The sequence below is a fragment of the Vicia villosa genome, linkage group LG4 (assembly GCF_029867415.1).
Source record: "Vicia villosa cultivar HV-30 ecotype Madison, WI linkage group LG4, Vvil1.0, whole genome shotgun sequence".
Lineage (NCBI taxonomy): Eukaryota > Viridiplantae > Streptophyta > Magnoliopsida > Fabales > Fabaceae > Vicia > Vicia villosa.
In genome coordinates, this window is record NC_081183.1 from 111,403,690 (window position 1) to 111,455,218 (window position 51,529).

The 51,529-nt window shown below is 31.5% G+C and overlaps 1 protein-coding gene, 1 long non-coding RNA gene and 1 pseudogene across 3 annotated transcripts; 1 reads left to right on the top strand and 2 right to left on the bottom strand.

Annotated features, from left to right (window-relative positions):
- The first annotated feature begins 8,257 nt into the window (after positions 1–8,257).
- LOC131599483 (uncharacterized) lies at positions 8,258–11,636 on the top strand. Its single transcript, XR_009282800.1, has 8 exons — positions 8,258–8,333; positions 8,482–8,604; positions 9,198–9,308; positions 9,585–9,650; positions 10,280–10,451; positions 10,538–10,613; positions 10,730–11,041; positions 11,117–11,636. It is a non-coding gene; the product is annotated as an uncharacterized LOC131599483 (long non-coding RNA).
- A 1,824-nt stretch (positions 11,637–13,460) lies between these two features.
- LOC131599485 (uncharacterized) lies at positions 13,461–15,998 on the bottom strand. 2 transcript variants are annotated; one of them, XM_058871818.1, is made up of 4 exons: positions 15,864–15,998; positions 14,364–14,925; positions 14,189–14,252; positions 13,461–14,040 (listed from the first exon to the last, which is right to left on the bottom strand). In XM_058871818.1, exons 2-4 carry the CDS (start codon positions 14,906–14,908, stop codon positions 13,588–13,590), a joined length of 1,062 nt encoding a protein of 353 aa, XP_058727801.1. In that variant the 5' UTR covers positions 14,909–14,925; positions 15,864–15,998; the 3' UTR covers positions 13,461–13,587. The 2 variants fall into 2 exon arrangements, with proteins under 2 accessions (XP_058727801.1, XP_058727802.1); XM_058871819.1 differs by lacking the exon at positions 15,864–15,998 and adding an exon at positions 15,529–15,713.
- Positions 15,999–17,371: 1,373 nt separating this feature from the next.
- Positions 17,372–39,440, bottom strand: LOC131597676 (protein FAR1-RELATED SEQUENCE 4-like; annotated as a pseudogene).
- Between the last annotated feature and the right edge of the window lie 12,089 nt (positions 39,441–51,529).

Sequence of the window (51,529 nt, forward strand, 5' to 3'; positions counted from 1 at the left end):
GACATGTGTCTCTACCTTGGAAAACTTTTAAGTTCCTAGACTTCCAAATATTATACACAGCATTGCATACAACCTGAGAGCTAAAAACATCCCCACAAGCAAGAACACTTTGCAGCCAGTCATTCACTTCAAGATCAGATGGAATCCTATAACTTAAGACAGAGGAGAATAGCACAGATTTTGCAAATTCAAATTCCATAAGTAAGTGTCTACCATTTTCCATACCAATCGAAAAGCTAAGTTCTGATCCTTTTCTTGTTTAAATATTATTTTACTGTTATTTTGCCTTAGGACTTAAATTAGGATTTGCTTCAAATGTCGATGAATCTCTCCTACACTCACCCTTATTATTTTCCGTTTAATTCTCAGATGTTCAGAGTCAATTGAGGGTTCGAGGAAGATCAAGGCATTCAATATAATTAAATTGATTATTCATCTCTCTTATTTTCTGCTTTAATTCCCCCCATCCCCACAGGTGTTTATTGTAATAGCGTAGGACTTTATATTTCTTCTGCCTTTAATTTCTCCAATTTTTAAACTGCGTGGTTAGTAATCCTAGGGAGTGATAAACCATGAGTTGAATCTAGAATGATCTAATTATAAGATAAATATCATCAAAGTTAACCACATGATTGTGCACCCACACACCTTTAGGGTAATCCCTCTGGTTGCCTTGTTGCCTTATTACTTGCTGCCTTGTTGCCTTAATTTTGTTGCCTAACAATAGTCAAGTCCCTCGCTTCCGAGGATACCTAAAGCAAATGCTGCCTTTAAAGTTATTGAAACTCCCTCGAGGTTGCCTTATAAATGATGATATGTCCCTATTGCTAAGGTATCCTCGCATGATGCCGTAAATGACTATTATATCCTTCCCTTAGACTACTTGCCCTCTTTATGGCATGGGACAGTCTTATGGCGAACGATTATTCTCGATGACCCTTAAACATCCAATTGAAAGACTTCCTGCCCTCTCATGGTATGGATAGACCCTTTCGCCCGAAAAGTTAAAAGAACGATTGTAATACGGTGAACTGACTTTATTTGAAATGTTGCAGATAGCATGAGTCACCACCGACTTTTATTTTATCCAATTGGAAAGGCAAAAAGAACAGGAAAGACCTTTGAAAGATTTTGAGTTCGGGGGGTAAGTTATACAAAGGGAAGGTGTAAGGCATCCTTTGCATCCATGGTTGTCCATGGGCTCTTAATTACTTAGCTCACTTTTGTTTTCAAAATGTTTGAATTGTTTGAAAAGTAGTGTGTGAATAGAAATTTGAGTAAGAACTTTAGCTTGTATATAAGCGTAGTCTTTTTGAAAAGTATTTGAAAATTAGTGGGAAAAAGAGTTTGAATTTGAATTTGAATTTGAAAAAGAGCAAGAAATTAAGAAGCAATTACCCTAAGTTTGAAAAAATGTTCTTTTAGCTTTTTAGAGTGAAAGGGTCTATCCATACCATAAAGAGGGTAGGAAGTCTTTCAATTGGATGTTTAAGGGTCATCGAGAATAATCGTTCGCCACAAGACTGTCCCTACCATAAAGAGGGCAGGTAGTCTAAGGGAAGGATATAATAGTCATTTTTTCTTTTTAGGCATCATGCGAGGATACCTTAGTAAATGGGACAATCATCACATTTTACCGAGGCAGCTTTGAGGGAGTTTCAATAACTTTGAAGGCGAAATTTGCTTCAGGTATCCTCGGAATCGAGGGACTTGACTATTCTTAGGCAACAAAACTAAGGCAACAAGGCAACAGTAATAAGGCAACAAGGCAACCAGAGGGATTACCCTAAAGGTGCGTGTGTGGCACAATCAGGTGGTTAATCCAGATATTTATCTTGTAATTAGTTATCCTAATTCAATTCATGGTTGCACTCCCTATATTACTAACCACAGCAATTAATATTATACAGAAATTTAAAAGCAGAGAAAATAAATGTTCCTACGCTATTACAATAAACACCTGCGGGGAAGAGGGGAATAAAAAGCAGAAAATAAGAGGGATGAATAATTAGTTTAATTATCTTTGAATGCCTTGATCTTCCTCGAACCCTCTATTGACTCTGAAAATCTGAGAATTAAACGGAAAATAATACAGGTGAGTGTAGGAGAGATTCATTGACGGTGGATGTGAACCCTAATTTAATTTGTAAGGCAAAAAATAACAGTAAAATGATTTAAATAAGAAAAGGATTAAAACTTAGCTTTTCGATTGGTATGGCGAATGGCTGAAGGATTTTGGTTACTCCTGAAAATTAGCCACGAAGAAGAAAAAGTTAGTGCATTAAAGATCTCAACAATTATAACGTGGCAGATCAAAAATTAAAATAATAATAATTTAGGCAAACAAATGAAAAATAAAAAAAGGCTAAACCCCAAATGGGGAGCAAGTTAACCACAGTTAATAGAATAAATAAGGCAAGGCAAATGACATAAGGCAGACAAAATTTTTGGAAAGAGGGTAACCCTGATTATTTTTAATAACTAAACAAACCTAAATTAAATTAATCATAATTATCAAAAAAACTAAAACTAATTTAACTTAACAATAGAAGTTAATTTTATTAAAAATAAGTTGTTTTTATATAAAAAATAGTTTTTAAAAAGAATTAATAAAAGTGTTGTTTTTAGAAAGGAATAAAGAAAATAAATAAATAAAATAAGAGGAGAGAAAAAAAGAAACTCAGCTCTGGATTCTGTGTGTCTGCTCCATGAGGTTGCATGATGAGAAAGTGGCCAACAAAGTTGTTTGGCCAAAACAAGGTTAATGGTCAAAGGAAGTACCAAAAGGTTTTTGGCCAAAAAAGCAATTGGGGTACCATCCACTTGGTCAATCTATAGAAAACATGTTCATACACCAACGTAATGTTACGGTTAAGAAAACAAATGGGAAAATAGAAAAGTGATTAAAATAAAATCAAAAAAATATAAAAACCTGATTATAAATCAATTAAAATAAGAACACGAAACTACAATTTTTTTTAGATTTTTTTAAAAATATGAAAATAGAAATTAAATCGAAAAAAAATAGAAAAAAGAAGAATTTGCGATTTTGAGGGTCGAAATCATTTAGAATTATATTCTAAAGGAGTATTGTTCTACGATTTTTTTCTGAACTTCTGGAAAAAATTCAGAGCAAATCGAAACAGTAGTTTCAGAATTCAACTGATAGGCTGGAAAATTTATTACTGTGCTGCAATCGGAATTGCAACCCTGAAGAAGGAGAAAATATTTTTTTGTGTTTGTGGGAAGAGAGAGAGAGAGAGAGTGAGAATAAGGGTTAGAATTGTTAGTTTTTTTTTTAAGAGTGTAGAACCTAGTGCTATTTATACATAAAAATTAGGTTAACAAAAATATTAAAAGAATCAATTAATTAATTAATAAATCATAATTCTAAATCAAATATAATTTGATTTTGATTTTTGAAATATTTAACTAATTATGTTGATTCTTTCCTAAACTATACAATTATACAATATTTAGAAATATGAACAAAATCTATGTAAATCTTTTTTTTCATGATTTTTTGGACTAAAAATACAAAAAATAAAGATTTTAATGAAAAAAATAATATTTTAAAAATGCCTAAAAAATAAATACGAAAATAATACTTAAATGATGAAAAAAAATACTATTTTTGATTTTTTTTAATATTTTATGATTTTTGGTGATTTTTTTACTAAAAAATGCATAAAAGTGAAAATTGACTATTTTAAAAAAATGCCTATTTAATTAGTACGAAAGTTAAAATTAAAATGATAAAAAATGCAATTTTTTTGATTTTTGAATAAATGGAAATAAAGTTAGAACTGAAATTAAAAAGAAAGTAAAAGGGAAAATGTTAGAAGTGGGATTTGAACTCGGGACCTCGCGCTAATGAAGCTTTCACGCTCAAAGTCTTACCAATTGTGTCAATTCATTTATTCAAAATAAAATGGCGTTCGTAAGTATATGAGGGCAAATTTTGGGGTATGACAACGATCTTTCAAACTTAGGGTAGGTAACTTTTAATTGCTTGCTCAATTCAAATTCAAAATCATTTTCCCACTCTTTTCAAAATCAAATTCAAAAAGACTATGCTTATTTACAAGCTAAAGTTCTTCTTCGAAATCTTTTCTTATTCAAAATCTTTTCAAACAAATTCAAAACAAACAAGTGAGCTAAGCAACTAAGAGCCCATGGATAACCATGGATACAAAGGGTGCTTTAAACCTTCCCTTTGTATAACCTACCCCCCGAACTCAAAATCTTTTTAAAAGGTATTTTTCTGTTCTTTTAGCCTTTCCTAATTGGATAAAATAAAATTCGGTGGCGACTCTTGCTTACCGCGACATTTTTAATAAAGTCAGTTCACCGTATTACAGCAGCGACTCAAGCATTACCACTCAGTAGAGAACAAAGAGTTTGACACTAGCTACAAGTTGGAAGAGCTTCCCGCTCCTCCCGATGACTAATGTTTCATTTCGTTTTAATGTCAAGCTTCCGACATTAAACGTAACGCTCCGTGGAGGCAACCACGATCCTTAAGTTTTAGTGATAATTTATTAATTTAAATCTTGCATGCATTTTGATATATATATATATATATATATATATATATATATATATAGGGAGTATATCCGGTGAGAACTGATATCTATTGTGAGAAACGAGAACTATCCGTATCAAACGTTAGATTAAATTAACGTTCAAGATTTAAAAATTCTAAATAAAGTTCTATCATAGAAAATTATTTACTATTATGCTTGGTATTTAAAAATTCCATAAAAAGAGATTCTTACCTAAAATATTCTTATTTCATGATTAAATTCTTATTAAAATATTTGTTATAATTATAATTAATATTTAGTTAGAACATTATAAAGACAAAATATAATTCAAATTTATCCAAATAATTTATTTAAACTTAATTCTAAACTTTAAATATTTTCAAAACTAAAATAAAAATTCATAAAATTAATATTAATTACATAATAATCCAAAGCATAAATTTTTTACTCATCTTTCTAGTGAAAAAAATTATGTTATTTAAATTTCCATAAAAATTTAATTCTTAAAAAATAATTTAATTAAAAAAAACCATTTTACCGCTGTATCTTGAATTTTATAATTATAATTAATATTAAGTTACAATATTATGAAGATAGAATATAAGTCAAATTTATCCAAAAGAGTTATTTAAAATTAAATTATATAAACTTTAAATATTTTTAAAACTAAAATAAAAATACAGAAAAATAATATTAATTAAAATAATAATCAAAAGCATAAATTATTTACTCATCTTTCTAGTGAAAAAATTATATTTAAAAAATATGTTATATAAATTTCGATAAAAATCTTAACTCATTAAAATTAATTTAATTTTAAAAATCTATTTTACAGTTGTATCTTGAATTTTATAGAATTATATTTTTCATAATTTATTTTGGTAAATAAGTGGTTCTAGACTTAATTTTAAATAATATTTGATGGTGAAGTATTATTGCAGTATCTTAGCGTGAGATATATATTGGCCTTTGTTAATTTTAAATAATTATTTATTTTTTCATAAAATAAAATTATTTTTCTATTATTAATTATTCAGATAATAAACTATGTAGTTGTTGTAAATTTGTACTAAATAATCTTTATTATTTATTGTGATAATTAAGTAAATATAATTTTATAAAATGTGAAATACAACGTTATAATAGTTAATTTTTTTTAAAGAAATTTAAATAACATAATTTTATTTTAAAATAATTTTAATACTAGGAAGAGGAGTAAATAATTGAAGTTTTTGATTATTTTAAAATTAGTATTATTTTTTCTAATTTTATTGTGGAATTTTTACTATAGTCATGAAATTTTTTATAGTTTAGATAATTTTAATTTTAAATAAAAATATTTCTTACATTTAAATATTTTTATAATCATATTCTAACTAAATATTAAACATGTATGTAAATAATATTTTAACAATATTTCTATAACAATTTAATTATAAAATAAAAGTATTTTTGGTAAGAATATTGTTTTATGGAGTTTTTAAATAATAAGCATAGTAGTAAATAATTCAGTAGGGTGATCTTTATATGGAATTTTTAAATCTTGAACGTTAATTAAATCTGACGTTTGATATGGATAGTTCTCGTTTCTCACAAAGATATTAGTTCTCACCGGATACGCTCCCATATATATAATATATATATATATATATATATATATATATATATATATATATATATATATATATATATATATATATATATATATATATATATATATATATATATATATATATATATATATATAAAATATAGTAGGAGTCTGTTTGGTAACTCTATTTTAGCTTTTAGCTTGTAGCTTTTTTACTAGCTTTTAGCTTTTTTTTCAAAAGCTATTTGAAGTAGCTTTTGAGCTTGTAGCTTTTAGCTTGTGAGTTTTTCTTCCATTAATACCCTTATTATTTTAACTAAAATATATTATTACCCTCATTAATTAAAATGTCATTAATGTCATTTTGTATCTATCAGCTAATGAAACAGCTAATTTACCAAACACTCACATTAGCTTATCCACTACCAGCTACCAGCTAAAAGCTACCTGCTACCAGCTAAAAGCTACCAGCTATCAGCTAGTTTTACCAAACAGAGCCTAAGCTTATTATAGAATCATACCATAGAAAAAAGCAACATGAGAATTTGGGCAAGTTTGCCACTTGGCACTCTCTCATGCATTCTTATATTTTTGCAAATGCTATAAAAGGAAACTTTCATTTAATAAAAAATTGTATTTATTTTATTAAATTAAATAAGAAATAGTAAACTAAATGATTTGTTTGTTGTGGAGTAAGGGTGGGAATAGGCTGGGCCGAGCTAGGCTTTGCCAAGCCTGAGCCTGACCTGCTATAATATTCAAAGCCTAAGCCTGGCCTGTAGCCTATCATAGGCTTATTTTTTTGGCCTGGGCCTGGGCTTTTTGAAAGCCCGATTGGCCTATTAGCCTACTTAAAAGCCTATTTCATTTGAACATTTGTAAATAAGTCATTCAACTCGTCTTTATATAGACTAACAAATTAAAAGATCAATGAGATTAAATGTTTGTTTGCATTAGTTTATTTGAGTTTACCTAGTAGCGTCAATTTTGTCATATTATTTGTTTGAGAGAACTTATCGAAACAACTTATGACATTGTTCATAAGATTCTTTTCATCTTATTTTCATAATTTCTTCAAGATAACTAAAATTTATTTTTAATTCAAAGTAAAAAATATAGTATAATAATAATAAAATTATTCATATGTATTTAAATAGGCCGGCCTCTTAGTCTTAAAAGGCTTTTTATGTGGCCTGTGGCCTAGCCTTTTTAGCTAAATAGGCTTATAAAAAAGCCTAGGCCTTTTCTATTTATCTAAAAAGCCTGGCCTGACCTAGGCCTATGTAGGCTGGGCCGTAGGCCCCTGTTAGTCGGCCTGGCCTATTCCCACCCCTATTGTGGAGCCATTGGAAAGATCAAACGTTGTATTCCTTTCCTATTCTCAAAGCTCTTTTTTTATTCTCAATGTCATTTCTTCAATTAGGGGTGTTCGCGGGCCGGTTTGGTTCGGTTTTGAGAAAATCCGATACCCAAACCGATTAAAATTATATGAATTGGTTTGGATTGGATTTGCCAATTTTTTCGATAAAACCCAAACCGAACCGAACCGATAAACAATGGGTTGGTTTGGATTGGATTGATCGGGTAGATAAAAAAATAAAAAAATATTTGAAAATATAATTTATTTATGGAAATTAATTTCCCATAATAATATTAAAAATATAGTATTAATAGTGTTCAAATGTAAATATTAGACTAACAATTTTTTTATTAGATTCAAAATATCTAACATAAAAGGTTTTGAATATATAATTAGTTATTTAAACTAGTATGATAATGAATGTGTTTCATAGCACTATGTTCAGTTACCACAATACACTAAAAAAATTTTAATTACAAATTAAAATAACTTAACTTGTTCATATACTAGATTTCACTTTTTTCTTGTTGAAGTTGAATGTTTGGTAGTAATTTTTATGATAGTTACTTATGGTTGGTTTGGGTTGGGTTTGCGGGTAGAAATTTAAAAATCCGATGCCCGAACCAATTGACATTGGATTTCATTGGTTTGGTTCGGTTCTTGCCCGAACTAAAAAAATGCCCAACCCAAACACTATGGTTTGGTTTGGATTCCGGTTTGGTTCGGATTTACCCGAACCAATGAACACCCCTATCTTCAATTCTCTTCTCCCAAAACACACAACATCAATGTCATATTCTTTTCTCTCTCATTTCTCTCAAAACTTCAGATTTAGGTTTTCATCTTCTTCAGACTTCTTCTTCGTACCCAAAACTTCACACACAACATCTTTGTTGTTATTATTATTTTTATCATTGGTTCCAAATTCGTATTTGTATTCGGATTATCATTAATTCGTATTATCTCTGTTGTTTTCTTTTCAGGATAATAAGATGCAGAAGATGCGCAATTGTACACATCCATTCTCATGGGTAGGCTTGTTGTGGACATGTAGGAAAAGAAGAAATCACTATCAGTCATTTGAACAGATTGGTTTTCTGATATCTGTGAGTCCCAAATATTTTACATATCACTTTAGATTAGCTATGATTAAGGTCAATGTTTTGGAATGAAATTTTGCACGTGCATATGAATAGAAAATATTTAATCTGTTCCCTCTATTCTTCTTCTCCAATCCATTTTCGTAGACAGATCTTGAATTTGCACCGAAAGATTGTATTTTTTTAAGTGAATGCTTTGTTCTTGATTTTTTAGGGCAAAATCAAGTTTTTAGGGAAAAATCATGTTTCAGTGGGGTTTCTTCTTTTTTATATTTTTTGGTTGTTTGTTGTTGTTTTGAAATGAAAATTTCTAAAGTTTTCCTGGATTAATCACTTGTTGAGTTTTTTTTTTTTTCAAATCGTATTTAGAGGTAGAGATAAGTTTGCATATTATATTATGTTTTGACATCTTCCATTTTCATGGCTGTTGCAGAGTTTTTAATGTATGTGTTTTGATATGGTGTAGTGTGAGTCTTACTTCAAATGGTTTCATGGTTTAAATTTTTCTGTTATGAACTTATGAATCTTTGTTAATTTGTTTTTACTTTTCTGTTTTTTTTTTCTTTTGACATTTTCATGTTCATGATCTGATTTTTCAGATTCATGTTATTTGTTCATGAAGACATTATTGATGATAACTCAAGTGATTCTTGGTGGCTAGAAGCCATAAAAGTATTTGAGGATGTGGAGAGTCAGTAAAATGCAACAAAGTTAAGCATCTTCTTTCAATTTAAGTGTTGACAGTGCACTGTAAAACTTATGCATCTTCTTTCAATTTAAGTGTTTATTTTCAATTTCTTTGATTATTGAAAATAATGAGAACTTATTTCATTCTTAGGAACAACTAAGATTAAGAATTGGATCAACACCTTGGTGCCTTAGTTCAATTTTTCTTTATTTATTGTGTTTCATTGGTTATCAAAATTTATGTTGATTAGATATTTGCAATGACCCCCATTTTGTGTTCATTGTTTTCTATTCTTCAGATCATGGAGCTTGAGAGAAAATTGAAAGAGTAGGGGGAGAACCCATAATCCATGTTTAAATAGCAGGTACTAATTTGTTTGTGTTATACCAAAAGAGCAATGATGGATTTATAAAATATCTGTTTAAATCATTATTTATTTTTATTCAATTTTAGATTTTTGGGCAGGTTTTGATCATATTATAAAAGTAGGCCAAAGCACAGTTCATGTTGTTAATTCCACATAAACTTCTTCTGTCAGTATTATTTTTTTGCTCGATTGGTATAATTATGCATATATGTGATGAGAAATTATTTATATTAATGAGCAGCCTGATTGAATGTGGAAGTATGTTTGTGATGCTAAATGACTTTCTTATGTAACTTGGAATTCCAATACAAACATAACTTGGTCATATCAAGAAGATCCGTTCTAAGCTTCTTTTAATTTACAAGGATCAAATGATTTGAAATATCACCGTAAATCATGATGAACAAATTTGACAATCTTTTATATAAAGTTGAACAGTGTGCATAGTTAACTTAAATAGTTGCAATATATAGGATTTTGTGGGATTTTGCTCTAAAGAACAAATTCTTTTTATCTTTTATTTCAAATACTATTAAAGGCAAATAGGTATTGCCAAATAATAGGCTAAATGATGAAAGTTAGATGTCACTTTTAATGTTTTTATAATAAAGTCAATTATGTGACAGGTGCATATTTTGGGACAACTTGCCTTAACACTATGATGGTACCCAAGGCAGTGCAGACAAAATGCTTGGTGCAGAGAAAATGTAAGTAGATTTTGGGACAACTTGCCTTAACACTATGAATCTATGATAGTACCTAAGGCAGTGCAGACAAAATTCTTGGAACAGACAAAATGTAAGTAGATTTTTATTATTCATATTATTCACTAAGCGCTCGATAGATTTTTATTCCTACTCACATTTTTAATCTTTGAGTTGCAGCCAACCGAAATCTTATTCTTGCCAATGCTTAATTCTAAGAAAGGGCTGTTTATTTTCAATTTGCACATCCATGATGGTAATTTTTTTCTTCCATCAATATTAAGTATGTCATGATTGGCTTTTTAAATGTCTGTTTCAGGAACTAGCATTATCCTTTTTCAAGCTAAGTACCTTTTTTTTTTGGATTTATAGGTTAGAGCATTATCCTTTTTCAAGGTCTATCATTATCCTGTTTCATGGCTGTTTTGGAGTTTTTTTGGTGTCTATTTCCTGTTCGTTTGGTATGTATTATTCTAGGATCATTGGTGCGGAGGAGCCTTTCATAGCTCAAATTCGCTATGTTCATCGAAGTGACAGGGTGAAGAATCATAGTTTGCTTATCTACTGTGTGTGTATGTTTATTTATCTATGTTGAATGAATGCTGTTTTGTTCTGTTATTTTAGAAGTTGTTGACTCCATTTGAGATACGCGGTTACCAAGGCGCTTATAACTTGGTAACAAAGGTAACTATCGTTTCAAATCTATATCTTCCTTTCTGGTTTTGCTTGGAATTAAGTTTGTTTTTTTCTTGTGTTCAGAGATTTATGAAGGTGCAGTTCGAGGGTTGGTCCCAATTGAAAGCCCTATTCCAGCGAAATTTCCACTTTCAGATCCATCTGATCTGCTTTCCCTGAAGCGCTTGCTCATAATTTAAAAGCGACTGAAGTGGATAAGTTGTCAATTTTAAGTCTAGCCATAGCTGAGACACGTGCAGCAGCTATGATGGGTGCAAAGAAGGGGACTATAATTCTCAAACTATTGATCAAATAACAGTCCTGTCAAAATGAATGTAAATGATGAGGCTAAGAAAGTTGAGCCACATACAACAGCAGTTCATTTTAGACACAAGCCATATATGCTAACAGAGTTGAATGTAAATAGCAGTAAGCTTTTTTTATGTCATGATAAATAAAGATTATTTAATAATTAATGACTAGTACTTAACCCCGTGCGATGCACGTGTTTAGGCGGGATTTTGGTCTAAAGTTGGCGCCTAAACATGTATTTTGTTTTAATATATTAAAGATATTAATTTATCAAATACAAAAGATGTATGATTGAAGAAAAAATTGACTACATAACTTTGTATAAATTTAATGAGTTATAAATCACCATAAACACTATAACGCCTAATTCAAAATGTCGTCATCAAATATTTTAATGTACAATAAAAGTAATATATTCTAATAAATTCAAAGTTTGATTGCATCTTTTAGTTATTTGAGAATACGATTACTAAAATATATCATCTCTTCAAAATCATTTGAAGTATTTTAAATATATTCGCAAAGTCTAGCATTAAATTGGAATGAATGCTTTTGTATTGTATTTTTTATGTATTTAGCAATAATCTCAAATATATTTATTTATTTATTATCAAATCATATCAAGGAATTTATTTATGTAAATGTTTTTTTTTTTTAAATATGGTAGTATGGAGATAGTGTTCAAAAGTCATTACAATGATTTAAATTTTTGTTGGTAAATTAAAGATTGATAAATACGTAATTATTAATATTTAAATGATTAAATTATCCTTTAAAATTTTAATTAAATTTTATTGTAACGATTATATTTAATTATATATTTTTGAGTTTACATTTATATAAATGTGAGTTTAAATATTTTTGTTTTTAACTTAATTAATCAATTCTATTTGTTTATTGTCACCAGAGAGACTAATACATTTTAATATAATTATTAATTTATTTTATTTAAATTAAATAATGTTCAAGAATCATACAGATAATTAAATTTCTATTTCATAAGTTAGTATTAGTATAATATCTATTATATATTAATTAACAAATGTTTTTATTTAAGAGTTATATATAATTTCAACATCAATTCAATATTCTTTATTTTATCACTCATTTTTGTTATAATTTAAACATAAACTCAATATTTATTATTATATCACACTCTTTTTTTTTCAGTATCACTAATATATTGAGAAGTCCTAACCATTATTCTGCAACATTGTAACATTGTTTGATCCATTTTATTTTTTACTATTCAAATTAATTGTTGTTTGTGTATACTAATATAGAATTTTGAATGTTTCACGGCTTTTGGTATATCCATTTTGTTTTGATATATGAATAATCATGTGTGGCTCTTCCCATTTCACTCATTTTTTATTTAATTTTCATAGTAATCAATATTAATAAATTATGAATAACGATTATATTAAATAACATTAATCAACCTAATAAAAATAAAAATGATATTAATCATAAAAATAATAATTTTTCAAAAATTAATATAAAATAATAATATTATTTTTAAAAGTTTTTTCCGCTAAATAAATTGACAGGTTAACCTTTTTGTTTTCCAACTCTAATTATTAGCCACAAGATTATTTACATTATACAAAGTCCTGATATCACGTTTTTATAACCAATGATTCTAAAATAAATGCACTACCATTTATTTATGTCATTAAAACCTGAAATCTTATAATCATTACACTGCCTTTTATTTATTTCTTTACCAACTATCCCACGTTTCCAAAAATAAAATCTCTACCTTCTAATAGTTTTACACCAATAAAATATTTATAATTAGTTCAATTAAATAGACAATTTTTAATAGATAATTAATGTAATTTATGGTAAAAAAATATGATTTTTTCAATAAGTAAATTATTAATAAAAACGGATCATTATGAATAGTTTTAACTATTTATTTGGAATTTTGAATTACCCCGTTTATAGCTATTTATTCAACTTTTTAATATTAATATTATGGTTGTCATTTATAATAACCATAATATATATTTCGATCATTTGAGCTAGACAACAAACTTTTTGCATAGACAATCTTCATTCATTTATTACAAACATTTCTTTACCAACAAATTTTATTCAAGTGAACAGGACGAGTACAAACTTCATTCATTTATTACAAACATTTCTTGTAGTACAAATTTCATTCATTTATTACAAACATTTTTTGTAGTACAAACTTCATTCATTTATTACAAACATTTCTTGTAGGTGGACACAGTTTAGAAACCATCATGAGCAATTTGGAAGGCAAGAGCCATGCCGTCTGGCATTTTGGTGGTATGGAACTTAAGCCCCTCCACAGATGGTGCCGTCTTACCCCCTCCTCCGAAAATGATGTCGATCAAGAAACCACTAACCGCAACAAACAACAGACCTACCACAGTTGCAGCCACGAACCCTGCCAATGATACAATGAACACACCTAGTTCCAATTCTGCGACTGCCTCTGTCACTGCCCCTTCAACTACCAATTGAACGGCAAAGGCGCCAATCTCTGATAACACCGATAACGAGTTGGACAGCACAGCCTCGATCTTGTGTTCTGCAGTAAATATGTCCCATACCATCAATCCGGCGGTCACCACCAACACTGCAATCCCAAGTCCTCCACTTGCCAATTCAGATTTTGGGATTGATGCTCTTCCAGATTCCTCGATGATACTATTATACACCTGTGATTAGTTGGATAAATTATATAAATCCTTGTGTTGCTTTACTGTGTAAATCATAACGTTAATATATAAATAGTGCAAAAGTCATATTTTAATATCGGAAAATATGTACTATATATTGTACACCTGTTACTTTGTGAATGCATACCTCGAGCTTTTGTGCATCTTCCAGGAACTCAAATTCACCTTCATAACCAAGCTGGTTCTTATGTCTGTAGGCAATCAACAGTAAAATTGTTGCTTGTTATCCTTGGTATAAATATTATTTTGAAGATAATTTTCCTAGAATTAGTGAATATAAGCCAAGGAGAACAGAGCCTTACTTCTCCACAAGGTCGGGAAATTTGATGCCTTCTTGCTTGATCATCGTGGAGTAAGCTTTAGAGAAAGCTCGAGCTGAGCCACTCTTACACTTGTCTGTGTACTCCCACATACATTGCTTGTACTTGGTCACTTCCTTTGCCAAAAGGCGTTTCTTAGATATGTTTTCAGGGTCGAGCTCCGCAAGTTCAGTAACCAAGGAGTCAAAGTGAGTCTTAATTTTGTCGATACAAGTCACTCGTAAGCTACAGTTCCTAATCATTTGCATACTCATATTGATCCCATATTTAATATAATCGACGGTTTCTTTGGCAATGTCGGCCTTCTTCTCGTCTCCCTCAAACTTCTTATTAAAATTTTCAGCATCCTGAAGCAGGCTTACGACTTTATCATGAGCTCCATTGCATTCTTTCAGGTATTTGACACGTTCAGGCTCTGACTTAATTTTTTCCATGAGTCGCTCTTCTTGATGCAATAGTAACGCAGCAAGCTTGCTCAGTTGCGCATTGTCCAACAACATCACAACATCATCGTCTCTTAAAGCCATTATTGAGCCGAGTTAGCCTGTCTCATTTCAAAATATGTACTTTTCAGTTATCATTAACATAATTTTTCATAATACTTACATTATTTCGTACCACCACCAAAAGGCTTTGCCTTTACCAACTAAAGTAGATGACATACACTTATTTTTAACGGGGAAATCTTACATATAAAGGATCCAGTTGCCCTTATCATACATACTAATACTATATATACAGTTATCAGTAGGGCTATAAACAAGCCGAATAATAATACTGAATATTGCAAGGCTCAGCTCGCTTCGGTAAAATCACGAGCCGAGCTTTTTCGAGCAGAATATCGACCGAACATAAAAAATTAAGGCTCAGCATCGGCACCGCTCGGTTGGATCTCGAGCCGAATATTCCGAATATCTGGAGCCGCATCAAGCTTTCAGGTAAAAATAAATGAGTAAGCTTTCAGTTTTGCGGGTGGTCGGATGGTTTGTATGGTTTTAGTTTAAAAAGCTGATTACAAAAACCTCAATGAATTTATGAATCTATAACATGAAAACTAAAATAAATTGAAGATAGAATTTAATACAGAACAAGAAATTGTAGTAAATTTATAAACCACAGAAGAAGAAACTGTAGTAAATTTATGAACCTTCGAAGAAAATTGAAGAGTGAAATGTGTGTTATGGATAGCAAGAAAGAATAACACTTCAGATCTGTTTTAAGAAGGCAGGGAAGAACAAAGATGAATAAGTTCTTCAAGACCGTCTAAATCATACAAAGATGGAGTTCGAAGATTGTGAAGAAAATGGATGGAATTTAAAGATTGTGAAGACAATATATTAAAGGACGAAGAATCAAAACAAAGAAATAAAAACTAAATTGAAAAAAATTATAATAAGTTAAGATAAGTTGAAGAGGATAGATTGTTGGTTGAGTTAAGTAATCCAAGCTTAAGATAACAAAATACATATACTAGTAACTTACAAGTTATGTCAAGGAAACTGTTATGTTTTAAGGACGGGTGGATTGAAATTTCAAATACGAGTAATAAGCTTTGAGGATAACTGCTGTTTATATAGAAAAAAAAAATAATGGAATTAACTGTAGTAAGTAGATAGCATTTATCACGTGCTTTAAAACTGTAGTCGGTATACAAGGATAGCATTTAACAAATTATCTATTTTATTTTAGGAAAATGATTAATAGTGCGAAATTTTTTTATACAAAAACCAACGAATGCTGTTCTCCTTTCTCACCGCTTATCCCATTGCACTTTTTTGAAATAAAGCCTTGCCGCCTCGATGCCGGAGTATGATTGAATGTGCTGGTTTGAATAATGATTGAATGTGATTATATGTGTTATTTGGGCTTCCAGTCCCATACATGTCACACACTTTTAATATCAAATATAGCTTCCAATTGGTGTGACCAGGGGTGTGCATGGATCAATAACCAAACTAAATTGAATCATATATATGGTTTGGTTTGGATCTTAAAACTATTTTATTAAAACCGGTTTATTTTTTTAAAATCAGTTTATATATGATTTGGTTCGGTTCTAAGCCGATTTTTCACAAAAACCAGTTTTAACAAAAAATCAATTTTAAACCGGTTCTCTCAAAACTAATTTTTATTTTCTTTTAAAAAACCAGTTTTGAAAACTGGATACCCATATAATTGAGTTTGTAAAATATGGACTTTTTGGGTTGTACCGGTTTTGAAAACTGGATACCCATATCCTGCTTTAATATGAAAAGTGGTAATGGTTCAGTTTTTAAAAAAGCAATTTGGATTATTCAAAATTGGTTTCCGGTTTTTATTAAATGGTTCTTATGAACCGAGTTTTTTGCACAGCCCTAGGTGTGACATAACTATTAAATTTTGGATTCTGTTGGTGTGACATTAGTTTTAAAACTGACTTATGAGTTGCAATTTTTTTATGCAGATATTGTAACAGGGATTAAGAAGATGTTGATACCAACTGTAATTCTGTTTCATAGACTCTTTTTTGGCTCTATGGTTCTCAATTACATAAAGGAATTATATTACATTGAAACAAGTAATTAAGAAGGCTGCACTTAAAAGAAATTAAATTGACGTAATAAGGCTATTGAACTTGCTGCTAGCAATGGTTCCAAACATGTCAAATGTCACTGAAATTACAATGGAGTTTAAGATTCTCATTTGAAGTTCAAACTGATGCAAAAATGTGATTACATTATAGTTGGAGAGTACAGATTATTTTCTACTTTATCATATAAATTTGTATTGTTTATTAAAAGATATGGAATGTAGATGGGTGCTCTTTGACTTGTAATTGTATTGATGTCAAAAATTATACCATGTTTTGAATGCAACAAAACTTAAACCTCTCAAACTAGAAAAACACAGTAGATGGAAAATGACATAACATACCAAAACCTCAACCAAGAGAAGAAAGAAAACATATCATAAAAAGTACAAAAACTTAAAAAGTAATTATTCACTTCCAACTACAAAGATGGTTCTTCATTCATTTGATGTTGTACCTACAAAAAATTACAAAGATTTTGAATGAAGGATTTTATATTAAAAATTTAATATATTGAAACAAAATAAACAATTAATACCTGTGAAAGTTCAAAATATGGTCCATTTTTTTTAGAATGATATGAAACCTAAAACATATTTATATTAAATGAGTTGTTTCTATATCATAAATGTTCAAGTAAGAGTAAAGAGTAATAAATTAAATTTTGATACCTGATTTATTTCATCAAGATGTTTTTGATTTAGACAAATAGGAGCTAAATTAGTCATAGTACTGTAACTATTCATCCATTTTGTATACTCAGTATTTCCTTGAATGCTTTCCTGTGTTTCAATTCCATCACCAAGTTGAGATGTGAAAAATACTTCAGGTTCTTTATCATGTATTCTGGATGTGGATATGCCCTACAATAAAAAAAACTCTTAAATTTGACATATCAACTATTACTATTATATCAGTAAACATTATAAATTTCATGCTCACCTCTTCTTGATCTTTATTTTTTTGGCTGCATTTTTTAGTTTTTTTTTTGTGCAAGCTTCTTCTTCACAATTTGAACAATTTTAGAAGTTTTTCTTTTTAAAGGAGGACGCCCTTTACTTCGAGTCACTTTTGGATCAAGAATAATAGTCTGGTTTTGAGTTGGAGTATCTTCTTCTACAGTTCTAAGAGATGATTCTTTACACGCTAACTCAATTTTCAATTCTTTAATCCAATTCATCACTTTCAATAAATCATCTTCACTATTTATCTTTGTTGAAGCAATTTCGTAAAAGGCATCACAAGCTTTATCAACACGCTGCAATTCAGATTTTTTAGACATATTATCTAAACCACATTTAATAAGTCTATGTCTGCGATTTACATCCTTCCTCCATCGTGCCATAATTGTTAGGGATTGAATCTGTTTTTCCTCTGAGCTTAAGCACACAAAGGATGTGCTTGCATACAATACCTTTAAATTCAAACAACCAACATGTGCATTTAAACAAGAAGTCTTTTTCATTGAAGAATACCATGAACCCAATGTCTTTCATCTTGTCGTGCACTTTCTTACTCGCTGTAACGCAAAATATGGAATCTAATCCCTCCAATTTATCAAAACATGCATGGCAATACATCATCGAAGCAATTTCGAATTGGAATTCTTTGAACTTTGCATTGGTAAATGCTTTTTGGAATTGGACCTCAAAGCCAAAGTGACTTACACAAGCAATAATTGTATTAAATGACCTGAAATCAGCCATACTCTCCTTTTCAATTTTATCTTTCAATGCATTATCGTATTGTTCAACAAATTGCTTCAATGTTGTCTTTGAGTTTACATATCTATCAAAAAATGAGTTCATACTTTCACTTCGTTGTGTAGTTGACATTCCAGCCCAAAATATGTCCCTAACATATATAGGAACCCACCGAAGCCTCTCATCAAATAACGCTCTCAGCCATTCATTATCGTGTAGTTCATAATACACAGTCATATGTTTCCACCTCATCATAAAATCACTTTTGCTTATAGAATCATATACAATATCATGCAAAAGTGTTTTAATTGACTCATAATTGGAATATCTACCAAACTTTTCTGTAATTTTTTTCATTAAATGCCATAAGCACCATTTGTGTCGAGCCTTCGGAAAGACAGTCTCAATTGCATTCTTCATTGCTCTATCTTGATCAGTAATTATGGCATTTGGAGCACAAAGGTGCATACACACTAACCATGTTGAGAACAACCAAGTAAAAGTTTTAGTATCCTCATTAGACAATAGAGCACAACTCAACAACATAGATTGACCATGATGATTTACTCCAACAAAAGGAGCAAAGGGCATGTCATATTTATTTGTTAAGTAAGTGGTATCAAAAGTTATGACTTCGCCAAAATACTCATATCACTACAAGAAATCTTCTCCCCAGCGACATATATTAGCGACGTGGAAAACACGTGGCTCAAAATTTCCTATAGCGACGTGAAAATCACTTTGCAAGGTGTTTTTAAATATTAAATAACTTTTTAGCCATAAAGTAATCTGAAGTCATGCATTGGGTTATGTGAAAAAAGGTTGTGACGTGGGATACACGTCGCTACATTAAATTTATAAATTAATTCATTAAAAGCCATAACGTTCACATGGGGGGAATATTCAAAATTTTAAAAATTTGGTTGTGACGTTAGAAACACGTCGCAACATATAGAAACCAAACACAATGCTCCACTGAAGTGACATAGTGACAGCTTTGCAGGCAGAGACATTAATTAATGTTACCGTTGCCATGTTGCGACGTGTTTCTCACGTGGCAAATTGCGATGTGATTCTCACGTCTCTACATTCTATATTTATGTACCCAATTCACTTTACTCCACCACCATACAAGAACACATTCATTTTCGTTTTCCTCTGCAAAACCAAACCCAGAACCACAACCTTCTCTCCCAAATCCAACCCTTCTCTCCCAAAATCCAATTGAAATACCAATTCAATCCCAAATATTTTTTTTATATCAAAGGTAATTAAGGTTACATCATTATTTTCTTATAATTTCATTCTATATTCTGTTTTTAATTTTTGATTTTTTTTTTATAGATTTAGTAGATTGAAGAAGGTGGAGTAGATTGAAGAAGGAGGAGTAGATTGAAGAAGAGGTAAGTTATTTTTTTCTAATGTAGTATATTTTTAATAGGTTTATTAGGTTATTTTTGTATAGATTTTAAAGAGATAAGTTTTTTAATAGATTTATTAGGTATATTTTTTAATAGATTTATTAGGTTATATTAAAATAAAATTAGATATGTTTGTTGTACTAATAAGTTCTAATGTGGAATCGTTGAAAATAAAATTTGTATCGTTTGCTGTATTGAGTATGAATTATGGGTTATGAATTTGAAGTAGGTGTTAGAAACATATCTAATAGAGTATAAAATATCTAATAGATTCGGTCAAAAAAAAACATATCTAATAGATTATATTAAAACTATTATTAAAATTATTATATATTAAAATATTATTAAAACGAATTTTTTGTTTAATATTTTACAATATATAAAATAGATTAGTATAAATATTAATATAATTTTAAAACGAATATATATATATATATATATATATATATATATATATATATATATATATATATATATATATATATTATAAAGTTTTCATTTTTAAGAATATAGTATAGATATATATTACAAAATTCTCACTTTAAAAAATAGATTATTATAACTTAAACAAATCTAATATATTCAAAACTAATATAATAATGATATATATTATAAAGTTTTTATTTTTAATTTTTATTATATATATCATTTATTATAATGAGTAATATTATACTATATTTAAAAAAAACAAAATATATATATATATATATATATATATATATATATATATATATATATATATATATATATATATATATATATATATATATAACATATATAAAAATTCAGTGTTAAATCTATTATATATGAACAAAATAAAAAATAAAAATAAAAACTGTTTTTATTAAATATATCATATATATATATTTAATAAAAACAGTTTTTATTTTTATTTTTTATTTTGTTCATATATAATAGATTTAACACTGAATTTGTATATATGTAATAAAAACATAATATGTATGTGTTTGTATATTTCAAAACATAATAGTAATATTTCTTATTTCTTAATTTTATTACTATATATGTAAAAAAAAACATAATAGTAGTATTTTTATTAAATAATATTTCCAATATGTGTAGTTTAAAATGTGTAGTTAAAAAAATAATATCTTTACGGTTAACATATGTTTAATATAACATGTGTAGTTAAAAAATATTAGTAGTATTGTTATTAAATAATATTTTTAAGAATAGTAAATATTAACTAGTATACGTTTAAGAATAATATTAAGTTGATTAATATTACTAACTCAAAATGACAATGATTGTATAAATATGCAGTATGGAATATTATCGGTATTATCGTAGTTGGATGTACGATAGAACATTTCCAAGAAGAATGAGACTTAAACCCAATTTTATAGTAGGAGTTGAAGGGTTTATCAGTTGGGCGTTTGCTCAGGAATTATGTCGAAGCGAAGGAGGAGTTAGGTGTCCCTATCTTAAATGTGAATGTAGACCAATAATTAGTGACCCACAGGAAATAACATCTCATTTGCTTATAAAGGGTTTCATTGCAAATTATTGGGTTTGGACGTTTAACAGTGAAGAACTGCCTAGCAATGTACCAGAGACTAGCAACGCGCGTGCTTCAAGTAGTCGGCCGCCTATGGAATATAAGGAAAATTTTAATCTGATTGGTGACATGGTTGAGGATTCTTTTGGTGTGAACGTGACCTATGATCAACCTGAAGATTTTGGTGGGGAAGAGTTGCCGAATAAGGAAGCGCAAAATTTTTATCAGTTGTTGAATGAGATGAATACACCGTTGTTTGATGGATCGTCTGATTCAAAGTTATCAATGTGTGTGAGATTATTTCCGCCAAGTCAAATTGGAATGTTCCTTATCAGTGTTTGGAATTCTTCTAAAAGTGATGTTGGACTCAACTGCAATGAAAGACAACTTGCCTACAACATTTTATGAAGCAAAAAAGTTGGTGTCGAAGTTGGGCTTAAGAGTAATAAAGATTGATTGTTGTATTACGACAATGAGTTTGGTACTCAAGATGGATTGTTGGAGGAATGTAAGTTTTGTATGAGTCCAAGATATAAAGTTCGCAGTAGAGCCGTTAACACTAATTAAGACCGTGTAGTAGTAAAGTCCATGTTTTATCTTCCGATAATACCAAGGTTAAAAATAATGTTTACTTCAATGCACAGTGCAAGTCAAATGACATGGCATCACACAAATAAAACAAGTCCAAGCACTATGCGGCATCCATCTGATGGCGAGGCATGGAAGCACTTTGATCGAATACATCCTGATTTTGCCGCAGAACCTAGAAATGTCAGGCTTGGATTATGCTCAGATGGTTTTACTTATGTTCAAGCGTCGGGAAGTATGCATTCTTGTTGGCCAGTTATTGTAACCCTTTACAACCTCCCTCCCGAGATGTGCATGACAAAACCATACATGTTTTTGACGTGCGTCATTCCAGGACCTTTGAGTCCAAAAGCAGGAATTGATGTGTATTTACAACCTTTAATTGATGAATTGAAGAGATTTTAGATTGGAGAATGGACTTATGATGTATCACGTAAACAAAACTTTACAATGTGAGCTTCCTTGATGTGGACCATCAACGACTTTTAACATATGGCATGTTGTCTGGTTGGGGTACGCATGGCAAAATGGGTTGTCTGCATTGCATGGGAAACAACAAAGGGTTCACGTTGGCTGAAGGTGGGAAAAGCTCGTGGTTTGACTGTCACCGCAGATTCCTACCACGAAATCACTCCTATAGAAGAAACATGACAAACTTTAAAAAAGATGTACGAGTGAAAGATTTGCCTCCGCCTCAATTTCCACCATGGGCTATATGGGAACAAGTTAGTGAGCTACCTAAATTTACAGTGTAACACCCCTTACTAACCCCGCGGCAATTTAAATAAATATTCAGAGTACATGAAATAAGGGTGCCACAATTCATAATAAACAACATCATTCAGTCATGTCATGCATTCACTGAGGTAATCATCATAAATTAAAACGTTTCATGTTAACACAGCGGAAAATTATTCAACGGACTAAGTTTAACATCTTTAAAACTTATCCTTCAAACGAAGTAGTTACTGAACCCGACGCAGGAGTGTCAATAACCATACTTCCATTTATTTCAGATATTTCCAAATTCAACCTCTTAGCACAATCCAAAGAAATAAAAGAATGAGTTGCTCCAGTATCAATAATCGCAACTAAAGGTGTGTCATGAATAAAACACGTACCTTTAATTAGTCTATCCTCCGGAGTAGTCTCTGATCCAGACAAAGCAAAAACCTTTCCTCCAGCTTGATTCTTCTTCAGTTTAGGACATTGTGGCCTGATGTGACCCTCTTCACCACAATTGTAACAAGTCACAATCTTCTTCTTACAATCAGCGGAAACATGACCCACTTCTTCACACTTGAAGCACTTCTTCTGGTTCAGCTTGCACTCATTCCTACGGTGCCCGACCTCACCACAGTTATAGCACCTGACAAAAGCACTAGAGTCTCCCCCACTAGGCTTCTTCCAACCACCAGTCTTTGGATTACCTCTACCATATGGCTTACCCTTATCCATAGGCTTCTTCCCTTTTCTATCAACTAACTCGCGAGAGTGAGATGATTTCAGCTTGAGATTATCTTCTTCGAAGATCCTACTACAGTCCACCAAGTCTACAAATCTCCAGATCCTCTGATATCTGATACCCTGCTTAATCTCATCACGGAGACTGTTCTCGAACTTGACACATTTCGAGAATTCACTAGCTTCATCATTGTTGTAGTGGACGTAGTACTTTGCCAATTCAACAAACTTCGAAGCATACTCTGGTACTGTCATGCTACCTTGAACTAGTTCTAGAAATTCAATTTCCTTTCGACCTCTTATGTCTTCAGGAAAGTACCTTCTCAAAAATTCTCTCTTGAACACAGCCCAAGAAATAGCCACACCATCAGCTTCCGGTTCAGTCCTGGTGGCCATCCACCAGTCGTCAGTTTCTTCAGACAACATGTGAGTACCATATCTCACCTTCAGATCTTCAGCACAATCGATGACTCTAAATATTCTCTCGATCTCCTTAAGCCACTTCTGAGCACCTTCAGGATCATGCGTGCCCTTGAACAATGGAGGATTGTTCCTCTGAAAACTGTTCAGTTGTCTGTCAGCACCAATCGCAGCTCCATTGGCATTTCCTCCCAGCACACCAGCAATCATGCCCAGAGCCTCAGCAATAGCATCATCGTTTCTTCCTCCTCTTCCAGCCATTGTTCTGCTTAAATCACAACCAATTTAATCAGAACAGAAGTATCGACAGTTAACTCTTACTAGTCGCATACACAGGAAAAACAAATTAACACTAAGACTCTGGTCATAACGACCGACTATGCTCTGATACCACTATTGTAACACCCCTTACTAACCCCGCGGCAATTTAAATAAATATTCAGAGTACATGAAATAAGGGTGCCACAATTCATAATAAACAACATCATTCAGTCATGTCATGCATTCACTGAGGTAATCATCATAAATTAAAACGTTTCATGTTAACACAGCGGAAAATTATTCAACGGACTAAATTTAACATCTTTAAAACTTATCCTTCAAAACATCAAAACATAACTAGAGTCATAATCATAAACTCTAAATCAATCGCGTCCCCAGTGTTACAACTACCAGAGCATGACACCTGACACTAACTAAATACTGACTCATGAGCTAATCCTCACCGAGTCGAACAGCCGCTATCCTCAATCTGAAAATGACAACATGTAAGGGTGAGTCTAATCATAATTAACAAATGTTATAAGGTTATAAAGTAATAACACTTCACAGTTGCATTATTCACCCAATTGTTTCATAAACAGACGTTCAAAACAAGTCAAACAACAATCAACACATCATCAACATTTACAACACTGGAATACCTCCATTCATGTTATAAATTATGCATATGTATGAACTGACACTATGCATGTGGTACCAACATCATCAAATGGGAATAACCCATGACCGATCCAACATCATCAAGATACGGCCCTGCCAGCACAGATTCCACACAGTGGGAATCATGCCCTTCACTGATCCAACACACCCTTATGGATACAGTATCATCAATGAACATGAATGAATGCAAAATATACAACATACTTATACCATCATCATCATCATGAACAATATCATCATCATCATCAAGTATGTTCATATATATTAACATCATTCAACCACAATTCCTTCATCATCATATAGAAAAGCATACACGTATTTGAACCAATCATCATCCTCAATAAGAAATAGCATACATGTATTTTCATCATTTTAAAACCAATCAATCATCATTATATAGATTATTCTATAAGGTTCGTTCAGCTCGAAACGGCACATCAAACGGACTAACAGTTAAAAAGTTATGCATCGTTACACTTTTTAAACAAAAGTCCCAAACATCAACAGCACGCGGCGCCAGCTTGGTTCGTGGCGCGAACTGAGCGTTCCAAAAATCCTTGGATCTCTGCCAAGCTATTCGCGGCGCAAACACCTGTACGCGACGCGAAACGAGAAAAGGTTACGCCTTCGCGGCGCCAACACGGGTACGCGGCGCGATCTGTGCGTATCACAACTTCCTGGCATTCTGTCCACCTGTTCGCGGAGCCAACCCTATGCACGCGGCGCCAACCGGCGATTTCAGAAACCCCAACCTGTAGAAAACGGCATTCTACACATTCCAAACTCATCCAATTTATACCAATACGAACCTAGAGAAGTGGAATGCACAAACAACACAAAATACACCTCATAATACATCAATCACACATCAATTGAGACCATAACAATACAAACATCATGGATTCAAACATAGGGATCAAACATCATACAATTTGACTCAATCCTTAAATCTATCATATGACTCAATCGACCCGAATTCTACATCTATTCAGTATTATCAACCCCTAACCCGATAATAGATGATAATCAGACAAGTCCCCCCTTACCTTAGACAAATTTCTTGGTTCTTGGTCTCTCCCTCTACCGTTCTCCTTCACGTTCCTCGTTCCCCACTTCTGTTCTTTCACGCTCTTTCTTTGTTTTCCCCCAAATCCAAATGTTTTATGAAAACAATAATAAAATTAGTAAAAGGATTATTAAATCACCCCCTTCTTTTACTATTTCTTCCTATGGCCCAAATGCCATAAACCATTATTTATTCATTATTTTCACAATATCCTTAATAATTCTAATTATTAATTCAATATTCCAATTAAATTAATATTAAAATTATACGGGCGTTACAACTCTCCCGCACTAAAAGAGTTTTCGTCCTCGAAAACATACCTCAAGCAAAGAGTTCCGGATACGAATCCTTCATCTAACTCTCTAGCTCCCAGGTAACGTTTCCATCAGCTGGTCCTCCCCAAGCTACTCTGACTAAAGCTATTTTTTTATCCCGCAATTGCTTCAGTCTTCTATCTTCAATCCTCACAGGCAACGTTTCAACTGTTAAGTTGTCTTTAACCTGCACATCATCCATTTGGATCACGTGGGACGGATCCGAAATGTATTTCCTCAATTGAGACACATGAAATACATCATGCAAGTTGGCAAGCATCGGCGGTAACGCAATACGATATGCCACTTCTCCCACTCTTTCCGAAATTTGAAATGGTCCAATAAATCGCGGAGTCAACTTCTTTGACTTCAAAGCTTGACCAATACCCGTCATAGGAGTAACCTTCATAAACACATGATCCCCCTCTTGAAACTCAAGTGTCTTCCTCCTTTTATCATAATAACTTTTCTGGCGACTCTGAGAAGCTTTCATCTTCTCTTGAATCATCTTAATCTTCTCCGTAGTCTGTTGTATAATTTCTGCTCCAATCACATCACTCTCACCAGCTTCGTACCAACACAGTGGAGTTCTACATCTCCTACCATACAATGCCTCAAACGGAGCCATACCTATACTCGAATGAAAACTGTTGTTGTAGGTAAATTCAATCAAAGGCAGATAACTATCCCAAGCACCTCCTTTTTCTAACACACAAGCACGTAACAAATCTTCTAACGACTGAATTGTCCTCTCAGTCTGTCCATCCGTCTGTGGATGATAAGCAGAACTCAACCTCAACTTAGTACCCAAAGCCTTCTGCAAACCTTCCCAGAACTTAGACGTAAATCTCGGATCTCTGTCTAACACGATACTCGAAGGAATACCATGCAGACTCACTATCTTCTCAATATATAATTGAGCCAACTTTTCCATTGGATAATCCATTCTTATCGGTATAAAATGTGCAGACTTCGTCAATTTGTCCACCACGACCCAGATAGCTTCACAATTCTTATCAGTCCTCGGCAGACCCGAAACAAAATCCATCGATATGCTATCCCATTTCCACTCAGGAATAAACATCGGTTGCATAAATCCAGATGGCTTCTGATGTTCAACCTTTGACTTCTGACAAGTCAAACAAGAATACACAAACTCAGCAATTTCTTTCTTCATTCCAGGCCACCAAAACAGCTTTCTCAAATCATGATACATCTTGGTAGCACCAGGATGAATACTTAATCCACTACGGTGTCCTTCTTCCAAAATACGTCTTCGAAGTTCCGAAATATCAGGAATACAGACTCGGTCACCAAACCTTAGTATACCATTCTCGTCAACTCTGAATTCACCGCCTTTACCTTGGTTAATCAAAGTTAACTTATCAATTAACTCAACATCAGCTTTCTGACCTTCTCTGATTTCTTCAAGAATACCGCTAGTTAGCTTTAGCATACCCAATTTAACGCTAGTAGGAGTACCTTCACACACCAAACTCAAATCTCTGAATTGTTCAATCAAATCCCATTCCTTCACCATTAGCATAGACATATGCAAAGTCTTCCTACTCAATGCATCAGCAACGACGTTTTCCTTACCCGGATGGTAATTCAAACCAAAATCATAATCTTTGAGGAATTCTAGCCACCTTCTCTGCCTCATATTCAACTCTTTCTGATCAAAGAGATACTTCAGGCTCTTATGATCACTGAATACTTCAAATCTCGAACCATACAGATAGTGTCGCCACAACTTCAAAACAAACACCACAACTGCCAACTCTAAATCATGAGTCGGATAATTCCTTTCATGCACTTTGAGTTATCTCGACGCATAAGCGACTACTTGTTGATTCTGCATCAATACACCACTTAAACCCATCAGTGATGCATCACAATAAACCACAAATGATTCTGTCGGATTCGGCAAAATCAAAATAGGAGCACTAGTCAACCTCTTCTTCAGTTCTTGGAATCCTTCTTCACATTTCACATCCCAAACAAAGGCCTGACCCTTCCTGGTTAATTTAGTTAATGGCAATGCTAACTTTGAAAACCCTTCAATGAATTTCCTGTAATAACCTGCAAGTCCAAGAAAACTACGGATTTCGGAAACTGACTTCGGAGCTTCCCACTGAGATACAGCCTCTATCTTCGTAGGATCAAAAGCAATACCATTCTTAGAAATCACATGTCCAAGAAAACTGACCTCTTCTAACCAAAATTCACACTTCGACAGTTTGGCAAAAAGTTGCTTTTCTTTTAACAACTCCAACACAGTTCTGAGATGTTCTGCATCTTCTTCCTCACGCTTAGAATATATTAGGATATGATCTATAAACACCACCACGAACTTATCGAGATAAGGATGGAAGATCCTGTTCATATATTCCATAAAAACACCAGGTGCATTAGTAACTCCAAACGGCTTAACCAAATACTCATAATGCACATACCTTGTCCTGAAAGCAGTCTTCTGAATATCATCGTCTTTCACACGAATCTGGTGATACCCAGACCTCAAATCAATCTTACTAAATACACATGCTCCAACCAGCTGATCCATTAAATCATCAATCCCCGGTAATGGATACCGATTCTTGATAGTAACCTTGTTCAATTGTCTGTAATCTACACACAGCCTCATTGAACCCTCTTTCTTCTTTACCAGCAACACAGGCGCACCCCACGAAGAAACACTAGGACGAATGAATTTCTTCTCAAGCAATTCTTCTAACTGTTTCTTTAGTTCAGTCAACTCAGACGGCGACATACGATACGGTGCCATCGACACTAGACTAGTTCCCGGAACCAAATCAATAGAAAACTCTACTTCTCTTTCTGCTGGCAATTCATTCACATCTTCTGGAAAAACTTCTGGAAACTCACATACCACTGGTAATTCGCTAATCGCCACTTTATCTTTCAAATCCATCAGTGCAAACAACATAAATACAGTTGCACCATCTCCTATAGCCTCATTCACCTGTCTAGCTGTCATTTCTAGATTCTCACGACTAACCTCTTCAGGAAAAATTACCGTCTTCGCAAAATAGTTGATTTGAACACGGTTGAATTCCAACCAGTTCATTCCCAGGATTACATCGAGTTGTTTCAACGGAAGGCACACTAAGTCCATCCCGAATTCTCTACCAAAAATGTCAACCGGATAATTCAAGCATGTAAACGAAATAGTTACTGAACCCGACGCAGGAGTGTCAATAACCATACTTCCATTTATTTCAGATATTTCCAAATTCAACCTCTTAGCACAATCCAAAGAAATAAAAGAATGAGTTGCTCCAGTATCAATAATCGCAACTAAAGGTGTGTCATGAATAAAACACGTACCTTTAATTAGTCTATCCTCCGGAGTAGTCTCTGATCCAGACAAAGCAAAAACCTTTCCTCCAGCTTGATTCTTCTTCAGTTTAGGACACTGTGGCCTGATGTGACCCTCTTCACCACAACTGTAACAAGTCACAATCTTCTTCTTACAATCAGCGGAAACATGACCCACTTCTTCACACTTGAAGCACTTCTTCTGGTTCAGCTTGCACTCATTCCTACGGTGCCCGACCTCACCACAGTTATAGCACCTGACAAAAGCACTAGAGTCTCCCCCACTAGGCTTCTTCCAACCACCAGTCTTTGGATTACCTCTACCATATGGCTTACCCTTATCCATAGGCTTCTTCCCTTTTCTATCAACTAACTCGCGAGAGTGAGATGATTTCAGCTTGAGATTATCTTCTTCGAAGATCCTACTACAGTCCACCAAGTCTACAAATCTCCGGATCCTCTGATATCTGATACCCTGCTTAATCTCATCACGGAGACTGTTCTCGAACTTGACACATTTCGAGAATTCACTAGCTTCATCATTGTTGTAGTGGACGTAGTACTTTGCCAATTCAACAAACTTCGAAGCATACTCTGGTACTGTCATGCTACCTTGAACTAGTTCTAGAAATTCAATTTCCTTTCGACCTCTTACGTCTTCAGGAAAGTACCTTCTCAAAAATTCTCTCTTGAACACAGCCCAAGAAATAGCCACACCATCAGCTTCCGGTTCAGTCCTGGTGGCCATCCACCAGTCGTCAGCTTCTTCAGACAACATGTGAGTACCATATCTCACCTTCAGATCTTCAGCACAATCGATGACTCTAAATATTCTCTCGATCTCCTTAAGCCACTTCTGAGCACCTTCAGGATCATGCGTGCCCTTGAACAATGGAGGATTGTTCCTCTGAAAACTGTTCAGTTGTCTGTCAGCACCAATCGCAGCTCCATTGGCATTTCCTCCCAGCACACCAGCAATCATGCCCAGAGCCTCAGCAATAGCATCATCGTTTCTTCCTCCTCTTCCAGCCATTGTTCTGCTTAAATCACAACCAATTTAATCAGAACAGAAGTATCGACAGTTAACTCTTACTAGTCGCATACACAGGAAAAACAAATTAACACTAAGACTCTGGTCATAACGACCGACTATGCTCTGATACCACTATTGTAACACCCCTTACTAACCCCGCGGCAATTTAAATAAATATTCAGAGTACATGAAATAAGGGTGCCACAATTCATAATAAACAACATCATTCAGTCATGTCATGCATTCACTGAGGTAATCATCATAAATTAAAACGTTTCATGTTAACACAGCGGAAAATTATTCAACGGACTAAGTTTAACATCTTTAAAACTTATCCTTCAAAACATCAAAACATAACTAGAGTCATAATCACAAACTCTAAATCAATCGCGTCCCCAGTGTTACAACTACCAGAGCATGACACCTGACGCTAACTAAATACTGACTCATGAGCTAATCCTCACCGAGTCGAACAGCCGCTATTCTCAATCTGAAAATGGCAACATGTAAGGGTGAGTCTCATCATAATTAACAAATGTTATAAGGTTATAAAGTAACAACACTTCACAGTTGCATTATTCACCCAATTGTTTCATAAACAGACGTTCAAAACAAGTCAAACAACAATCAACACATCATCAACATTTACAACACTGGAATACCTCCATTCATGTTATAAATTATGCATATGTATGAACTGACACTATGCATGTGGTACCAACATCATCAAATGGGAATAACCCATGACCGATCCAACATCATCAAGATACGGCCCTGCCAGCACAGATTCCACACAGTGGGAATCATGCCCTTCACTGATCCAACACACCCTTATGGATACAGTATCGTCAATGAACATGAATGAATGCAACATATACAACATACTTATACCATCATCATCATCATCAACAATATCATCATCATCATCATCATCAAGCATGTTCATATATATTAACATCATTCAACCACAATTCCTTCATCATCATATAGAAAAGCATACACGTATTTGAATCAATCATCATCCTCAATAAGAAATAGCATACATGTATTTTCATCATTTTAAAACCAATCAATCATCATTATATAGATTATTCTATAAGGTTCGTTCAGCTCGAAACGGCACATCAAACGGACTAACAGTTAAAAAGTTATGCATCGTTACACTTTTTAAACAAAAGTCCCAAACATCAACAGCACGCGGCGCCAGCTTGGTTCGCGGCGCGAACTGAGCGTTCCAAAAATCCTTGGCTCTCTGCCAAGCTATTCGCGGCGCAAACACCTGTACGCAACGCGAAACGAGAAAAGATTAGGCCTTCACGGCCCTAACACGGGTACGCGGCGCGACCTGTGCGTATCACAACTTCCTGACATTTTGTCCACCTGTTCGCGGCGCCAACCCTATGCACGCGGCGCGAACCGGCGATTTCAGAAACCCCAACCTGCAGAAAACGGCATTCTACACATTCCAAACTCATCCAATTCATACCAATACGAACCTAGAGAAGTGGAATGCACAAACAACACAAAATACACCTCATAATACATCAATCACACATCAATTGAGACCATAACAATAGAGACATCATGGATTCAAACATAGGGATCAAACATCATACAATTTGACTCAATCCCTAAATCTATCATATGACTCAATCGACCCGAATTCCACATCTATTCAGTATTATCAACCCCTAACCCGATAATAGATGATAATCAGACAAGTCCCCCCTTACCTTAGACAAATTTCTTGGTTCTTGGTCTCTCCCTCTACCGTTCTCCTTCACGTTCCTCGTTCCCTACTTCTGTTCTTTCACGATCTTTCTTTGTTTTCCCCAAATCCAAATGTTTTATGAAAACAATAATAAAATTAGTAAAAGGATTATTAAATTACCCCCCCTTCTTTTACTATTTCTTCCTATGGCCCAAATGCCATAAACCATTATTTATTCATTATTTTCACAAAATCCTTAATAATTCTAATTATTAATTCAACATTCCAACTAAATTAATATTAAAATTATACGGGCGTTACATAGAGATAATGGCAAAGCATGCCGAATTGAAGGATACAGAGTCACGCACAATTGGACAAAAAGAAGTACATTTTGGGACCTCCCGTATTTAACATAGTGATGGATGTGAAAGGCAAAACAAAAGATAATGAGAAGGCCAAACAAGACATGGAACAATGGTGTAACAGAAGAGAGCTGGAGTTGAAGCCTCTATCGAATGGAAAGTTATTAAAACCCAAGGCTTGTTTCACTCTGACTTCCCAAGAAGCTAAATCTGTTTGTCGATGGCTAAAATATTTGAGAATGCCCGATGGGTATTTATTGAATTTATCAAGGTGTGCTGACCCTAACACTGAGAAGTTGCATGGAATGAAAAGTCACGATTGTCACATTTTTATGGAACAATTTCTACCAATTGCATTTGGCTCGTTACCTAAACATGTTCTTGATCCACTAACTGAAATTAGTCAGTTTTTTAGAGATATTTGTGCGTCAGCTTTAAAAGTGGAAGGCATCATGAAGTTGGACCAAAACATTGCAATCATTCTTTGTAAGTTGGAACAAGTATTTCCGCCTGGTTTCCTTGACTCCATGGAACATTTACCTGTGTATCTTGCATATGAAGCTTTTCTTGGTGGACCAGTTCAATATAGGTGGATGTATCCGTTTGAAAGGTTCATGGGTGATTCAAAGCGATCAGTGAATAATAAAGCAAGAGTTGAAGGTTCTATATGTGCACATTACTTGCATCGAGAAACATCACATTTTTCCAGTCATTATTTCAATCACTTGATGTTAACTCCTAAAACCATACGGAATCTGGTAAATGTCAACCAGAGGAGTCAATTCACCTTATCAGTATTCGGTCTTCCAGGTCGACCTTCTGGAAAGAATAGTGTGCATTGGTTTACCCAGAAATAAATGCAATCCGCACATGTCCATGTCTTGATCAACTGTGTTGAAGTTAAACAATATCTTGAGTAAGTTTACCCAAAATTTTTACCTTTGTTGACAATGTCTGTATACCAAACTTATTAAACTTATGGTGTATATTTTGTAGGGAATTTAACGATGCCTATTTTCATAGTACCGGTGTACAGTCAACATCCGGCGTCATTCATGCTCAATTTCCCTTATGGTTCAAGCAAAGATTGTCTCGCGTGTTTCCACCAACTCCAGAAATACTCCATTTGAGAAACTTGGCAGAAGGCCCTATCCAAAGCGCAAATGATTGGCACACATACTTCGTGAACGGATATAAGTTTCACACTGAGGTATGGACCGAAGGGGAAAAAACCATAAATAGTGGTGTATTTGTAAAAGGAGTTACAGATGGCGGCGAAGACGACTTTTATGGAGTTATTAAACATATCTACGAGTTGGTATACAATTACTTGGATTCAGAAAATAAAGTTATCTTGTTTTATTGTGAATGGTATGATCCAAGTAGAGGCACAAAAATAGACAAGTCATACGGTACTGTTGAGATTCAAATGAACCGAAAATACAAAGAGTGTGACCCTTTCATAATGTCAATTATTGTTAGGCAAGTTTATTATGTACCTTATCCTTCATTTGTAACACGTAAAAGAGGATGGTGTGTTGTAATAAAAACAAAACCGCAAGGTCATACTGAAAATGGCGATCAAGTAGAAGATGTTGCCTATCAAGTTGATGATGTTGATCAAATTAATGAAGTGGTTGCAGCTGAAGACATTACAAGTTTTTCTGATACAACTGTTGAGGGACATCAAGTTGATGCATCTATATTGTTGGTTGAAAATAATTTTGATGAAGAGAATGATGAAGAGTTTGAATCCGATGACAATAATGAAGAGAATGACGAAGAAAATGATGAAGAGTTTGAATCCGATGACAATAATGAAGAGAATGACGAAGAGAGTGATGAAGAGAATGATATGGATAACAAAGATGAAGAATAACTAAACATTGAATGTAATATCTATTAAATATCTATTTATATGTTAATGAATATCTATTTATGTGTTAATGAATATCTATTTATGTGTTAATGAATATCTATTAAATTTGTTAATGAATATATATTGATCTTTATAAATTTATTATCTTTGTTGATGAATAATAAAATAGGTAAAATGCCACCTAAGAGTAAAGATAGTGGTAAGAAGAAGTCCCAACTTCCGAGGATAGTAGTATGTGACGCGTCTCAGTTGGCCGTGTGTCCCCCCCATTAGAGTCGTTTTGATCCTATGTTTTTAGCCAGTACTCAGGCTTTTACCCCATTACTCTCCTCCCACACATTCTCGTCTAGGGTACCTGCATCTTTCTAGTACTCAGGATCTAGTTTGCCTTTCCCATCGACTCAGATGCCGCCATCCTTCCAGCATAAATGGTGTACCCTCGTCCTTCCAGCATAAGTTACATCTTTATTCATAATATATTTTACTAATTATTTTTAATTATATTATTTAGGCTAAGGAGTTGGGGAGAAAACCATTGATGCCTGAGTTGCTTTCGAGGACCCGAACAAGGAGGTCGGGAGGTTTTGTCGACGAGCGCACGAGATTGTATCTTGTAAGTAATGAAATTTATGTTGTTTATTTTTTGTAATTTAATAAAAAAAATTGTGACGTTATTTTCACGTGGCAACCTATTAATTGTGGCGTGAATTTCATGTGGCAATTGATAAATTGCCACGTGAAAATCACGTGGCAAATCATAAGTTATGGCATGAAAATCACGTGACAACTTTTTCATATATTTTAATTTATAGTATGTACATGTTTATTTAGTATAATTAAATATGCATGTAAATATTAACTTAAATTTTTTTATTGAATATGTGTGCAGGATGAATATGATAGATTGCTTGCAATTTTTCTGGAAAATAATCCTCAATACATGCCAGCAGAGGGGGAGCCGCTTAACACTGATGTTGATCACTATATTTGGTGTGAGGTTATTAATGAAAAAGGGCCTAATGGTTGCTTTTTTGGGCTGGAAATTTGGCGTCCAACTATAGAGCTGGTGATTGCAATCTGTTTCAAAGAGTTATGGATGGAGAGGGAGGATCGCGTCAACCAAATCTGACACGGGAACAAACTGAAATAGTAAGGCAATTGGCGAGACGCAAAAATGAGGCCCTGAGGCAGCAACAAGCGCAGGAGATGGAGATTATGCAGAAGACGCAATCTGATATGGAGCAACAACATGCGCGGCAGATAGAGGGCATTCTGAAGAAGCAAGCTGAGATGGAGGAGCAGATGAGACGATTTATGCAAGGTGGTGGAAATTACAGTAATGTTCTTGATCAAGAGCCGGAGGATGACGGAGTGGATGATGATTTTAATCCTGATAATTATTTTCCGAATGATGATGATGCCTCTTAAAAACATTTTGTATTTTATTTGTTTTAAATTTATATTTATGTAACTTATTCTACATTTTAATTCATTAAAATATCAGTTTTAAATTTTTAGTTTTATTTAATTGAATTTATTATATAAAATTTATTATATGAATTTATTTTATAAAATTTTATTATATAAATTTTATTATATAAATTTTATTTTATAAATTCTATTATATAAATTTTATTATATATAAATTTTATTATATAAATTAATTAATTTATTATATAAAAATACAATTATACCTGCGTTATTTAATTTTTTTTAAAAATAACATTCAAAGTAGCGACGTGAGACCAATGTCTCTATAAAAGTCAATATCACAGTCCCCCACACCTGCCACACCTGCTCTGCGTGCAGCGAGATGTTCCACGCATAACTTTATTGCGACGTGGGAATCACGTTGCTACCTTCTAACGTGTTTTCCACGTCGCTACTGAGTTGCCACACGTGCTCCTGCGACATAGCAACACACGTCGCTATTGTTTGATTGTGACGTGATTTTTATTGTTGCGACGTGGCATCCACATTGCTACAGAGCAGTTTGTTTTAAGTGTATGCAGTCCTATATCTTGTATCAGTCCAAAATACATTACGTAACCAACTCTCATCATCCACATCCATTACATAATAACATTGATTATTTTTCTTTTGCTTTCTGACAAATATTTTTGTATTGCTTCTGCATCACCTGTCCCAAGTCGTATTCGTCTTACTTTGTCTATATAGTTTCTACAGTATTTTTCTCCAAATGTAAGATCCTCATACCCATTCGCTTCAACAACTAAAGATCGAAAGTTTCTGCTTACATTAGTTCCAGCTTGATCATTGAGTTCTAACCTTCTTCTCATCTGAGACCCCAAATTTTTTTTGGATCTAAAATATCGTGCTTTGTTTGGACTTAGTTCATGATTATGCTCAATAACAACACTTGAAACTATAACTGTCCCGTTTAAATGCATACAAGTATTCAATCTCGCCTTACACTGTGTTTTTGTAATAGGATTGGGCTTCAATGGATTTTTTTATAGACTCACATACTTTCTTGCTACATGCCAAAGTAAAATATTTTTTTCCATCATCTCTGTTTTTTGAACTTATTTTAGCAATTCCAAAACCTATATGTCGAGCATAGTTCTTATAATACTCAATAACTTCATCTTCAGAAGTAAATACCATACCAACACTAGGGATATCTTTTTCATATGTGTCATTGACTTCTAAACAATCAATATCTTTTTGAGTTTCTTCATTTTTTTCCACTTTATCACAAATTTCAAATATTTTTTGCACTAATGCAATAAATTCAAATTAAATAAAAAACTATGTTAATTGATTAAGATACTTAAGTAAATAGAACATCATTAAATTCATACAAAACTTTCGTAAATAAGTACACAAAATAGAAACTAGTGGTAATGATAAAATACTTACTAGTAATTGAAATTGAAGCTAAAGCAGAGGTTATTAGGAGAAGCTAAAGATGCAGCTTTTCATCAATACAAAGGGATAAAGGATGAATATGAGAAATTATAAATGTAATTTTTCACAAAAGAAGGAAGGAGTAAAAAATGTTAGTTTACTGGAAATTGGAAAAAAAGCAAATCGTAAGCGGTGTGGCGGGAGTGGTATACATGGGTTTTAATTCTATTAGAATTATATTATATATTAAATTTAATTTGTTTTTTAAAATGTAAAATAGTGGCGCGTGGAATAAGTCATTGAACACGTGTTCGTGAAAATTCTTGCAAAAAGTAGTCGTACTATTTAGCAGCTCTGTTTATTTTATTTTGCTTCTTTAAGAAAAAAACAAATTATCTATATCTATATCAATCTTTATATATAAAGATTTGATGCTAATTACTATGACTTGTTTGGGTTGAAATTTTTTTTATCAAATATATCATCAACTAATCACTATGTGCTATATAGGATGCTACCAAACAGGTCATAGTTTTTAGTTTATGACCTCTTTGATATGTGATATTTGGACACTTAAAATTATGGTGTGTTTGGTATCTAAGAATAAATTAACAGTTGCTCTTCATCAATACAAATGTCCAATACTATATGTTAACAAATTGTTCTTATTTGATATGATAAAATTTCTAATTTCCCCCTAAAATACGACATTGCTAATTTTTTTCAAATATAATTTGAGGGTAAATTAATAATTTTATAATAAAATAATGAGATATATGTTTCTTTCCAAAGTCATTATTGCAACAATACACTTTCCTTTTTGCATCTACATTTTATCACGTCTGTATATATAGAAAAATATGTAAACCTAATTTTCTTGGTCTTTATCGCTGTTGTTTATACTAACAAATCAAAATCAAAAAGTTTATACACGTTAAAAAATTACTCCCTTCTTCCCAATTTGTTAGTCAACTTTGAATAATGATTAATATTTTTGAATTTTGGAGTCATAATTAACACACATAACTTAACTTTGAATCAAATTTGATAAGATGATACTAAAGTATACTTAAAATACTATATGTCCATATATTTTTTATTATATATTATACAATTTAACTATGTTAATTATGACTTCAAATTTCGAAAATGTTAATCATTATTCAAAGTTGACTAACAAATTGGGAAGGAGGTAGTTTTAATTTGCACTAAAATGAGACCTCCCTCGACTGGTTTTCATTCGAAAACCTTATTTTCGACCCGTTTTGATTCGAGAACATATTTTCCACCCATTTTCATTCTAGAATATATTTTCGACCCGTTTGCACCCGAGACCATATTTTCGACCCGTTTCTACCCGATGCCATATTTTCGCCCCGTTTTCACTCGGGACCATGTTTTCGTCCCGTTTTCACCCGAAACCATATTTTCGACACGTTTTCACCCGAAACGATATTTTCGACCCGTTTTCATCTGATACCATAATTTTGAACATTTTTCACTCGAGACCATATTTTCGTTCTGTTTTCCCTCGAGGCCATATTTTCGATCCGTTTTCAATCCAGACCATATTTTCGACTCGTTTTCACACGAGAGCATATTTTCTTTTGGTTTTCGTCTGAGACCATATTTTCGACTATTTTTCACCCAAGACCATCATTCTGGCCCATTTTTCACTTGAGACCATATTTTCGATTCGTTTTCGCCCGAGACCATATTTTCAACCTGTTTTCACCCGAGTCCATATTTTTGGCCTGTTTTCACTTGGGGCCATAATTAGCTCCTCGAGACCATATTTTTGATCAGCTTTCACCTGAGAGCATATTTTCCTCTTGTTTTCTCCCAAAACCATATTTTCGGCTTGTTTTCACCCAAGACCATGATTTCACCCCATTTTCACTCGAGACCATATTTTCGACATGTTGTTACTCGAGATCATATTTTCGATCCATTTTAACTGGAGACCATATTTTTTACCTGCTTTCACTCGAGAACATATTTTTTACACATTTTAACTCAAGACCATGATTTTGACCCGTTTTTACTCGAGACCATATTTTTGTCCCATTTTACCCGAGACTATATTTTCGACTTGTTTTCACCCGAGACCATATTTTCGCCTGTAGAAGTCGAAAACATGGTCTCAATTGACAACGAGGCGAAATTATGTCTCGAGTAGAACGAGGCGGAAATATGGTCTCAGGTGAAACAATTCTAAAATATGGTCTGGATTGAAAACAGTGCAAAAATATAGTCTCAATTGAAAACAGGGCAAAATTACGTCTCAAATGTGAACTAGGCGAAAATATCGTCTCAGCCTCTCAGGTGAAACAATTCAAAATATGGTCTCCGGTGAAAACATGACGAGGAAATGATCTCTTGTGAAAGCGATGTTCATATTGTTTGGTAAAATGAAAAAATGTCAGTCCCTGATTTAAAGAGAAAGAAAAGAGAAGTCAAAGGGAAAAAGGAGAGAAAATCCTAGGTTTTCATCGGAAATCGATTCTGATCGTTGCTACACTCGGGTAAGGGGGAGAATCCCGATTATCTTATACTTGTATATGTATATGTACCTGTTGTATGTTGTTTTGGTTGAAAATTTTGGTTTAATTTGATACAAACTTATGATTTCAATGAAATCGATGTTTTTGCGGTTGAAAGGTTGCGTAAATCCCGTAGTATAGTCGGGTGATGTTATGGAATACTTGGTTATCGATAAAATATGTTTGGGGGAGTGAAATTGGGTTTGAATTGGGTTTAAAACGTGAAAATTTTGATTTTTAGGCATTTTCTAACATTATGCATCGATGCAAGATGTTATGCATCGATCCAAAATGTGTTAAATTGACAAAACAAAACCTAGAACGTGTTATGCATCGATCCAAAATGCTATTCATCGATCCAAGATGGTTTATGCATCGATCCAAAAGTCTTTGCATCAATCCAAGATGGCTTTTGCATCGATTCATAAAGTTTTGCATCGATCCAAGTTGAGTTATGCATTCATACATAAAGTTTTGCATCGACTCATACTGAACGAAGAATGCTAAAAACTGTTTTGGTCGTAACTTTTGAATCGTAACTCTGATTTGGTCCCCGTTTGAAGCGTTGGAAAGCTAATGAAATGTACTTTCTAGTGGTATATGTTTGGAGGCCATTTGAGGATTTTATTTAATCGTGGTTTTGAGAATCGGTAGACTTTTCTTTGGTTTTACCGTTTAGAAACGTGTGATCGGTGTGTCTTTTGGTTGTTTGGTCGATTGCTATATAAATGTGATGCTTTCATGTCGTTTATATGTTGTTGCAATTATGTTGGACCATTTGGTTTTGTTTATGGCATTTTAGAGGAAATATACATTGTTTGATTATGAATGTCAACGTATGCTTTGATAAATGTTGTAGGTAGCCTTTTGGCGTGAATCCTAGAGAACAATTGTTGTATGCATGTTTTGATTTAACATGTAGGTTGATGAAATGGAAACAATTCTTATTGTTGAATTATGGAAATGCATGAATTGTTTGTTATGCATTTGTGAATGAAATGAATAATTCGCGATTGATGAATTATGCATGTATATGTGACATCATGAGCTGCCATGACATATGCATTGAATCGGCCCGTTGTTCAGATAGCAGAATGTTTAGTTATTGCATCGATGGTAATGAAACGTTTTTTAGAGTCCTTTTTGTGGATAAAAAACGTGTGGCTTTCAAATGTAAGAAAGACCAAAATGAACCCAATGTTCAGATAGCAAAATGTTTAGCTATTGCATTGATGGTTGTAGATCATGTGTGAGGTATGCCCAACGGGGTTTAAGCAATGATCTACATTCCAAAACGTAATTGGAATTGAAATGACGAATAGTACCGCATGCATTGCATCGAGTCGTTGTGTCAGTCTCTTTGCATTGCATTATTGATAGATAAAGACATTGATTGTGATACTCGAATATATCTTGTTATGCGATATATTGGTTTTGTTGATGATATGCTTTATGTGTTAGCATATTTATTTGGGTGAATTTCCAATTGCATGATAATTGTTATATGCTTACATATTATTATGCAACTATGATATGATTGGAATTCTCACCGTTCTGTTGGAAAATGCTTTTTACGGCATTGTGTAGATTAGTTGCTTAGATGCTTTGGAAGAGGTAGCTCTTCATGTTTTGTCGGTTGCTTTGATACGTAACTTGGGTAGTCGGGAGACTGTTGTATGTCTTTGTGTATAAGACTTGTGGTGGATTGGTTATAATTAACCATTTTGTATGATAAATGTTATTTTGAAAACGGTTTCAGTTGTAAGATATTCCGCTTTTTAATCTGTAACTGAAAAACTCCATTTGATGAATGGATAGGTTTGAATAAACATTTTTTCCGTTGTGTTATGTATCGTTTTATGGGCAGGTATGTATCAATTTGGTTTTCAAAATGCAGCACTCTCTTTTGGCACCGCTGATGGTTATTTTTTTTAACTCTGATTTATTTTGTTATTGTTTTATGTCGTCTTTGCATTATATTCGCATGGGGTAAAAAGGGGGTGTTACAGAAACAGCTCCTTTTGCAGCACCCACCAAGCCTTTGAAGAAACAATTTTTGATCTACCGAAATAGACAATCTTTAAGCTCAAACCATTTTATACGATTTTGAAGGAACCCTAAATGTTTATTATTTGCATAATTATATTACAGTACTCATTTTAATGTTGCAATTCATGTATTTTTTTTATACTGTTGGGTGATGTAAATTGTTTCACTGAGCTGCAAGTGGTAGTTTACAAGATTGGATATTTTGATTTTTAAGTGTAAAATAAATGACAGTCATCTAGTCCAGCAGTATCTGCCTGGACCTTCTATAAAAGAGGTCACTGGTTCAAATCCTCGAAGAGGATTATATCCTGCTTAATTTGCAGGTGTGGGTTACCCACACACAAAAAATTAATCGCTAATTAACAAAAAAAAGTGTAAAATAAATGAAATTTGTAGTATTAATTGACATGTATAACTTTGTTTTGAATCAAAACTATGATGTTAGTTTTAAAATAAGCTGAAAGTGCTATCTTCTGATAAAGTTTTCATTGAATATTATGTAATATGCACAAAATAATTAAGTCCATAAATTAAAAATCCACCAATAACAATTAGCAACTGGACAATCTTTTTGAAATTGAAGGGGTATGAAATCATAAAGTTAAAATGAACACTTATAGTTATGTACTACTATATAATTTAATTTTTAGTTTATATGATCAAGTTTGCTTTTCAAATTTGGATTACACTCCTTTCAATTTACGTTAATGCTAAACTATGTTCAGGAGCACTGATAAATTATTTTTATTAAGTGTACTTGATCTCGTAAGTCGTAACAGACCAAATCAACAAAGGTCATCCAGATTACAGTGATGTATGAAGGAGGGGTTGGAGGTAGTAGTGGCGGTGACGCTCATCGTGTTTGGACTAATCCGCACAAATTTCAACAATCTATAAAATGATCAATGTTCATTAGAGTAACTCACTGCTGTAAAAGTAGGAGGTGTCATTAACTCTTTCACTATCTGATGTATAAATCCAGTTAATTTACTCAAAAATGACTCGTTTTCTATCTTTGATCCGCCAGTTGAACCCTGACGAACGACCTGTAATATAATAAACAAATTACCTAATAAAACTGATATGAGAGATAGCGTATTAGAGTAATAGACAAGTGTCATTATCATGTTTATCAATATAAATGATCGACTCGCCACCAAGCTGAGAAGCCAAGAAAACGAATAGATTTAGTTCTAAGGATTAAGACGGTTTAGTTCATCTTTTGAACAATGCAGTACATTTCCCTCGATAAAAATCATCCCTTATAGTAATATTTCGATTCTATAGGAACTAAGTTGACTTAGCAATTTAGGAATATGATATGGTCTTACCACCATTGAGAAAAAAGCGTAAGAGAGGCCTATTTTAGAGCAAGCTTGGTGATCTCCAAATGGACTTCTATCCTCCAAGCAAATTGCAGGGACAATAATCAGTAGAAGATTCACCAAGTTTCCTAACCATGAAGATTAAAGATCAGATATTTGGCATAGGCTAACACATTATGAATGTCAATACATTGAAAGGGAGATTTATCAATCGAACATCAGGAGAATTCCGAGTATATGTTCTGCATTTCGTCAATGTTTTCTTTGAGAATTAGCAAAGTTATGCCTTCTTAATCTAATAATATATAATGAGAGATATTTTTAGCATTATATTAGTTATTTCTTGAGTTGTGTTTACGGGAAATTGAATAAAAATGGATTCACTTGGTTTTCCATTTTTCAGATTTCATTTTATAAACAGTTCTGTAGATCTATAATTGAAGCAGATTATGCAACTCTGCGACATGGTTTAATCAGGGTAATTGATTTTATTATTGTTGATTAAATTTTTCTTTCTGTTCATTGATATTGTCATATTGGAGTCAATTTGAAGTTTTGAACCCTCACATCATTAATGTTCTTATTGTAGATGCATGCTCAAGGAATCCCAAATTTAAATTTCAAAAGTATATTGTCTGTGCCTTTGAAGCAGATTTTAAGAAAGTAGTTAGAATCGGGTAACCTACATATGCTTAGATATATCGATATGACCTTTACTAACGCATTAGCAAAATCAACTTCGATCTATGTGAACCTTCAAGATATATCAGTAAAGATTAATATGTTATGAATTCGATGCCAAGAACAAAGTATAACGCAAAGAAAGAATAAAGAACAAGGAAGAAGAAGAACACAAGGATTGGTTATAACTGTTATTCTTTTACTTTCTCTTAAAACAAGATTACAAGTTTACAAGAATAACAAATCACCTCTCTCACCCTAAATTAGGATTTGCAGCTTAGCAATGATGGGAGACTAGTATGCTATTTATAATAAAACCTAACACACTAATTACTGGGCTTTTTCCACAAGGCCCATTACACAAGCCAACTTAATAAACAAGTTAACTTAACAAATTAGGGTTTAAACACTAAAACCTAATTTAACATGCTAACAACCATAGCATCTTCGACACAAGTATGTGAACAACCTTCGACTTCATGCTTAATCATGTCAAACCAAGAAGCTACCCTTCGACCATACTAGAGTTCGATCCAATATCTCACAAATCTCCACCTTGGACCTAACTCTACAACGTCAAGGGAACAAGGTGGAGATTTATAATAAACATATAATAACTTTTTTTTAAAAATGTTATGATTAAAAAATACTACTTCACACTATTTTGTTCTTAAATAACATATTATTTTTTTAAAGACTATAAAATATAAGTGTATACTATTTTGTTTTATTTTATATATACATATATAATATAAATCTCACTTAAATATATATTTTGTTTAAAAAAAACAAAATTTTCAATTAAAAAAGTATATATTTCATTTTTTAATAATATTTAATTTATAATTTTATTTTATAAATTAATAATATTTTTTCGACATAACTATTATATTCATCTTTAATGAAAAAAGCTTTTTTTTATTAATATATAATATTTTTGTTAAATAGTATTATAAAACAGTTTTTATTAAACAGTTTTTAATTATTTATAAAACATTTTTATTAACTATTATATTAAAAAAAATTATATATATGTTAAAACAGTTTTTATTATTATAAAACACTTTTTATTAAACAGTTTTTAATTAAATATATACATTTTAGTTTTTAATAAACATATATATAACATATATTAAACAATTTTTAATTAAAAATTTATGAATATATATATATATATATATATATATATATATATATATATATATATATATACACGCCCCAAAACAAATATTGAAAATTTGAAATTCTCCCCTTTGAACGTTACATGTTTTTATTTTATTTTGTTTTAATTTATTGATTGCGACCTGATAATAACGTCGCAAAATGTTTTTTGAAAAACAAAATCTGACAACCTAGAGAACGTTACAGGTTTGCTTTTACTTTATTTTAATTTATTGGTTGTGTCGCAAATGTTTTTTTAAAATAATATTTCTGACACCCCATGTGCCAACGTTGATTTTAATTTTTTAATATTAAAAACTTATAGTGATGTAATTATCACGTCGCAACTCACTTTTTTTGCCACGTGATAATCACGTCACAAATTCACGTTGCTATATCACACTTTTCTTGTAGTGTTGACACAATATTCATAATGGTTTATCTACACTTCTTAACATGAGATAAGAAATAACAACCGAAGAAATAAGGAGATTGATGACTCGATCTGCATCAAGGATAATACTAACATTTTCCATTGAAAAACAAATTTTGATATTGCAGGTGTTTCCTATAAATGTGAAGGAAATTGCTGGTTGTTTGGTGGTTTTGGTAGCCTGGCTAGGAGCGTGGGTAGTTTCTTATACCTTCAATTTTCTTGTGTCAATTATCAGATTTAAATAATAATTGCATTGTTTTGGAGACAGGTACTATATTTTTGTATGCTGGACGTTCCCTCTTAACCATTCTATTTGTTGCAAAAGTAGTCTCAGAAACCGAAAGAAAAACATTGGAAAAAATACAAGCTTGCATTAGTTCTTAAAAAAAATAAGCAAATCATATTTGCGTCTTTCTTAATTTGCATCATGTTTAAGGCAAGAAGCAGACTAGAATTTTAGTTCTTGGCTATTCTAGCTTTTTGAGAAAAGTGCTCGTCTGCCTAATTTGTGTTTTTTAGATAGTGCTAAAGAGTGTCTGCAGGACACTCTTTAATTATACTCCTACTAAATAAAAAAAGATTCTTTATAAAAGTTATGATTTCAATTTTCAATGCATTTTTAATGTATTTATTACACACATTTTCAAAAAATTTACCATTTTAATCACTTAAAAAGTACTCCAAAGACACTAGTTAGTTTTTTTTTTTTTTTTTAATATTACAATGGTTAACTACACTGCACACAAAATTAACCATTGTGGTTCTATTTTGAGCTATTTAATGTTAAGAACCATTATGTGATTATAGACTGAAAATATATTTTGATTAAAGTTGGGTGAAAGGATTATAAAATAAAGATATAAAAGATAATGGAGTTTAAGTTCTGCATAATTTTATAGCTTCCAAATCATTTAATTGTCTAAAAAATCTCAAATTATAATTTGTATGAAATAATTTTTAACTTATTTATAAAATGACTTTTTTAAACAGACATTATTTCATTTTTTTTTGCTATGGATGGTTGATGGATAATATGAACAGAGATTTCAGACATTAATACGATAATAAACACGTTTTAATTCACGGGTCACTATCTGTAACATATTTATTTTATTTTATTCAAAATTTGTCATTGTTTAATAGAAATAATCTTTATTTTAAAATATAAGAAAGTTTCATGTTTTTTCTTCTTTTTGTACGGCTATTTTATTCAATTTAACGTATATATGATCATTATTCATTTTACAATTAAATATCTCATTTCAAATTTATATGAATTTAAATATTTTATAGGGTATCAAATAAATTTATCATGAATATAAACATAAAATATTTCGGTTTATATACTATTAAGATATTGTATACTATAGTATAGTTATAGCAATAAGTTTGGACCCTGCTAGATCTAAATTACTTATAAAAAAAACTATTTATTAAAAATCAACTGCATGATAGTATTATATATTTTTTTATTTTAATACATAAAAAATTTCATGAGTTAATATCAAACAATATTTATTTTAATTTAATCGACAAATTTTTTTATTTTTAAATATTATTTTATCTCCATCTCATGATTCTTTTATTCCTTTTTATATTGATTATTTAATAAAATTAAATCTATATAATTATTGTTTATTTTTCAATTAAATAAATTATTTCAAATTTGTATTATTTTTTAAATTTAATTTGCATTCATTAAATTTTCATTTTTTCTCCACTCACATGTTATTTTTTTTACATTTTGATTATGCAAATTGCCCATAATTCTTTTTATTCATATTGTTCAAAAAATATTACACATGAAAAAATTCACCTGTACGGGAGCAGAGCAGGATCTCTGACTAGTTATTTATGTAGAGTAAAGAAACAAACAATCAAATTTGTAACAAGTAATTAAAATAATTTAACTACTGTGATCTCTAATAATCAAATTTGTAACAAAGTAATTAAAATGAAAGCTTTAATTTTTGATGTCAGAGTATTATATTTGTTGTTATCTAAATGGTTGTTTCATCGTGGTCCCTTTCATTACTTCTTGCCAAAGTATTATATTTGTAGTTATCTAAATGGTTGTGTCATCATGGTGTCTTCCGTTGTCTAATGGTTGTTTCATCTTGGTCCCTTCCATTACTTCTCGCCAGAGTATTATATTTGTTGTTATCTAAATGGTTGTGTCATGGTCCCTTCCATTATTCTAAATAGCATACAAAATGTCCGACATTATTTTTGTCGCATTGCTAAATAAATTTAAATACTTAGGAGTATCATCTCTTGTCTCTGTGACCACTTATGTTTTCACACTTAATCATGAACATATACATTTTTGGCTTTTTTTTTTGTATCAATTGTATTTTTTTGTTATGACAAGAGAATATAATATTATTATAATACACACGTGAGCCACGCTTTGAATAGACAATTCGGTGGAATAGACAACTCAATGATAATTGATCGTGAAAGAAAAAATAACGGAAGGGACCACGATGAAATAAAAATAATCAACTCAGTGAAGTAAAAATAATCAACTGTTGTTTTCAATCAATTTAAGGATATTTTATTTACTCATCAATTAATGATAGTTTTATTACTCGTCAATTAATGATACTAAACCCACTTTTAATGAAATTAAAAAGCATTTACTATTGACTATCTAGGAAGTTATAAAAGTCTGGAAGCAAATTTTAAGAAGTATATTTCCGAAACTTTTAAAATGGATGTTTTCAAAAACAAAATACTCCTTTTCGGAAGTGTATTGCTAAATTCTAAAAATATTTTGAAAAAAAATAGAAATTTCTTTATAAAGCCCCCAACCTTTTTGGTCATTCCAAAATGCTCCTATATTTCGAAAATGTATTTTCGAAATCAATTTTTTTTTTTTGAAAAAAGATTGATTTCGGAAATGCACTTCCGAAAATACTTTATTTTTATGAAAAAAAGTGTTTTCGGAAATACATTTCTGAAATATTGTCTGATACAGAAAACAAAAATCAAGGAGAAAACAAAAATAAAGGGGAATCAATTGTATTAATTATATAATTAATTTGTATTAATTAAAATTATATAATTACCTAGATTAGATTAAAATTAATTGATTATATAATTGTTTGATAAAATTAATTTATTAATTTCCAAGATTATATTAAGTGTTCTTAAAAAAGTAAAAATAATTTGCTCTATTCAATTATATTTATGTCTGCCAATTACTAATTCTTTTCATTTTGGTACTTTAATTCTATACATAAAACTTTAAATTAGTAAAAATAATTATTCAATTTTTTCTTTTCAAATATTAATTCTTTTCATTTTGATAAAATTTTAAAATATTATTATTCTCTTAATTTAATTGTTTATTTTTTAATATATATTTTGTCAATGATATATCATTAAATAATCATTAGAACATATAAATCAATTTAAAAAATTATATATTTTTTAATATACTGAATATACAAGTACCATGAGTATTTTATATACCATTGATAAAACTTTAAAATATTATTATTTTACTAATTTAATTATTTATAACTTTAATCTTTATTAATTTATTTTTTAACTATTATTAACTATTTAAAAAGTAAATAGTTGAATTATTAAATAAATTATTTATAAAATTGTAACTATTTAACTAAATTATTGAGATTATCTAAAAGTTATTACGTTAATTATAAAATAGCTAAATTATAAATATAAATAATTTAATAGTTAATTACAAAATATAATTTTAACTTTAATTAAAATTTATTACGTTAATTATTAAATATCTAAAAGTAATAAATTTATAAAAAAAATATAATTAAAATTTTAATTTTAACAATTAAAACTTAACTCAAATTTATAAATAAATTAATAAAATTTAAAAATTAAATAGGAAAATTATTAAACTAATAATTTAAATTTGTATCGATGAAATGTCATAAAAAAAATTATTTGAAATACACAAGTACCACGTGAAACTTTGAAAAAAAAATTAAATTAACATAGTAGCAAATAAGTTAGAGGAATCAAAATTTATATTTTTTTAATATACTAAAAATAATAATAGTTAATAGATTCAAAAGAATAAAAAAACAAAGTATGAAAATGAAATGTACTTATTAATTCAATATAATAAATTTCCAAAATTATTAAAATATCTTTTTTTTTATTCTAAAAGGAATGTACTTATTCTATTTATAAGATGTTTTATTTGATCGGTCCAAAATTTGAAGTGGTTGGTTGTTCCCTATAATTAAAATCGATATATTTTTTTTTATTAACTAATAAATAGTATAAATCTTTGAAGATCTTAATTTTAAATCACCATTTCAAAATAATTCTATACTTCAAAATTTCTGCGTTTTTGTTCGGAAGTTTAATTTTGAAATTCCAAAAAAACGAGATTTCGAAAATACATTTCCGAATTCTTAAAAAAAATTGAAAAAAAAATTGGAAAATACATTTTCGAAGTAGAGGGTATTTAGGAGTTTTCACTAGGAGGTCAGCCCCATAAAAAGGTGAGAAAGAAAATCTCAAAAAAATACTTTAGAAATGCATTTATTAAATAAGGGTGTTTTTGGTTTTTCGCTGAAGGTTCTTCCTACCGGGGCTACAAATAAATTCTCTAAGTTAATGATAATAACAATTATATTAATTTAAATATACTATCATCTCGTGACCTATGAGTATTATATTTGTTGCTGTCTAGATGGTTGTGACCACTTATGTTTATACTATCATCTCGTGACCTATGAGTATTATATATTTGGCTTTTTTGTATCAATTGTATTTTTTGTTATGACAAGAGAAAATAATAATATTATAATACACACGCGAGCCACGCTTTGAATAGACAACTCAGTAAAGTAATCAACTGCTGTTTTCCACATCTCAACAAGCTTGATTTTTATACAAGTATGCCACATTTTGAAAATCAAAATACCAAACTGCCACGTTTTGTAATTTTTTAACTAGAATGCCACTTTTTTGCTACACACTCGGCCAACGAGCCGTTGAAGAGCTTGTTTTTTTTCAATTTTTGTTATTATTTAAATATATTAGTTAATATAAATTGAATATAATTAATATAATATAATTTAAATATGTTTTTTAATTTTTTAAAAATATTAATGAAATTCAATAAATACTTTTATTAATATTTTTAATTGATTTTTTAATTTTCATATTACATGAATATTTTAATTAATGTTATTTATTTTATTTTTTAAAATAATAAATAAAAAAGGACAGGCCGGACGCATATTAAATTGAAAAATAAAACGCACACATCAAAATGATCAGTGCGTCACAAAGTTCAATAAATATATCCAATTATATTCGAAATCACAAATAAAAATGTCCAAATAAATAAGCTATGACTGCAAAAAAAAAATGACTGTAAACATAATTGAAAAATAAAATGAACACACTAATACTAACCACGAGCAACACTGATTCGTAAAATAGCCAGATAAAAACAAAAAGTGAAAAGATTTTGTCCGCTAATTTTGCCCGCGTGACAAATTATCTTTATATTCGGTGAGTCTATATTAATTAATATTATATTTATATTAATTAATACATTTTATTTAAAGATGATGATATATAAATTGAATATTAATTAATATAGACTAACCAATAAAGACAATTTAGCGAGCAAAATTTTTTGACTTTTGATTTTTATCTGACTATTTTACTAATCGACGTTGCATGTGGGTCGTATCAGTGTTTTCATTTTATTTTTTGATTCCGTTTGCAGTCACTTTTT

Bases quoted from the DNA above. Each gene is read 5' to 3' on its own strand.
- LOC131599485 (XM_058871818.1), bottom strand. From the start codon at position 14,908: ATGGCTTTAAGAGACGATGATGTTGTGATGTTGTTGGACAATGCGCAA. The intron at 14,253-14,363 runs GTAAGGCTCTGT...GATTGCCTACAG, and splicing joins TTTCCCGACCTTGTGGAGAA to ACATAAGAACCAGCTTGGTT. The intron at 14,041-14,188 runs GTATGCATTCAC...AACTAATCACAG, and splicing joins AAGATGCACAAAAGCTCGAG to GTGTATAATAGTATCATCGA.